Source organism: Felis catus, chromosome D4, assembly GCF_018350175.1.
Source record: "Felis catus isolate Fca126 chromosome D4, F.catus_Fca126_mat1.0, whole genome shotgun sequence".
NCBI lineage: Eukaryota > Metazoa > Chordata > Mammalia > Carnivora > Felidae > Felis > Felis catus.
The window spans coordinates 51,339,952-51,412,040 of record NC_058380.1 but is presented as its reverse complement, the minus strand read 5'-3'; positions in this window follow the sequence as shown (position 1 = coordinate 51,412,040).

Below are 72,089 nucleotides of genomic sequence, written 5' to 3'. Positions count from 1 at the left end.
GAATCTTTCAAATGCAGAAACCCAGTAGCTGAGGTTTGAATATATCAGGAAGGTATTTGCAATTTAGACTTGGAAACAAATCTGTTACAAATGAGAATCAAGTAATTCCAAATGCATAAAGATGAATGTAAATATATGCCAGATCTGCCCTAGGATAGTATAATTCAGTTAGTAACAAACACACTGCTATTTGTGATTTCACTTCCCACTGTATTAGCTGATTAGGACTCTGTATTAGTGTCCACATCTCTATTTCCCTTTCCCACCAGATTAAAAACATTTTATGGCCCAGAACTGGTTCTTACCTATTGTAGGAATATTTACCCCTAAAATAAGTCCTGACAAAAAGAAGTGATGATAAGTGAATGAATTAAAAAAAAAAAAAAAAAAAGCCTGACACCTAACAGTCCCTTAATAGGTATTTATGAATAAGTGAATTAATGAATGGATGAAAGAATGAATAGGCACATGACATTTTATCACAGTGGATATATTTTAATAGCCAGTTGAGGCTTTGGTCAAAACAAAAGCATATGCACTCTCTTATTTAGTTTAGTAATCAATTAGACTGACATTCAAATTTGAATATTACATTAAAAAAATTAGAAGTAAAATTCCTAGGGGCGTCTGGGTGGCTCAGTCGGTTAAGTGTCAGATTTAGGCTCAGGTCATGATCTCGTGGTTCATGGGTTCGAGCCCCTCGTCGGGCTCTGTGCTGACAGCTCAGAGCCTGGAGCCTGCTTCAGGTTCTGTGTTTCCCTCTCTGTCTCTGCCCCTCCCCGGCTCATGTTCTGTCTGTCTCTGTCAACAATAATAAAGTGTGTTAAAAAAAAAAAAAAAAAGTAAAATTCCTTGCCAGCATTTCCAAATTGCACACTCTATTCTAATGTTTTAAAATAAAATTATCTTCCTACTGGCAAAGAGTGACATTTATAGTGTGTGCTAGGTATTTGTAAATTTCACCCTGTTCTGCCCATGCATTCACATCCCACCTACCTTCATTTTCAGTAACTTCCTGTTTAAAACAAAATTAAAACAGCTACTTTTCAGAGTTTGCAGGTCAGCAGATATTTTGTATTTGAATGAAATTCTTTAAAAGGACCATTTTAAATAATTTTGTAGGATATATGTTATATTGTTTATCTTATGTGGTTAGGAAAAAGGGATATAAGGGTTATTTGTTATAGACAAAACGATCACTGGGTTTTAATATTTAAATGTGAGTCAATTCAAGGTCTGACTATTCTAGGGAAGATTTAGGCACTTGCCATGTGACTGTTAGGAAAAACACACATTTTGCACTTATCCAATAGAAAAGTCACTACAGAAAACTGGGCACTGGCCTAGCACATTGCCTTTACCTACTTAGAATTGCCTGCAGGGAGAATGACCCAGTTCTTTAATTGGAGAGCACCAAATGTATTTACTACTGGATATATAAAGACCAACCATTCAGATCACCATGACATCTAAACAACTTGAAGGTGCTTTACTTCTGCCCTGAACCCTGTGCTTCTGCAAAGGGATGTTGTCTTCATTGAAACAAACTTCCAAGTAGTAGCTATACATAAAGGAAATCACACAAAGATGATCCTTAGGTGATCTAATAACTTCATCAGTAGTACACTGTGTTTATTGGTAAGAAATGAAATTCATAACCTTTTAACATTCTTGGGTTTCTTTGCATGCCTTCATTCCCATACTACCCTAAATTTATATTTGTTACAGTCATGAAAGAAAAAAAAAAAGATATACCTTTGAACATACTGAATACCTTTGTTAGACTGAGATCTCCTTTTGTCCCTGGTGTAACTACCCAAGTGATGAATATTTAGTACCTCCCCAATAAATGTTTGCTGAATTAATGAGCACTGCCTGCACACTTTTCATATCATCTTTAGATGTCCATTCTTTGCCATTCTGTCTATTGCTTCATTTAACATTTCCCCCCAAATCACTCAGAAAATGTTTATTAATATGTACAATGTCATAACATAGTGTTTTCCTTCTCAGATCTTGTGATACTCCCCTCATTGTCCCAAGGGAACTTACAATCCAGATGGAGAGATAAGACAAAAAACACATAAAAGACTAAATTATGACTTGAAGGAGTAAATGATTAAGGGTAAAATGAATAGCATAAATGATATGAATATAGTGTGTTCTGTGATTATGCCTAAGCTACATCCATTTAGAAGATTCGTATTTGGGAAAACCTGAGATTCCTTGGGGGCAGCTTCCAGAGCTGGGGACTGAGGGGCTTCCAAGAAGAAAAAATCTAAACGAAGAGAATCAGTAGACAAACCTGACCTAATAAGCAAGTCTTAGTCATCAGAGGGGCAGAGTGATGTGATGAGCTGGTTGAATTTGTCCCCAACATAGCATTTCCGTTCACAAATGAGTCATATGAGAATTTTAAAGAGAAATAAAGAACTGTGACATAGAGCTGAAATTCCTCTGTAATATGTTAATATTCATGAGATATTTCTCTTACATCTATAAGGTCATGGATACCAAGTTTTTATCATTTAATAGATGATAGCAAATGGAACGGAGGCATTGTCTCCCACTTCGCCTAAAGAATAGTATCCATTTGAGGAACTGGAGGGTTCCACTGGCTGCTCAAACACTAATCACTGGCTAATCACTGACTACCCAAACAAGGAGCTGGCTACTCAGCTAATTAATAGTACTCAAACAGGTAGGGTCTGGAAGTATCCCCGGTGTCACGCAGAGACATCAGTGCTCAGTGAGGGTAGCAGCACCTAACTGAAATATCAGTGTTACCGACGAAGAAGGAAAGGGTAGTAGTGACTATTCATATTTTTGAGTCCATGTTGATCCCCTTCAGTGATATCTCAAAATACCTAGGGCAAGACCCAAGAGAGGATATGGGCAAATGGCATGTTACATACCGAATAGATATTTTGAGAAAGGTGAGTTGACTGAGCCACGGTGCAATCTGGGAAAGCTTCATGAGGCAGGATCTAGGTGTACAAGGAGAGAGGAAGATAGTGGGGAGAGGTGGTACTGAAAATGAAGATGAGCGAAGACAAAGAAGTATTTGTGGTCTGTATGGGAAACCGTGAACATAGCACTGTGACTATAGCTGTGGGCGCATTAAAAGGATGGTAAACAACTACATTAGAAATGGATATCACAGGGTTCAGCTGGGTGGCTCAGTCGGTTAAGCATCCCAACTCTCGGTTTCAGCTCAGGTCATGATCTCACAGTTTGTGAGATTGAGCCCCGTGTCAGGCTCCATGCTGACAGCATAGAGCCTGTTTGGGATTCTCTCTCCCTCTCTATCTGCCCCTCCCCTGCTTGCTCTCTCTCTGTCTCACTCTCAAAATAAATAAATAAACTTAAAAAAATGGAAATAAGTGCCAAAATTAAAGAAGCCTAGAGCTGCATCACATTAAAAATCCAAAAATAGTAGGTTCCTGATACGAAGATTTCAGAATTTTTGATAGTAAAATCCCTCTGACTCGAGCCATGCAGTGAGCACTTCACTTATCTTTCATTTTCAAAAGCTCTATGAGGAAGTATTATTATGTTTGTTTTATGTAAATCAAAATTAAAGCTTATAAAGTTTAAATAATTTGCCCAACGTGACACATTAACAGTTGAGCCAGGAGCCAGGAATCAAGAGCAGATATGTATAGTTCATATACCATTGCCACCCTCTTCTAACTGTACTTTGCTCCACACCCTGATCTCCATAGCATCAAGTCTTTCCCACTCTGTTCTATGTCTTTGGATAATAGTGATTCCATACTATACACAGATAGAAAAAACATTAATGGTGGGTCTCTCACTTCTTAAAATCCCTTCTTTTCATTTCGCCTGACATTTTTTGATATTCACTTTACCTGACATTTTTTAAAGTCACAGGCCTTGATTTTTTTTTTTTTTTTAAATTTTAGTGCCTTGTGATGAATCTGACTTGAGTGGTTTGCCTTGGCATGTTAATGCTAGAAGAGATCATGTGTGTGGTATTTCTTGTGCCCTCAATAACTTAGGGGCAGAGTTTAAGAATTAAAGGAGATCATATGGGAGAAAGGAAATAGGTTTTATAAAGGAGAATGAGGCAAGCATAAGAAGTGTTGAAGACAGAAGAGACTGAAGTCACAGAGGACTGACATGGGTGGGGAACGAGTAGTCTTGACTTGCTCTATCTAGAAAATGGACTTCAGAGGAGACAAGACCAGCATTCTGAACTGAAAATAGACATGACTTGGGTCCAGAAATGAAGATGCCCACAATGACAGGAAATCGGTAAAAGCTTTCTCTACAGCTGAAGGAGGATAAACCTTCTATCTACTCTAAATGCCTATGAGCAACAAACTTAATTCATTCCCAAGACCCTGTTAAAACTGCTGTGAATATACTTGAGCACCACTAAGGGCATGAGCTACTGTTGAGGAAAGATGACAGTGGTAAATGCAACATCTTAAGGTTGGTTGGAAGAGAGAAATAACATACCATGTTGGGTGTTGCAAGAGGGTGCCATCTTTGAGGGAGCAAGCTACTCTGCTACCATTCCTACTGCTTCATGTAAAACTGGTTTAATCGCACTTCATCTTAACTGAGTGAATGTGTTTGACCTAGCAAAAGTAGCCCACAAAGAAACTGCATTTTAATAAAATTGTATGTGAATTTGTCTTGGAAATTTGAAATAATTGGGAGATAAATCCAATTTTAAGAGACAAATGAAGAAAAATCTGCAATATGCGCAGTTCAGTTAGCATTATGCATGTGGTTTTCTTCTAATTTATAATGGAGGAAGTTTTCCAAGTTATTTATGGACTCAGTGAAAAATTAAAATGTGCTATCAAATATATCTGGATGTCACTGTAACCCAAACATTAGTCATGCATTTTCAAATTTCTGGAAAAAAAGAAAATCCTCATAAAAAGACCTTAGTTACTCTTGTAACTGTACTCTTACAAATGGAACTTAGAATAATACAATAGAGGTTTGCATAAGGGACAGCGGTGGAACAGAGGAGAGAATGGCTGAAAATAAATTAGTGTCTTAGAAACATAATTTTACAAATATCGTTAGAACTAATGTTTTTATGCTTTGGTCACTGATGTAATGCAATAACATGAATTCTAAAGAATATGTTCATATATACCATCATCTACAGTAACTATTAATTCTAAATCCACTTTAGCTCTCAAATATGTCCAATTTTACCCATCCTCTCTGCTCCTGGATTGATACAATGGTCTCTTAACTATTCTCTATAGCTCAAGTCTGGCCCCTGCTCAGTCTGTTTGCCATTAAATGGGACTTAGCATTTGGAGGAAGATCGAGTTCCTTTTGTCCATTGCTCTCCAGGTAGGGAGATAATAACTGTGCCTGGAGCATTTGCTAAAGAAATTAGTTCTGTCCTCCTGTTGGTCCGTAAAAGTGTAAACGTTGTCAGGTCAGAAGATCACAGAGATTCTGTCAGGCTTACTTTCTAAATATCAATGCCAGGAACCATTCATTTAGCTGTAGCTCCTACTAAAGGATTAAAGCGTTTCCTCCCTTTTTGTACCAATGGGACCCTTGCTTACCCAAAGTCATAGTAACAATTCTTCCACAATCCTAACCTCCTTTTATGCAGAAGGAGTTAATTAAATGAAATAGTAAGGAACAAAGCAAAATGGACATAATATGACAGAATTCAATCTGATGGCCTCCTTCCTCTGATAGGTAGCTTGGAATTTTTTGTGCAGTCCTTTCCTGACTTTCCTAGGCTCCAGGGTATTTGAGAGCTTTTCAAATAGTGCTCACTGTTAAGGGCTTGGTTAGCAAAAAATATTAAGTGACCATTTTCCCTGAATGGAAGATTCTGTATAGTTTTTGTGGCTTCCTTTTTCAAGTGTGGTTAATTTTAGCCCTGTTTCATTTGTCTATACAAAAGGACCACTATGCTTTTTCCTCTGACAGGATTAACTGAGAGTTAAGGCCATAAAATCAGTGTAAATAGAATTATAAGAAGCTTCATTTACTGGGGCTGCATTCAAGAGCAAGATAACTAGGGCATTTGGAATAAACATTCTTTTCCAAGGAGCCAGAGTACAAGTGGTAGCTCACATGATCTGCAAGAACCAATTGTATAGGTTGTTAGGAAGGAGTTATTTCCCTTTTAAAATAAAAGTCAGCCCACAAATATTTGTTGAGTGCCTACCATGAGAGAGGCATTATTCTAAGTTCTAGTGATGGTGGAGAACCAGAAAGATGGATCCTAGTGATAAGGACTAATAAGAAGCTTACATTCTAATGCAGAGAGGCATATAATTAATGATGTCAAAAGAAACTAATTCAAGTGACCCCCCCAAAGAGGTTAAAATCTTTAATAAGCTGATGTGCATCAGAAGCACCTAAAGACCAGGTAACTCTCCAAGTTGAAGCCAGGTTGGGATTTTATAGGGGGAGTACAGTTGAAGAGCTCCCTGAGTAAAAAGCCTTCAGGGGCTTCGTTGGAGACCCCTCTCTTCTCTCCAACTGCCCCAGATACTGAAGGCATCAGAATGGATACAGCCATGTTTTGCTTTCTTCTTCAGCATTCAGAGTTCCATGGGAGGGCTTTTTCTAGGTCTGTTTCTTACCCCACCTGAAAACTCTGTGATCTTTTTAGAGGGCTGGTTTCTGGGAGGTTTCCAGTTTAAATTAAAAAATGGTTAAAGCTATTTAAATCTCCTTCTATCCAGGCATCTTCAATATCCTACAGATACGCTATTTACAAGTTCTGTGTGATCTCTGAGGAAGAGTAATAACTTGTTTTTAATGTTTATTTATTTATTTTGAGAGTGAGAGCTGGTGAGGGGCAGAGAGAGGTTCCTTACTGTCAGTGCAGAGCCCACAGGTTGATTTCACAACCTGGAAGATCACAGCCTGAGCCAAAATCAAGAGTCAGATGCTCAAATGACTGAGCCACCCAGGTGCCCTAACTAATAACTGTTAAATGAAAATACCAGATTTCTCACTTCTTATTTAAAGAGCTATGTCTTACTGAGAACAAACTGAGGGTTGATGGGGGGTGGGAGGGAGGGGAGGGTGGGTAATGGGTATTGAGGAGGGCACCTTTTGGGATGAGCACTGGGTGTTGTATGGAAACCAATTTGACAATAAATTTCATATATTGAAAAAAAAAGAGCTATGTCTTTAAAAAAAAATTAACGTTTAATTTTGAGAGACGAGCACAAGTGAGGGAGGGGCAGAGAGAGACAAAGACACAAAATCCAAAGCAGGATCCAGGCTCTGAGCTGTCAGCACAGAGCCCAATGCAGGACTCGAACCCATGAACCATGAGATCATGACCTGAGCTGAAGTGAGTGCCTAACCAAGTGAGCCACCCAGGCGCCCCAGGAGCTATGTTTTTCTTTATTGGGAACCTTCTAGACTGCAGATGACAGACACTAAAAATATTTGTTCCTTTCTAAATATGAAAATTCCTTCTAAATGATGCTAAATAATAATATAAAGCCAATGCCTTACTAGATAAAAGGCATTTGTAAATATGTGTCTATAAAGGTAGTAATTTGGCTGAAACATTCCCTAAAGAAACTAGGAACAATGCAGAAAAATTATTTTTCCCCCTGTGATCAACTCAAGTCCTAAGTATTTTCTTTTTACTGTTTCTTACCAATATAGAGCAAGGGGGCAAGAGGACTTTGCTGCTGAAATGTAAATCACATGAATTTATAGGTTGCTTAATAATTGATGATAGGGAAAAATGCCAATGCTTTAATGATCTTACTTGAATATTTTCCTTCCTGTTTAAGAAAGTATATTGTGTAATAGCATCAGGTTTCAGACATTAATGGGCATGGGATCCACTCGGGGACCTGCTACCTGTGTGAACCGTGGCAAATGGGTTAGGACCTTCTGAGCCTTAAATTCCTCATCTGTAAAGTCTGGATTACAGTCATAGCTCATGAAGTTTCTAACAGTTAAATAGAATATGCATGTAAATTGTAAGCTTGGTGTCTGGTACACAGTAAGCTTTCAATAGATGTTAGGCCTTAATATTAGTAGTATGATCACTAATTATTATCTTCCCAACAGAACAAATCCAATTCAGGAAGAGCCCTTTGGCAGAGCCTTCAAAACATATGCATGATCTGAAGCTCACCTACCAGCTGCTAATTTGCTTGTTTATTTCATTTGATTTTCCTTAGCTGCACATAAGGGAGGTGGGTGGGAGAAGCTTAATTTATTTGTCCCTTTTTTTGAAAATGTGGGTTTTGGCTCTCACACTATTTTGAGGCATGGTCTGGTGGTGGCAGTGGGGATATGCACACTTTAGGGAGGTGGGAGGGTTATGTAGCTCTCCTGGTGGCTCTAGCATCTTTCTCTCCCCTGCCCCCCACCCAGTGATGATCATAGGTGCTACATTGCCAGTGCTGCCAGCCAAAGGCCTCTCCTCCCACAGATCTGGAAACACATGAAAAGAGCCATGACTCATGGGCTACAACTTTTTCAGCTGCTTGATATGAGCACTGATAGGCTCGGCTCCCATGTTTTCATCACCCCACAGGCTAGCTGAGGGGGAAAGGGCTCTGTGGGTTTCAAATAAAGTGCTTCCTGACTGTAATTGAGAGCCACTGAGAGATTCCGTGGAGAGGTTAGGATGTGGTTCCTGTTCCTTTGCTAAAGTCAGTGGAGAGGATGAACTGGGGGGACATCAGGGTATCCTCGGATCCTTACAGGTATGGCATTTGAGGTATTTCAAATCTGTCTTTACGAAGTATCAGAGAATCCATGCTTTCCTGCATTCCATCCTTTGTATTTTGCACTGTTGTCTAGAACTGAACGCGTGTTATCTCTTGTGGTGGTGGTGGTGGTTATTATTTGGCTTGCTCTGTGGACTGGGTGCTCTGTGAGGGCAAGTCTTTTTAATCACTGGATCTCCAGGCCTGAGCTCAGTGCCTGATAGGCAATAAGTGCTTAACAGGAATCGTCGGCTGCATGGATGGATGGATTGGTGAATGGATCAGTGAATGGCTATACTAATGAAACTGGGGAAAAGACAATACGCCAGCACAGTGGACTGTGTACATATGCAAATACTCTGTGATTAAAGGATGGGCACGGGGGAGGAATTATTGATAAAAATCCTGGTTCTGAAATTCAGAATACTTACTTTGCTGTCAAATGTGAGATCCTATATTAGGCATGAGAGCAGTCACTTTGTCCTTAAAACCCCTAAGTAATTTGGGGGAGAATTTGGAATGAATGAAGAAAGTGTTCTGAAAAGTATAAATGGATGTCGGTGACAAACATGACATTTTAAATGAAAATTAAAACAGATTTGGTTTATATAAAAGTAAGATATGTTGAATCTGTAGGAGATTTACATGGACAGAAAGCTGAATGCTCCATTAAGAAAGAGATAGAAATTCATCCATGCACTCGTTTAAATAGTATTTTTTGAGGACCTACTTCATACTGGATACAACAGACCAACAGATGAATTGATCCGCATCACAGTCCTCTGGGCCTTCACGGTTCAATCATGTAGTAGATACATGAATAAGTGATTGTAATAGCAAAACAATGGAGGTGTGATTATGGCACTACAGAAACACAAGAGATGGAGATGTTTAACCATGCTCAGACAAATCTAGAAAGGAGCAAATGGTGACATAGGGACTATAATTTAAAGGATGTATGGAATTTTGCCATGCCGGGAGGGGAAAAGAGGTGCTACATGTGCAGACATAGAGGGGCTGGGAAGAACAGGGTGCATTCTGGGAAATGCCAGTACTTGTGTGTGCTCATGACTTGGGGCTGTGGATGAGGAAGGGATGAGATGAGAAAGATAAATGGAGAAAATCACTCAGGACTTGTACACTAAACCTTGGATTCAAAATGATCCCTCCATGTAGATGATGCATAACTAGAGAATGTAGTAATCAGGGATAAGTGATTTTCCAGGTATTGACATGTCTTGCCTAAAGAGTGTATTGTAATTCCACTTTGACAGGTGGAAAACCATGTTCAGTGGTTATGTAGTCCTGATCTGATGTGCTTTTAATTCTTTTGGGAAAGGCAGTTGATTTAAAATGTAATAATGTGATTTAACTTTACAGCCTTTTGTCAATTAGATATACATTATTTTATAAATCAGAAAAAATTCCTTGGAAAAAATATCACCACGGTTTTATTTTAGGCCATGTGGAGAATCTTCTTATACTCAAAATGGACTCTCTGACAAGTCAGAAATAAAATCTAGGACCCCTGGTTTCCCACACATTGACTTTCTTATGAAATCACTCAGCTCAACAAATGTGAGAACCTGAAAACCTGGAAGGTGATATTTTATCTTCTTAGCTGTGTCATGCCAACTCTGTTCTAGAGTTATGCCACCAAGCTTTCCTGCAGGACTTTGAGTATCTAACTTATAAGATTGTTCATTCTTTATCTCCAATAACTTCACAGATTTTGTTTTATAATTTAGTTTAAAATTTTATTTAGTTTTAGCCAAAGAAGTGTTTAACCAAACATCTTCCTCTTAAAAATCAGTTCCCCCAACTTTGTCAGTGCATGAGATGAGTGACTGTAGAAAATCAAGAGCACATCTCCATAAGCTGCCTGGATTAGTCTGATATTTGTTGACCTATATTTTTAGAATCCTTATATGCAAAGCACTATTGCATTTGTATGTGTGTAGGGATGTGCAGAAATAACACCAATATTGGCAGATACTCACATAGTAGATACTGTGTTGTAAGGCATTAGTCTAAGTGTTTTTTATATATTAACACACTTAATCCTTGTGTAAAAGGAGAACCTCTTTAAATCCCCATTTTATAAATGAGAAAAGTGAGGCTAGGGAAGATTAGTAAGTAATTTGCTTAGATCATAAGCCAGGAAATGGAGGAGGCAAGAATTGAGCTTGTGTTATCTGGGTTTAGAGCCTCTGCTCTTAGACCCTGCACTAGACTCCATATCCTGGAAGGAAACTGAGACCTCCTGGAGTTCACAGTGGAAGTACGGGTTATTTAGCCATATGAGAACTACTTCAGAAATACAGAATAGGAAGAGTTTGTGTCTGAGGTAATCATTAAGGACTCATAAAAGAGGAAACATTGAAACCAGACCTAAAGGATTGGTGGAATCTTGTCAGATCAGGGTTAAGATGGCACTGTAGGCTGGAGATTGCCCACAGGAGCCCACAGGTGGAGGAGAACAAGGTGTATTTAGAGGACAATACATGACCCAGTTTGTCTGGAGTGATGTGGAGAGCCAGCGTGAAAGAAAGTTATTGGAGGAAAGTTATTGAAAAGGGGGGTTGTAGCAAATTCCAAAGAACTTTAAAGCCTGGATAAGAGAGTCTGAAATTCATTCTTGATGTAAAGATTTGGGAGTTTTATTAGTTTTTAAGCTAAAGAATAAAATGAGGGAAGATCAATTAGGCAGTCATGTATAGGATTGATCAAGTGAAACAAGAAGATTTGAAAGGAGAAAATGGCTGTTACACTAATGGAGTTAAATGCTTCATCAAGAACAACAAAAACAAAAAGAACAGAGATTTATGAAGCATCTTAACTCTGAAATACAAACTGAGACAATCTGTAACTTTGCTATAGCAGAAAAGGTGCAGTTATGAAGCCTCGCCCACTCTACATCAACAGGACTTTTCCCACCATCTCGAAATCTGGAAGAACCCATTCTTCAGTTCCTCTCTGTACTCTGAAAACATGAGCAACACAATTCTTTAACATTTTTTTCTGTACTCTGGTGATAGGTTTGCCCAAGTTAGATGTGCAAAGGAGCACAGTTAGTACATTATTTTAAGATGTTTATGGCTGTCCTGTGGTGCAGGATGATGATATATGTGCTACTTTGAGGTGGGCATTAATAATGGTCAGGGCTTACTCAGGGCACAAGGGACAGGAATGACTGAGTCAGGGGAAGGTTCACAGGCAGTTACAGACATTCTTACCTAAGTCCTTGTGATCTCTGAAGAGGCAGAGAGCAAGGAGCTGAACCTGGTTTGAGTTTTGATTTTCTGGTTCGATTGCCTGTGGATCAAGAGGCCACAGACATCCAGATGTCAAGAAAATGGAAGAGAGAACCCATGAGATGTACACGCAACAAGAACTCTGAGGTGGAGAAGAGAAAAGAGAAACACTTTTATGTTCTTTGGACTTGAAATGATAGGGTATCTAACCAAATGTACATTTTCTAGGAAGCTGAGTTCTGAGAGCAATCTGGGAATTTTGAGGCTCATTCGCTCTGAAAACAGCAGGATCTGCATGGCTTTTTATTTCCTTTAGGTGGGTCACAATTAGTTGCATCAGAGAAAACGGTGAGAAGTTTCATCCGGAAGTTATAACTTTTTGGTAGTAATCATCTGAGTAAAGTTCATTCTCTGTGAAACATTTTACTATTCAAGTAATGTGCTGACAACTTCCTTACAATGCCCCAAAGTAAATGGTGCTCTTGGGGTGTTTTGTCAAATGGGGCCTGTTGGACTGTCTTGGTGCCTCATTTTACCCAAGAAGCAGCTTTAGCAAGCTTTAACTTAGGAGGGATTTTGAAATGATACATAAATCCTGTTGAAGAAAGAACAGACTGTGTTTAAATGTTATTAAACTACATTAAGTTTTAAAACTACAACTGAGTCAGCCAAACATGGAAATATAAGCCAGTGTTTTTCCATCTTCAAGCTTCAGTCAGATTATGTCAGATGCCAAACCCTTTTCCCACTTTGAATGTGTCTATGGGATCAGTCAGTTTGTAAGGCACAAGATTATCAATAAGTCTGATAGTCTAATGCCTTAAAGCTTAAGCAAAGAGTACTGCCAGAGAACACAAACTAGGTCAGGTACTCTGAGAAAGGTGCTAACAAGACCAAGGCTTTGTTTTGGGTCCATTTGTACCATTTTGCTTCCCTTTTCCACTTGCCTCTTTTTTATACTTTTTATTTTAAAATAATCTTAAACACACAGAAAACTTGAAAGAATAGTGCAGGGCATTTACATGTTTTCTTTACTGAGAATCAACAATTGTTATAGTTTTGCCACATTTGCTTTATAATTCTCCATACATTCATCTTTTCCTAGAACCATTTGAGAGTAGGTTGTATATGTCATGCTTCTGTACCCTTTAATTACTTGAGTGCATATTTCCTAAAAACAAGAATATTCTCTTTTATAAATACACTGTATTTATTAAGGGCAATACTTCAAGCTATAGCCCATATTGAATTTGTCAATTGTCCTAGTGATATTATTTATAGTACCAATACCATATCCAGTCTAGGGTTATTCACTACACTTACTCTGGTAGAACTTTGACTAGCAGAAGAGGCTACAGGAAAACCATTTTCAGAGAATGTTTGGAAAGGGGCCATGAGGAGTCAGATTTATTGAGTGCCTTTTTATTTCCAGAAGATGGATTCCTATGAGGTAGTCTGTCAGTGTTCTCCAGAGAAACAAAGCCAATAGGATATTATTATATATTCTATTTGTACATTGTATAAGTTTGTATATCTCTAATTTTATATTAAATGCATTAAATAATATATTCATATATAATACATGGTAATGATAGTAACAATTCAAATATTGTTGTGAACACAATGAAATGCTGTGAGCTTTCTTAGAAACTTGTGGTGTCATTATTCCTGATGGGGAAAAAAATGAGATGGAATTTATCATTACATAGAAAAATTTTAAACATCTATCTATCTATCCATCCTTCCATCCATCCATCCATCCATCCATCCATCCATCCATCCTTTGAAAGTACACAAAAGAGAGACATAAGTAATGGTGTCAGACCAGTTCAAAACCTGCAGGGCAGGGTAGACCAGAAACTCAGCAGGAGTTGACTACAGTCTTGAGGCACAGCTTCTTTTTTGAAGTGTTTTTATTTATTTTTGAGAAGCAGAACATGCATGTGCAGGGAAGGGACAGAGAGAGGGGGACAGATTTTCCCAAGTGGGCTCTGTGCTGAGAGCAGAGAGCCCAATGTGGGGCTCAAACTCCCAAACTGTGAGTTCATGCCCTGAGCCAAAGTCAGAGTTTTAACCAACTGAGCAACATAGGCGCTCCTGAGACAGAGCTTCTTCCCCAAGAAATCTTCATGGCTGTTAGCCACATCTACAAGATACCTTCACAGCAACACCTGGCTTAGTGTTTAATTCAATAACTGGCCTAGACAAGTTAACTCAGAAAGCTACCAGAGGTAGAGACCATCCCCTACATGTTACATATGAGGAGTCTTGAGACTTAGTACCACTGTTTTTATTGAGGACACTCATCATACATGGCTGAACCAGAATATAAACCCAGTGTATCCCACTCCAAAAACCTGTGCTTCTTTGGTCATGGCTCCTCTTTTGCCCAACTTTAGCTTGAGATGATTTGGAAAGTGATGTTTCCAGTCACTGATGGTATATAAACATGGCCTGAGTGACTAGCTATCAATAATATTACAGAAATGTTTCAAGCCTGAAATAAAAGCTCGTGCTATGTGTCTTTTCAAATCCCATTTGCCTTTATGACTCTATAGTATGTTTTTAAAAATGTGTTTTAGGGAGCACCTGGATGGCTCAATTGGTTAAGCATCAACTATTGATTTCAGCTCAGGCCATAATCTCATGGTTCATGAGTTTGACCCCCCACCTCGGGCTCTGTGCTAACAGTGAAGAGCCTCCTTGGGATTCTCTCTCTCCTCTGTCTCTGCCCCTCCCCACCTTCTCTCTCTCTCCCTCCACCCCTCAAAATACATAAGTAAACTTTAAAATAATGTGTTTTAAGGTTGTTTTCTTATTAAAATATAATATTTTTTATGTGTAGATGCCTTTGTATTCAGTTAGTACCTCTCATCAGAATAGACAGGTAATTGCACCCTTTTAATTTTTTCCATGAGCCTACATTATTTATAGTTTTCAGGGAATTTCAAACTAGTGCTACTATTTGGAAGATCTGTTAAGAGACCACAGAGAACAAATGAGACTTTAGAGAAAAGCCTTGCTTCTCACAATCAATTGTAAAATACTCAGGTAAATACAAACTTCATATATTCTAATGAGTCATTTGTATCCTTATACCTTTATTTTGAGGACAATTTCATGGCCTATTTTTTCTTGTTTTCCCTTTACTTATTTATTTATTTATTTATTTATTTATTTGTTTGTTTGTTTATTTATTTATTTTTTGCTGTTCAGATTCTGTTTCTTTATTTGAGTGTTCATTACACAGGTGTGTTCTCTTTGTGAACATTTATTTTTTTTTATATGAAATTTATTGACAAATTGGTTTCCATACAACACCCAGTGCTCATCCCAAAAGGTGCCCTCCTCAATACCCATCACCCACCCTCTCCTCCCTCCCACCCCCCATCAACCCTCAGTTTGTTCTCAGTTTTTACAGTCTCTTATGCTTTGGCTCTCTCGCACTCTAACCTCTTTTTTTTTCCTTTCCTTCCTCTCCCCCATGGGTTCCTGTTAAGTTTCTCAGGATCCACATAAGAGTGAAACCATATGGTATCTCTCTTTCTCTGTATGGCTTATTTCACTTAGCATCACACTCTCCAGTTCCATCCATGTTGCTACAAAAGGCCGTATTTCAGTTAGTTAACATATAGTGCAGTATTGTTTTCAGGAATAGAATTTAGTGTTTCATCACTTACACCTAATACCCAGTGCTCCTCCCAACAAGTGCTCTCAGAACCCATGGTTTACCTTGACAGTTATCCTAAACATTAGAAAAAGTTTCGTCCATTGTAGGGCATTTTAAATAGTAAATACCAGTCACAGAAGTAATATTTACCAAGCATTTTTAGATAACAAGTACATTCCTCAGTGATTTATAAGCATTATCTTATGTGAGTTATTCTTCATAACATCTCGAGGAGGTGAAGTACTATTGTTGCTTCCATTTTAAGGAAAAGAAAAAAAAAGCCCAGAAAGACTGAATAACCCTAAAAGTAAGGTCCTACCAAAATGATATGCAGATGGATATTTTGTTTTCTAATTTTTGCTTGGTATCTTAGCATAAATGGGTTTATTGCACATATAATTTAAACTGTCTTTAAAAATATGAGTATTTGTATTTCAACAGATGATGGAGCAAAGTAATTAGATACCTTGTCTGTAATCACAAGCAAGATGGTTGTCAATTACAAAATTAATTTATGACCTTTTAACACCAGTCCAAAGTTTGCCCATTAAACTACAGCATCTCCTAATAATAAAACCTACTGTTATGACAGCTTAACATATGAAATTTCCCATTGCTTAGCAAATACTAATTGTCTGTATTGCAGTCTATAATTACCATCTCTGGGCAATTGCATGGTTCTTTGCTTGAGTAACATGCTGTCATCTAATCTTAAGGAAGGTTATTATTTTTTTTCTAGATGTGTTTTTCACCTGGTAGGGAATAAAGACAACTCTTTAGTCTGATTTAAAGCATTTGAAACCTAAATGAGTATTATTAAGAACACAGAAAGGACTATGTGCCCAGATTTTCCTTTCAGATACTACTATAGTGAGATTTTGTGGATAGAAGTTTCCTATGTTGCAGAGACAAGTCCTGTTACATTTACATCCAAGAAGTAATGATTGAAATATTACTGTAGGTATGTTGGAAATGCCATGACCTTTGTTAGTAACTGGTGATGTCAATATTCCTGGTAGGATTTAAGCATGGTTAGGGGACAAAACAAAACAAAACAAAAGAGTGAAATGGAATTTATCTTTGCCTAGAAGATTTTAAAATCCCTTCTAATTCAGATAGTTTTTAATTCCATTAGTCTTTCTTTTTAACTAATAGAGAGGACTCTCCTTATTATGCTTGCTATTGTGACCAAGTATAATTCCCATTTTAGAAATTACTATGTTCCCAAATGTAAAAAACTTAAAAATTACCATTTGAGGGGTGCCTGGTGGTTCAGTTGGTTAAGCGTCAACCTTGACTTAAGTCATGATCTCATCGTTTTTGAGTTCAAGCCCCACATCAGGCTCTGTGCTGACCGTGCAGAACCTGCTTGGGATTCTCTCTCTCCCTGCCCCCCTCTCTCCCTCTCCCCCACTTCTTCTTCTCTCTCTCTCAAAATAAATAAGTAAACTTTAAAGAAAAAAGTTACCATTTGATACATTATGAATAGTGGATGTGGTCATTGTATATATGATTGTACACACGTTCACTCTTTTTTAAATTGATTTATTTATTTTGAGAGAGAGAGAGAGAGAGAGAGAGAGAGAGAGAGAAGAAAAAAAAGCAGCGGAGGGGCAGAGAAAAGGAGAGACAGAATCTCAAGCAGGCTCCATGCCATCAGCACAGAGCCCAATGTGGGGCTCAGACTCACGAACTGTGAGATCATGACCTGAGCAGAGATCAAGAGTCAGATGCTTAACCTACTGTGCCTCCTAGGCACCCCTACATACATTCACTCTTCAAGAAAAATAACAATCATTTGCTAGTGTTAATCACCATCTGAGGTAATGGAGTCTGAAGTTTCTTCAGGTCAAGTCCATCCCTTCTATGGTGTAAGTGTGGAAGTCTACTGCTCATTTTTGCTCTTACAGCTTCTTAAAAATTGGGTGCCCACAGGAAACAATAATTGCTGACTTCCTGCTAAAATTTGTAGAAAAGGCAGTCACTGTTCTTGCTGGGTGTTCATTTTGTGAGATATTAGTTACTGGTGCAGATGGAAGAGTTAACTGGCCAAGGCTTTGAATTAGGAAAGGGAGAATCTTGTTCTAATCAGGGCTGGTCATTGCTACATATTCACTGAGCTACCATTTGGCTTCTGGACCTTTAGGTAATATCCCTTTCAGCATTCTTTTTTAGTTTCACTTGTTAGTCTTTCCCTTCTTGAACCATTCCTCTTGGACTTTCAGGACCAATTTATATCCCCAGCTACATCTACTAATCTCCTTGTAATCTGAGGAAAGGCTTTTTTCTGTTTCCTTCAGTAAGCCTCTCTCTCATTCTGTCTTTCCCTGTGTCTGTTTCTCTCCCTCCCCCCTCTCCCCTGTCCATCTCTCTCCCTCCCTCTATCTCTTCCTCCTCTGTCAAAATTGTTTTCTTGTTTCCTCAGTAGACTTCATATGGGTCATAAATCCAAATTCCAAAGTATTGCCAAGCAAAATTATTACTCCTTCTCTTGTAGGGGTGGGAGAAATTAATCTCCAAACCTTTCTAGGATGTAAAGGAAAAGATCCTTACACCCTTCTTTAAGTACCATGTAGAGAAACAAAAATAATTAGGCTTCCAATTGAAAGAGGCTGAATGTATATATCCTACCACAATCATATATTTTGGTTTAAGTTAATCTCAGCTAATTCTTATTTTATCCTGATTAAATCTCAAGTTTAGGAACCTCTGTTGATATTACAAAAGATAAATTGTGTATATTCTAACTAGCAAATTCAGTCAGGATTCTGGTACCAACACAAGGAGGATCAGGTAAGCAGCACCCTTTACACCCTTTACAGCACCTGAACAAAGCCTTTTCTCATTAGGGCATGTTCTACATTGCATGCATACAGATTAATTCCAGAAAAGTTAAAAAAACTTTAGATAATAAAATAAAAACAAAACCCATACACATCTACCCAGAAGACAAATAAAGGTGATATGGGACCAAATCTCCTGTGAATTTTGGCCTTAAAACTTAAATTTCTTAACTTATGAAATATTCAATACATTTTTTGAAAAGTCAAAAACATGCATGCTTAAGCTTCCAGGCTTCAGAAGAAAAAAGTAATTCCTCTTGGATATGACTTAGACACATCGTAGAAGCTTTGCTATGGTTGGCAAGTCAGTGAACATACAGATGAGAAGGGGAAAAGTAATACCCCAATGACTGTCAAAGATGTTCCATGTTGTAGTTCACAGCTTCTGTTAGGCTGTGGAATTCAGATTTATTTCTAAACCTCTCTGAAAAAGCTCTCTGGTGAAACAACTATTAATCTCAATAGACTGGGAAAAAAATCCTAGAAGATATTTTTAATGAAGCATACATAAGAAGCTTAAGTTGAGCAGAATATTAAAGAAAGAGTTGCAAATTCTAATGGTATTAGGTGTGTGTGTGTGTGTCTTCAATAATGTTTAGGCCAACAGTTTTCTGTAATGGTATTTTAATATATTTATGTACAAATAGGTAGTATCTAATTTAATTTTAGATATCTTACATTTATGTTAGTAGAGACCTTTGTTCTCGATTTTCACTTTTGGGAAAAACAAGGTAAGAGTCATAAGAGTGGTTCCTCTGTTACAATGGAAGACAAATATTTTTCTCTTTTCTTATAACACTTAATTAGAAATATATTTTTTCAGGAAGCATTTTTACTTCAGTGAACATAGAAGCTTTATTCAATATTTTTCTAGCCTTTGTATTTGTGAAGTACTTTAAAATGAGCTTGATTAGACACACACTCTATCATTGAAGAAAAGAATCAATACAGGATATCATTTGCACTTGACAGATAGCACAGATGCATCATCAAAAGGGTGTATTTATTAGGAAAGAGGTTAAGTTGCCTGTTCAGGTTGGTCTTCCAAGTCAATGGAAGACAAGGGTACACAACTTGTTACCCTGTAGCTTTTAGTGCATTGCCTTGGTTACTTAGCTCTATGTCTCTTTTTCATGTATTAGTCAACAACACTATAATTATCACGAATGGTAATTGCACACCAATAATTCATCTTCAAATGCAAGTACATAAAAGGATTAATGTTACACAGGCTCTACAATATTAAGAAGGAAAGGTCACTAAATGATGTATTAAAAGAATCATGATAACACACCAACAAATTAAGCCCAACAGGAGAGATCAACATTTGTTGAATAAACCTAATAAAGTCTTGTAGTTTATTGATGTTGCTCTTCCACTGGGCAAAAATAGCTCTAGGATAAGGTAGAGAGACAATAAATAATCAAGTGGATTAGAGAGTTGCCAAAACACAGTGGAGATCAAGGTAGCTCAAAGTAAAGTTGTAAGTACAAATTTTAATATATCCATCATTGCCAAAATGTTATCTCAGTTTTGGAATTATTTTCTGAAATTTGAAGAAACAAAGATTATTTTTTTCTAAATTCTGAATCACAGGCTTCTGGTAGTTATAATTTTAATGAGTCCCTGGGAGGTCATTTCACTAAAGACTTCTTTTAAGTCATGAAGTGTTCTTTCTCTGTTAAAGACCACTCTCCTGCAGGCTAGAATGGTGTTCTATCTTGAGGAATACTTTTAAATGACAGGGGGATATATAAATGTAATACCGTATGCCTGATATAGAAAAAATGGTAGGTTGAAAAGGTGCTCTAAAGGTTTTGTTTTATATTAAGTGTGCATTAAGTCAAATAAGTCTAAGACAGGTTCTATGCTATTTTGACATGTAAGATCAAAATGAATTCTACTTCCAGACTTCTAATCCAAGAAACTATGTAAAGATAATGACAAAAATATTTCCACCAGTGTGTTGATTGCAGAATTTATTCCAGAACAAAAACAAAAATTAAAAAGCAACCTAAAAGTCCAACATAAGGATTGATTACATAAAAGATACTTTTTGTATGATTCAATAATATGCAGTCATTCACAATTATGCTTATGAATAATTTTAGTGACCTAAAAAGATGTTCCTCACAATAAATTAGCTAAAAAACATAAATTAAAAAGGCAGAACAAAAATTGTACACAGCTGGATATTTTATATCTTTCCATTTTCTATATGTGTATCTAAAAATTCTGGGAGGAAATATACCAAAATATCAAGACTTTTTAAATTTTTTAATATAGTACTTATTTATTTATTTGTTTTGAGAGAGAGAGAAGGAGAGAGAGAGAGAGAGCATGAGCAGGGGAGGGGCAGAGAGAAAGGGAGAGAGATAATCTGAAGCAGGCCTCATGCTCAGCACAGAGCCAGATGCCATGCTAGATCTCATGACCATAAAATCATGACCTGAGCTGAAATCAAGAGTCAGATGCTTAACCAAATGAGCCATCCAGGTGCCCTACCAAACTTTTAAAAAGGCTTTTTGTGAACTGTTTATTCTATTTTTATTCCTTTATATATCTTCTAAATTTTCTACAATGAAAATAAAATGTAACCTTAATCAGCCTAAAACAATTAATATTTTTACTTTGTTATTATCATTTTAATGAATTGTTTCAGTTTCTCAAGTATGTCAACTTTGTTCTTTGGTGCTCTCTGTTTTCTCTGTCTGCACTGTTCTTTTCCTATTCTCATGGCTGGTTACTTTATATCATTTTAGGACCGTGCCCAAACATCACTTTCTCAGTGAAACTTTACAAAGTTTCTCTATGGAATGTACCCTGCCACCATCATTCTTATTCCATTATCTTCATTTTCTTCATGGAACTATCTAAAATTATATCATTAACCTATTATTTAATCTAATTCTTTGTTTAGTGTCTGTCTTTTGCATTAGTAAACAAATATATGAGGGCAGCAGGAAACTTCTGTCTTGTTAATTTTAAGTCCCCACGTCCTAGAACCCTATCTGGAATAAAGGAGGCACCAAATTCATATTTGTTTAATAAAAGGAGGTAATGTTAAAAATTAAAACTTTACAATGTGTATATAATAACAATCAGGTATATTGAGAAGAAAGGGACTAATGTAAACCTATTCTGTTTTGGCCATTGGTAAGGCAAAACCCATCTTACTTTTGAAGGAGAATATGAACGTTAAGAAATTTTAAAAATGAAGCAAAGAATGAGGATAGCTCATAAAATGAATGTCAGGAAGTCCTATTCAGATACTGAAGTCAGGTCACAAATCTGTCTCTAAATCAGTGCTCCATATCTTTCCGTGTTGGGTGATGGACCCCTTTGCAGATCCAACAAAAAATCGGAAACATTTTCTCAGAAAAATGCTCGTGCATATTTGTAATATACATGACGTTTTGCTTACAGTTTCTGCAGATTCACAGAGCATTCTAATGGTGCATGAATTATACAATAAAAGTTACTTCTCTGTCCTATCTGGGAAACAAGTTATAAAGTTTGGGATCCGTTGAGTTAAAAATCTTCAAGAAGTTGAGGGGCATCTGGGTAGCTCAGTTGGTTGAGTGTCCAACTCTTGATTTTGGCTCAGGCTGTGATCTCAGGGTTGGGAGACTGAGCCTCACCTTAGGCTCTGTGATTAGCGCAGAGCCTGCTTGGGATCCATTCTCTCTCTCTCTCTCTCCCCCCCCTTCTCTCTCTCTGTTCACCTCTTCCCCCACTCTCTTTCACTTTCTCACTCTTCTTCCTCTTTCTTTTTTTTTTTTCATTTTATTTATTTATTTATTATTATTTTTTTTATATATGAAATTTATTGACAAATTGGTTTCCATACAACACCCAGTGCTCATCCCAAAAGGTGCCCTCCTCAATACCCATCACCCACCCTCTCCTCCCTCCCACCCCCCATCAACCCTCAGTTTGTTCTCAGTTTTTAACAGTCTCTTATGCTTTGGCTCTCTCCCACTCTAACCTCTTTTTTTTTTTTTTCCTTCCCCTCCCCCATGGGTTCCTGTTAAGTTTCTCAGGATCCACATAAGAGTGAAACCATATGGTATCTGTCTTTCTCTGTATGGCTTATTTCACTTTCTCCTTCCTCTTTCTATCAAAAAATAAAATTAAAAACAATTCTTCAAAAAGTTGAAATTGCATCTAAGAAAAGGGCAAATGTTCCACTTTAGCCTCTCAGAGAGAGCACACATCGCACATATGAGCACAGTTAGCTGTTACTATCTCTAGGCTAGGAAATGGAGTTGCAATGCTAAGGAACTTGCCAAATTGGAGAACCAGCAGAGTTGTGTTAGAAGCAAAGTCAGAGAAGAATGTTTGTCCCACTACAGCAGGTCAATAAAAGTTTCATGGAAAAGATGGCATCTGAACTGTATCTTGAAGAGTGATCATAATAATAAAATAATAGCTTGTGTTTATCGAGTACATTGCAAGCACTAGGCACTTTATTGTTTTACATATATCATATTTCCAAATCCTCACAATAATCCTAATTTCAAGGAAAAGTGAAACAGAGAGATTCAGTAATTTTCCCCAGAATATTCAGCTAATAAATGGTAGAGCAGAGTTTCAAGCCAGTCTGAAGCTGGCTCATCTTTCTTTGTCATTGTAGAGTACTGCTATCCAGAAGAGTAAGATCTGAATCGCTAGAGAAGAAGGCCAAGAGACACTCCCAGTGAGAGGATGCTTTAACACCTGCACAGATGTTACTATAAATCTAGAAACAGCTAAGTAATTTTGAGTGCTAAAAACACAACAAAACAGAATTAATTAATTCCCTTGTGCTATATGGAAATCTATTTTTACAACTATTTTGACATAAAATTGAGAAAAAGAAGTATCATTTTTCAAGATAAGTAATGGAGGGATTCTAGTAAATGAGGAACTCTAGTACATTTTGACTTTACATTAATTTATGTATTAGATATGGTATTCCATAATGTAAAATGTTTGTTTGAGTGACAGCCTTCAGGGAACTGTATCTTCTAGACAAAAGTAAGTTTTGTCTTTCAGTAAAAGGACAAATTCCCTGGCACCTTTATAAATAGGTTAAAAGATTGGTATGATGGAAGTGAACCCTCTCATGGAATTTAAAGTACCTTTAAAAGCTATCAATTGCCACAAACTATAAGGTTTTTCTTCATTGAGTCTCATGATGATGTAGTCTTCTACTAGATGTGAAATAAATACATATATGTCTATCTTTTATCTAGGCAGGTAAATCAAGTGCCCTAAAAGGTTGTCTATTTATTCTCAAAAACTGGTTGTAGTGTATTAAGAAATAGTTGAGAGAAAATAGGGGCAACCTTTGTGCACATTTTAGTTATTTTTAAATGCCATTTTATTGCCATATTCTAATAATACAGTGGAAACAGCACCCAAATATAAGTGTTCTTTCATATAATCTAACACATTTTAGAATTATAGTACTATTAATATTAATGTTAATAATAGCTAGAATTTATTAAGTAACTATTATGTATTAGGAAGTATGCCAAGCACTTGAGTGTATTATAATTTAGTTTCTAAAATTATGCTCTGAGGTTAGCTTTTTATTATCCTTTTATTAGCAAATGAGGACTCTGAGAATTGAGATCCAGGAAGCCATGCTAGGGCCCTGAGGCCACATGGTTAGAGTGGTGGAAATGGCATTTGGCCCCAGGTGAGACCCCAAACCCTGGGATTTTAACTCCTACCATCTTAAGCAACCATGTCATTTGAATTTAGGAGTTTCTTCATTTAACATTTATTTACCTTCCAAGAGAGACTACTAAACCATGGTTACACAAATATAATGCGAGTAAGAGGAAACATTTAACTTACTGCTGAGAATACTTAGGAGTATATTTACTTCTTGATTGGGTGAAAGAAATAATCATGTTTCCTTGCTCACCTATGATGACAGATTATCATACATTTAAAAATCATTGGCATACACGAGTCTTTGTTTTTAATTTCTTCAAGGTCAGGGGTCATGCCTTCTATTTCTTTTGTGACATATCATTGTGTTTGGTACAGTACCTTGCAGAGTTAAAGCATTCAAAAAAAAATGTTTGTCGACAGCTTTCTCATTGGGCACTTGTCAGTAGCCTACAGTGTACTTTTTCAGATTTAATGAAACCATACTCTTGTAAAAAAAAAAAAAAAGTGCATCTATTCTAATACCCCTTGAAAATCTATATACGTACTATAGTGACTTGAAAACATTCATTAATTTTTCTCTGCTTTGTTTTCTCACCTGTTTATTGACGAAAATAATAACTGTTTTTTTTAGCAAGTTGAAACAGGAGGCAGTTTCTTAGATAATTGCTCTGAAAATGCTTACTAGTTGCTTACCTTTCACTTCAACAGGTAGCTTATTAAAGTTTTAGTCTTTAAACACTAGCTTCTTTTGTTTACTTTGCATATGTGAAATTGAGACCATCTATTAATGTTTTTTCTGTAAATTAATGTCCAATCTACATTATGATTTTGTTGTAGTTGTAACAGCCTCCATATTGACATAAGTAAATACCAAGTGACCTGGAGTCCCTCATCCAGTGCTTCTACTACTCGGTATATACGTCAAATTCTCCATTATTAATTTCCTAACTGGTATAAAGAAAGAGGGGGTGCCTGGGTGGGTCAGTCAGTTAAGCCCCCAACCTCAGCTCAGGTCACAATCTTGCAGTTTGTGGGTCTGAGTCCCACATTGAGGTCCTAGCCCCACATTGAGCTCCGTGCTGGCAGTGCAGGATCTGCTTGGGATTCTCTCTCTCCTCTCTCCCCCTCCCCTACTTGTGTTCTCTCTCTCTCTCTCTCTCTCTCTCTCTCTCTCTCAGATGAATAAACTTAAAAAACAAGGAGTTGAAAGAGATCATTTCCAAGGTTTTTAAAGGGTTATATTTTCTAAAACTATTATATTATATACTCTGCATATTTATGTTACTGTATATAGTAAATATAGTATTATTTTCACTGACTATTGTGATTTGATTGGATTTCTTAAGATACAACTCATGATTCAAGGTCAGAATAATGTTGGCTTAGAGTGGAAATATGTTCTGCTGAATTCTCTCAATTATGGTTTCTATTTTTTAAATAATTTATACTTTGATTTGTGAATTTGGGCATTAGGTTTAGGGGTGCAATTTAGTTGTTCTAAGGATGTTTGAAAAGTGGTATGCTATCTTCAAGTAAGACATTTACATGATTTGTTTTAAAATTTGTTGACTACAGTTTCTTAACCTCCATTTCGTCTATATAATAATCTCTGTATAAACCATTTCAAATGTTCTTTAGAAACATAAAAATATCTATTTAAAAACTACCATTATAAATGTTTGTGCTTGTTCTGAAAATTCCAGAACATATGGAATTACGTAATCGCTGAGAGATCTAAAATTTTAGAGTGGATTTAACTCCACATTTTATGGAAAATAGAGAAACAGGTATGAGGAGATTAAGTGAATTGTTCAAGGTCACATAGCTATTGAGTGAATAAACTTGAATCTCCTAATTCTAGGAGTGCCTGGGTAGCTAAATTGGGACTTCAGCTCAGGTTATGTTCTCACAGTTTGTGAGTTTGAGCCCAGGATGAGGCTCTGTGCTGACAGCTTTGAGCTGCTTTGGATCCTCTGTCCCCCTTTTTCTCTGCCCTTCCCCTGCTCGTGCTCTCTCTCCTTCTCTCTCTTTCTCTCTAAAAAATAATTTAAAAAAAAAAGATTAAAAAAAAAGATCTCCTAACTCTCTCCAGCATTTCTTCCCTCTACAATCTAGCCCATAATCTCTAGCGTATTTTGCATCTCTGTTGTTTGGGATATACATATTTAGGATACACTGGGATATATTGCTATGTCTTCTTGAGGGATTCACCCTTTTCCCTTATATAATGTCCCTCTTGGTTTTGATTTTTTTTATTCTTAACTTAAATGTATCTGTCATTAATATACATTAGTGTCATATATTATTATATTATATATTGTATGTAAATGTATAATATATTAATATACATAAAAATGGAATTAATATACACATCTAAATGAAAATTAAACTCCTTATCTCTTTAGGACAAGAAGTAGTTTTACAACTACCTTGAGAAATTTAGGCTCCTTCTTATTTTTTTCTTTTTTCAAAATTTGTATTGACCCTTACAGAAAGAGAGAAGGCACCTTATTACAGGATACTTTGGATTTGTTTCCACACCACCACAATAAAGTGAGTCAAGTGAATTTTTTTGTTACCCAGTGCACATATAAGTTATTTTTACCCTATACTATAGTCTCTTAAGTGTGCAATGGCTTTATGTTGAAAAAACAACATATATACCTTAATTAAAAATATTGCTAAAAAATGCTAACCATGCCTCAATGTTGATGGCTACTGAATGATGATGGTGGTGGTTGCTGAAGTTGGGGAAAATTCTTAAAACAAGACAACAATGAAGTTTGCTGCACTGACTTTTTCTTTTCATAAGTAATTTTTGCAGCACGAAATCCTGATTAATAGCATGTTACCCATGGTAGAACTTTAAAAATTGGAGTGAATCTTCTCAAAGTTTGTTGCTGCCTTAGCAATTAAGCTTTTGTGTTATTCTAAATTTTTGTTGTCATTTCAACTATCTTTAAGCATCTTCACTAGGAGTATATTCCATCTCAAACAAATCACTGTTTTTGGTCATCCATACAGAGAAATTGTCATCATTAAAGTTGTATCATGGGATTGCAGCAATTCAGTCTCATCTTCAAGCTCCACTTCTAATTCTACTTATCTTGCTATTTCCACCACAACTTCACTTACTTCTCCACTGACGTTTTGAACCCCTCTAAGTCATCCATGGGTTTTAGAACAAACGTCTTCCAAACTCCTGTTCATGTTGATAATTTGACTTCTTCCCATGAATCACAAATGTTCTTAATGGCATCAGCAATCCTTTCCAGAAGGTTTTCAATGTACTTTGCCCAGATCTATCAGAAATCACTGTCCATGACAGCTATAGCTTTACAAAATGTATTTCTTCAACAATAAGACTTAAAAATTGAAGACTCCCTGATCACTGGGCTGCAGAATAAGAGTTGTGTTAGCAGGAATGAAAATAACATGAACCTCATAGTACATCTCCATCAGAGCTCTTGGGTGACAGGGTGACAGGAGAGGAAGAGAGATGGGAAACAGCTCAATGGTGGAGCAGTCAGAACACACACAGCATTCATTGATTAAATTTGCCTTCTTATACGGGCATGATTTTTGATGCCTCAAAACAATTACAGTAGTAACATCAAAGATCATGGATTATAGATCACCATAACAAAAATAATAATAATGAAAAAAGTTGGAAATATTGTGAGAAATACTAAAATGTGACACAACTACATAAAATGAACAAATGCTATTAGAAAATGGCACTGATAGATTTCCTCAGTGCAGGGTTTCCACAAACCTTCAATTTGTAGAAAACAATATCTGTGAAGCACAATGAAATGAAGCACAATCAAATAAGATAAGCCTGTACTGCCAGGCGGAAGTGAAATCCAAGTTCCTCATGTGGCCTATATTGACCCTGATGGGGAGAGCTCCTCAATACTGCTGAACAGGGTGGGACTTCCAGCTGACCATTTGGTCTCCACTGACACCATGGTGGGGGTGGGGGTGGGGGTGGCCTCATCACCACTGGATAATGACGAAAGTCCTGAAACTCCACTAGTCCTCTTATGATACCCCCTCAAGGGGAAGGGGACTGATACCTCATTACTTCCAATGGGAGTGAAAGTGCAGACTCCCCACGTGACCTCCACTGGCATCACGATTTACTGGCAAGGATGAGAATCTCAGCCTCCTACTTGATCCTTTTCTGACACACCTCTGGCAAGGGCGTTTGGTGTCTTTTTATAACCTCTCAAGATGGAAGCCTTGTTTCCTCATTCAGCCTTTACTGGCATGAGTGGAGATAGGACTATAGACGTTTCCGTGGTGTTGGCTGGAATAGAGCAGTTACTTTTTATAAGTTTCTTGCCTTGTGAAGCTGCCCCTTTCCTGGCCTTTTCACTAGAAAGAAGACCTTTGATGGAGCTTTTTTGTTTGTTTGTTTGTACCTGTTGGTATTTCTGTGTTGCCATTTTCTTCAGTTCCAAGTGTGGGATATCTAAGGTGAAAAGAAAACCCAGGGAACTCACCATGATGTTAAATTCTGTGGCCAATCTGACTGTTCTCCACCATTCACAGTGTTATGTTTGTTTTGTGTGTATGCCATGGACAAATAGGGAAAAGTACATATACTCCTTTTTCCCAGAAGCAGAAGTCTATCTGCGTATTTTGAAAATAGTGACATGAAGGTCATTTGTGTTATAAAGACTCAAAAGGATGTTACTAATATCCAGAAATTCCCAAAACACTGCTTTCCTAACCACTAAATTTTAAGGCCCATGAGGTCAGGAGCTATGAGTTTTACTCACTCTTGGGCAACTTTCAGTCCTTTGTTGTTGGTGTAAAGACAAAACATTTTCTTATCTTTATAATCAAGTTTTTCATATCTGAGAGTGAATGTTGAAGTAGAAGACAATCGGCATGGCACCCAAATGTTGCCATTCCATTAGAATATTTGTAGCACTCTTCTTGAAAACTTAAGATAATTGTTTTATCCAGGGAAAGATGGCCCCCTTTTGTTTGATTAAAATTACTTATTCCTTCTATTACTTCAAGGAAGAATTTAAAAGTAACACTTTTTAAAAATATAAAACAAGTCAAGTTAATGATAATGATAGGGGAAGAATTTTTACTTCTGACTAAAAGAATGATACTCGTCTTTTTCTTTAATGAGAACAGTAAGTAGAAATAATTATTCATGCATGCTTGCCATCTCATTTAGCATTGATATAAAATTCTCTCCAATAAAACTCAAGTGGGATTTTTTTTTGCAAGGTTGGACTTTAGGAGGTTTATTATTTCCATTAGGCTGTGGAATTTGATTATTTAATCAACCTACTTCAATCCAGAAAAAAAATCTCTTATGGCCCATTAATTTAAAGAACCTTCTTTGTAAAGCACATGATTATGAAATGAAAAAAAAAGCAGAAAAAAATTAAGGATTGTCCTTATCGCTTCCCTTCCTTTGACTCTTATTCTTTGTTTTAAAGAACTCTTCTTGCAATTCACTTGCCATAAGCTCATTAAATACACTCCTAGCCATGGTGATTCTAGCATCTTGAATAATAAAGATTAATATGCTGATCCAAATTCAGTTACTGGCCTGAGCATATCAAATATATTAAACTTCCTTTACAGCATAAGAAGTGTATTTCCACCAGAAGAAATGTACATTTCTGAGTTTAATTCATCTAGAAGATTTTGAGTAAAAGTTTAAGATTTTCCTATGGTTAAAATAGCCACATGAGCCAAAGTGAATTTACATATAAACATTATATATACACATATATCTTATATATGATATCCTATAATACATATGTATGTATATATGATGTATACATATATATGTACATGTATATATGTATAATATGTTGAAAAAGCATTTTCCAAAGTATACTGTGCTTCCTTTTTTTTTCCTAAAAAAATAACTTCCTAAGAATCATGTTAGTAAATATATAACTGTGTACATTAGTGACTATACATGTTTGAGGGGGGGTAAGAAGTATTCTAAATGACAACGTAGTTACTTATGTTTACTTACTGTTTAGCTATGCCATTAATAGATGACTTAGATTAATAATACCATCTCCAAGCTTGGGATTCCCAAAGTTAACTGAAGCCAGACATTTAATTCTAGTTTATTTATAGAAATTGCTGTTTCTCGGGGCACCTGTGTGGCTCGGTTTGTTAAGCGCCCGACTCTGGGTTTTGGCTCAGGTCATGATCTCACTGTTTCATGAGTTTGAGGCCTGTGTCAGGCTCTGTGATGGCAGTGCACAACCTGCTTGGGATTCTCTCTCTCCTTCTCTCTCTGTCCCTCCCCCCCCCAACTCATGCTGTTTCTCTCTCTCTCTCTCTCTCAAAACTAAATAAACAAACTTTAAAAAGAAAAAGAAAAAAAAATTGCTTTTTCTCAACACTAGCATGGTTAAATGAGAGACCTATGTTAAGAGACTTTACTTGCTGAATCAACACAGGAACTTTTAATAAACACTAAAAGGAAGTAACTGTATATACCAACATATCAACTCACACCCAGTCCTATTCTATAATGACAAATATCATTTTATTTTCCCTTCTTCATCAAATCAGGCATAATTTACATGTGTAAATTATGAGATTTCCCAAAGGATTTCACGTGAGGTGTTTGGGATTGCCCTTCCTTTGTTTCCCATATACCACCTTAGAGGCAATGTCATCATGCCAAATATACGTAAGCATCTGATAATTTGACTTAAGATTTGTCATGGAGTTCGTGTTGTCAAAAAATTTCAAAAAGGAAGACTGTGATATGTTTAGATGTCCAAACTCACTATATCTCAAGTTTGTTCAATTAATTAGGTCATCTGTCTTGTTTTGCAAAAGATAGAGAAGACAAAGGTATTAGGAAAATATATGTTGTTTATAACAGTGGAGATATGACACACATATATTTTACATGTCATAGTGTCTCTCTTATGAGAAATGTAAGCCCCTAATTTGTTCTCTTGATTATGGAATCATAAAAGACTAAAGCTAGGTTTGGATGGCCCTTAGAAGTATTTCACATTGAAAAAGGGTGACTGGCTATCAACAGTCACAGCAGTGGAACTAACACAGACTTCTTTCCAACTAACATTACCTTTCAGCTGTTTGTTCATGCTGAGTTTCTTGCAAAAGATGCCATATAGGAAAGAAACAATTTTCTAGAATCATCTGTTATGATGGGCTTTGAATTTGAGAATGTATACACATATTACATGTATTTATACATATAATGAGGAAGAGGATGTGTATATTGATTTTATTCTGTTTACTTTTATTTAAAATATAGACATTAAATATTAACATTGAAAATATTACGGAAACAAATAAGTGTAAAGGATCAGGTTAGACATAAGTAAAGCATGAGATGTATCCTCTTGCCTAACGCCTAGCAATCAGAATATTTTGGGTGTTTTCATGATAAGATGCTTAGCATCTTATACTGATCATTGAAACTGAGTGTCTTGATGGTTTCGTCTGTAAAATGGAGGCAACAGCCCCTTTTCTTTATTTACCTTACAGAGACATGGTGAGGGATAATAGGACTTTTCAAGGAGTTTCTCAAAAACCATTATAGAGTTTTACTGTATGTGGGAATATATCCTTTGAAACCCATTGGAGAAGAGAGTGTTAGGTGTCTTAGAACTTAATATATCTTATCCTGGTTTCCAAATGTAAGAGATGGCTGGAGACCATAATCTTGTTTTCTCTTTAATTTTAGAAATTAGGATAATTGCTAGCGGCACCTGTTGAATCAGTCGGTTGAGCATCCGACTTTTGGTTTTCACTCAGGTCATGGTCTCGCAGTTCCTAAGTTCGAGCCCCACATCCCACTCTCTGCTGTCAGCCTGTCAGCGCAGAGCCTGCTTCGAATTCTCTGTCCCCTTCCCTCTGCCCCCACACTGCTTGCATTCTCCCAAAAAAAACAAGTATTTTTTTAAATTTAGGATCATTCCTAAATCCCAGATTTCTACACTTCTTTTTAATAAAAAATATCAAAAATTTCTTTCACATTTTAGAATTCTTCAATGTTTATACTTTTTAAATACCAATAGAAAACTAGTTTTCCCACATCACTATTCTAAAAGTTCAGATTTTCTTGGAAGTGGCATATCAGTGAATGGCTTCTGCATAGGTGAAAATCCTTTCTCCTTTATGCTCTGCTTTAAGCATATATCCTGAACTCCTTTCTCTTGCTGACCTCCTTTGCCCTGTAATTCAATGATATCCTTGCATATCTTTACTGTTTTTATTTGGTCATAGGGGTGGTATCATTCCTTTTCCCCAAGGCTAACCACTTTGTCTCATTTTTCTCTACCCTCAAATTTTCTGCTGCTCAACACTGATCTGTTTTCCTAACTACATATCAAGATCTCCATGTTATGTGTCCTTACCTCCTTATATGATAGGTAAGGAAGAAATGTGTGCTAAATAAATAATGATCACAGTTGAAATTCTGATTACTTATCAGAAATACATGATTTGTTTCAGTAGTTAAGTTTTTTATCTTCCTGATTTGTTAGTCTAACTGGTTAAAAGCAAGCAAAAAAATATGATGGGTACCATTTTGATTTCAAAAATACATACTTAACATACTTAAGATTAACTGTGGAAGATTTATGTGGAGTAGTATCTAGAAAAAGCATAACGGACAGGCATACAAGAAATAAGTGGGTATACAAAGGCATTTCCTGTATGGGACGAAGATGTTTTATAAATGTAAATTATTTCCAAATTAACTTGTAGATGTATCACAATTCAATTAAAATCTCAATAAATATTGTGTTTTTCAACCATGTAAAATTATTAATATAAAAACTGGGTGGTGATATACAACATATTTTAAATTAGTAAGATGAGGATTTGTCCTATCAAACCACATGATAAAGCTACAGTAGTTAAAGTATAAGATATTAGGTTAAAAAAGATACTTGGCCCAGAAATAGACTTGATAGAATGATTTTATGTATGATAAAAACGACATCTATTCTCTTTTACATTCTAGTTTAGGAATCTGTGTATGCTTTTAATTTTTGAGTAGCTTTCCTAGTGGAGTTTACCTGTTTTATTTTTTAAAGAATCAGTTCTTGAATTCATTTATCAATTCAACTTTTTCACATTTTAATTAATTAGCTTCTGTATGTATGTAAATATTTTGTTATTAACTTTTATTGCCTTAAGGTCAGATCACTGGCTTCTACAAGGTGTTCTTTTCTGGAACTCAATTAATTTATTTTTATTTTGCAGTAGATTATTTACAGTTTTTATTAATGGTCTATAGACACATGAAAAGGTGAATTATCTATTAGGATTGTACATAATTCAACATTTATGTCATCAATCTTATTAAAATTTTATGACCTCATTTCTCATTTTTTATTTGGTCTATGCAAAAACTGAAAGAGAATGTATTAAATTTTCTAATGTATTTCTGTTTAATTATCATTGTGTTTTTTACAGTTTTGCTGCATACACTTTGATGTTAAGTTATTGAGCTCAGAAGTTTTGTGACTGTTACATCATTAGGGTATTTTCTTTTTATTTATATACCTCTTTTGTGTTGACTGTGTATTTGCATTATTTTTTTTATCTAAAATTATATGCCCACTCCTAGTGTTTTTGTTGTTCTTCTTTACTTCTCTGATATTTGTCCCCACTTTTTTTTTGAAGTTTGTTTTTGAGAGAGAGACAGAGAAAGAGGGAGAGGCAGAACATGAGTGGGGGAGGAAAGTTTACATTTCAGGTATTCTGTAAATGCTATGGCACCTTTACCTGCCATTTGTCCTGAGCTCTCCTTTGAATGCCACATGATGGTAAGCTATGCATCCATAGTGCTCACACTGGAATCCCCAGAAGGATTATAACCAAAACAAAAGCCCTCTGGTGGAAGATCTGTTTGTAACTCCATTGCATAGTATGTGGCGTTAACTAGAGGGATTCTAAACAGTTCTTTTAGGAGCCATTTTATGCTTTTTTGTTTTTAATTGCTGAGTTTCGAATGTTACTTGAGTGTGTAGTCTAAATATTTAATGTTTAACATAGACAAAAAAAATAGAGAGAGCTGCTTTTATTGTTAAGGAATGTATACCAGCCACATAGAAGGGAAGAATAGAACAAGAATATAGAATCTGAATTTCCATTTTAGAGAAGGGTAGCTAAATATGCAGTGCACCGTTCTCACTTTTAAATATGACATAAATTATAGCTGGACCAGATGGCTTGAAAGAACCTAGAGGAAAATGGTAAAGAGATGTTGAACTTCTATTTTTTTTTTTCCTTTCTGGGCTCCTACTCTATCTGCCCTATACAGGAGGGTGGCCATGATAAAGGAGGACCAAAAGTTTATTAGTGTTTAAAAATAGCTTGATGACTTCAGGGGTCTCTGGACTTTAGTTCCTCTTCTGCCAACTCCTGTTGGATTTGTGTGCATTATCAGAGCTTCACATCCCTCATCTGAAAATTGGAAGGGTTTACCATTAGCTACAATACCATCCACTGACATATTGAGTGCTTGGCTATGTGCCAAGCACTGTGATAAGCACTTTACATGTATTATTATTTCTTGTCTTCACCACAAACCAGTGGGTTAGAGATGTTCCCCAAATGATACTGATTAGAACTTTGACCTGCCTCAGAGCTAACCTGTATACCTGAAAACAATTTAAATCTTAAGAACCCTATTTATTCTAAAATTTTAGGAGAAATTGACCTAGTACTTATGAATGCTGATAATGCTTTAAATTGCCTATTTCTGAGGAAAACCACCGATGAGCTAACCATATTGTGCCTGAGTCATCCAGCGTTCTTTGACCACTAAGGGCCTTTGGTCTAATCTCCTCTGACATTCCATTTCTGTGGCTGTTTGTTTAGTTTGGTTTGGTTTTTAAGAAATTCACATTTTTACTGCATTTAAAACTGTCAGTGTTTTCCTTTGGATTGTCATGGTGTTGTGTGTAGAAAGTTATATTTTAGCTATTGTCATAAACGTTGCAACATTTTATCAAATTGCTAGAAAAACACTGTTGGGTTTTTGATTGGCATTATGTCTAACATATACAGTAGTTTGAGGAAATTTGACATCTATAAATATTCTTGAAATATTCAGTCTTACCACCCAGGAACATGACATAGTCCTGTCATTAAGGTGTTTTGAATATTCCTCAATAATATGTTATATCCTTCAGTAATGACATTTTAGATCTAACATATTTCTTATTAATTTATAGGTATTTCTTTTTTTTCTTTCTATTCTCTTTCTCACCTGCTAGCCCCTTTGCCTGCTCCTCTCCCTGCCCCATCAAATGTGGACATTAAAAAACTTTTGTCTTTTAGTTTCTTAAACTGTGTGATTATGCTCTTTCATCCAGACCATTGATTATAGTCATCACCCATACAAAGGTGATTTCCAGTTTACCCACTTCTCTACTAGGTATCATTAGTATCCCAAACTCGGAGTATTCAGAACCTAAACTCATTATTTTATTTCTGAGGATACATTCATACATTTTACTTCCATATTTTGGTTAATGGTTTTGTGATTATCATCTAAACTCAAAATCTTAAGAGTTAGCTTTTCCTTTCCTCTCACTCTCTTTTTCTATGTGCAATCTACAGTCAGGCCTTGAAGCTTTAAGTTAAGTTCTATGATGTTTCCAGCATCCATCCCTTTGTCTCCATTTCCATATAACTACTATCGACTGTCCTGTCCCCAACTCTTATCTGGATTATTGCATTGGTCTTCAAATCGGTCTTCGTGCTTCCACCTTCTTTCCTTCCATCCCAACCAGATTGCCATCTTATTATTCTTTCTATGATATAACATTGGTTCAATCTCTCTTCTACTCGGGGCCATTCAATGGTCTGTAGTAGCTACTTACCTAACTTAGTATTAATTCTCTAATTTAGAAAGCAAGACCTCTTACTCCAATTTCCTTTCCATTCTTCTTTTCAGGTCAGTCTCCTCTTCAAGTTATGATACTATCCTGCAATTGGACTATTCCTTTTCTCTAGAAATGTCTGATAATTTTTATTTCTGTGCCCAATATGGTCATGCTCCAGCTGCTCCCTAGAGTACCTTATTGCTCATTTCTGCCTAGTAAATCCTAGCTTATTTAAAACTGTGTGCTATCTCCCTCTCCTCATATCTTCGTTTTGGAAACTTATCATGGCATGACTCGAATATAACACTGTTCATATAGTTGACTTTTCTCCATTTCTGGATTTTTCAGCTCCTTAACTGCAAAAATTTATCTGACTTACCTCCCATTTTACTCAGTGCTTTGTGTACATTTAGAATCTTCTAAATATTTATTAAACCAAATTAAATAGGCCTAATTATCACAGGAATTGTCTGTGATTCAGACTAAGAAGCAAATGCCTAATTTTGATTGGATTCAAAAGGTGGCTTGGTTAAAATAAAGCCCACAGTAACGCTGATTTTTTTTTTTTTCATTTTGCCCCTTCCTAATTCAGGTTTTAATTTAAGGTGAGCAGCTGAAAACCTCTGATTACAAAATCCTGCATGTCAATGTGCTTTTTATAGTTAAAATGAGTTATTTGTTAGAAATGCATCATTGCACCTAGGTATTTGATTCAGAAGCCGTGATTTATGACTTAGACTGGAATTTTATAGGAACAATGTCATATAATACCTGAGAACGCCATTTATTTTCATTCACTATTTAAATTACACTTATACTAAGTTGCAGCAATATTTAAAAAGTAATATTCAGTGCTTCCCTACATTTGCCACACTTTTTATCAGAGTAGAATTGAATTCAAAATTATTGAATGGGAAACATTTCTGCCACAAAAATGTTACTGTTGAATAATTAATCAAATGAGAAACATGTTCAGGTATATATTTTTGTCTTTGTTCTGTGAATTTCATTTTTATTTTTAAAATAAATATATTCATGCTCCTGGATTTTTCCTTTTGAAGTGGAATTTATAACATATCCCAAATCTAAACCCATAGCACATTTTACAAAAGGTAATATAGATACAATTTTCTGATAAATGTTGTGAGGGCCTTTTTTCCAAAATAGATTTAGACTGGAATATTCAGAGATGGACGTGTCTTAGCTAAAGATATTTATTTACTCTGATGGAAATCCAAACAAGGCCTTAGTATATTCTGGAGGAAAGAAACAACCACACTTCATATATATATATATATATATATATATATATATATATATATATGAGTGAAAACTTATGGTGTCTGTCTTTCTCTGCCTGACTTATTTCACTTAGCATAACACTCTCCAGTTCCATCCACATTGCTGCAAACGGCATGATTTCATTCTTTCTCATTGCCAAATAGTATTCCATTGTATATATAAACCACAATTTCTTTATCCATTCATCAGTTGATGGACATTTAGGCTCTTTCCATAATTTGTCTATTGTTGAAAGTGCTGCTATAAACATTGGGGTACAAGTGCCCCTATGCATCAGCACTCCTGTATCCCTTGGGTAAATTCCTAGCACTGCTATTGCTGGCTCATAGGGTAGGTCTATTTTTTACTTTTTGAGGACCCTCCACACTGTTTTCCAGAGCGGCTGCACCAGTTTGCATTCCCACCAACAGTGCAAGAGGGTTCCCATTTCTCCACATCCTCTCCAGCATCTGTAGTCTCCTGATTTGTTCATTTTAACCACTCTGACCAGCATGAGGTAGTATCTGAGTGTGGTTTTGATTTGTATTTCCCTGATGAGGAGTGACATTGAGCATCTTTTCATGTGCCTGTTGGCCATCTGGAGGTCTTCTTTGGAAAAGTGTGGAGTTTACAACCACACTTCTTAATGTAGTGACAACTAAGTACATTAGTGAATGTGAAATACAGTTGAGATACCCAAAGAACCCCCTGACTCTGTAAAAAATAGTCAGGAATCTATAAGAATTATCAACATTTCTTCATCTGTTATGTTGTAAGAGGAAGTATTGAATATCTTAGTTTCATCTGTTGTCCAGAAATAGCTACAGTTCACATAGTCTGTATTTTTAATTCAGACCAATAATTGAAAAGTTTAATATCTCCCCTTACTACCAATAATTTAAAAAATTGTTTTAATGTTTATTTAATTTTGAGAGAGAGTGCAAGCAGGGGAGGGGCAGAGAGAGAGGGAGACACAGAATCTGGAGCAGGTTCCAGGCTCTGAGCTGTCAGCACAGAGCCCAACTTGGGGCTTGAATCCATGAACTGTGAGATCATGACCTGAGCCGAAGTCAGACACTTAACTGACTGAGCTACCCAGGTGCCACTACCAGTAATTTTAAAAAATTGCCTGATTATTTCTTACATGATGATGAACCACAGAATAATATACTTTCTGTGTAAAGAGTAGTTTTGATCCCCACACCTCCACCTATCCCCAATGAAGAGTAGGAAAGTTCTTTTGATTCAGAATTTGTGTCTTGTGGTTGTCTTTTCCTTTTTCATGTTTTTTCCCTTTCTGGTAGCAATGTGCCTGTTTATTTTGCTTTCCTGTTTGGCACTAGAGATACAAGTTTGGCATGCAATCAGTGGCATCTCCTCCTCCATTTCCCTGGAGCCTAATTGTTGGCATTTCTAAGGTGTCTGGTGCCAATTTTGCTGGTCAGAACTCTGGGATTTAAGTACCTTGTAAAATGGAACTATCTAAACCAACACACATGGGAAGAGAACTTATTACCGACAAATCAAATGGATGAGTTCACAGTAAAGGGATCCTTTTCCTAGTTGACTTGAAAAATCTGAAAAATTCAACCCTTTTTTAAGCTATATTCAAAGCCTTTAGTCAAAAACATTTCTGAATATAATTTCAAATAACATTACTTTAATAAATACACACAGAAGTATTTTATTCTCTCATTTGGACCCATTTATGTGAATACTTACTATGTGTTACTGGTGCCCAAGTGTTTCCTTTCCCGTGGAATTTATTTTTGCCTGATAGGAGACAAAAAATAAAAGATGTGACTTCAAATGGTTAACCCATTGTGAAAAGCAGTACTACATTTTTAAAAAAAGGGTTCCATAGTGAAATAAATTTGGAAAGTTTAGTATTAAAATTCACCCAGTTTTTTTCTACAGTAGGATTGGAATTCTTAATATTTTAATCTTCATTATGAATCTCTAAGAAGGAAATATAATATGTAGCATTTCACAATCTTATTGCCCTATGAAAACTTCTTTCCACACACTGTATAGCAGCTCCAGTGTCCTGTAGAACAAACACACTTTGTAGAGCACTTGTCTACAACATGCATAAGTAATTATGAAGGGTATAAATTAAAAATTCACAAGAAAAGCCACATATCTAGACTATGTTTCATGATAACTTTTTGAACGAAGTTAAAATCATTTGCCAAAACAGAACCTTAATATAATCTTGATACAAGATCTATGTGACAGGCATTCTGTAGGAAAATTGTAATTTGAAGAATATGTATTCATATTGCCTCCAATAAGAGAAATAAATATATTGACAATTTGACAGCAATAATATGAAGTTTTGCTTGACATTATTTTTCCTGTTTATGTGACATTAAAAAAAGAATTTCTAAAGTAAGGAATGAGGCAAGCATATCTATCATTTTGAAATATAAAGGAGTGTAACTGAACAGGAAGCCCCAAGTTAAATATCCATTCTTCAAACTGTCTAAAGAAAGAGCAAATGTGGCTAAAGCAGCTGATACATCTGAGTGTTAAGCTTCTTGAAACAGAGATTCTTTCCTTCTAGCTCCCTTTTATATGCCCAGGGTCTACAAGGATGCCTGTGCATAAAGGCATTCATAAATATTTCCTGTCTACTCCAGTTGGAATTCAGAGGAGTAGCAAGGGAGAGTTAATAGGATGTGGTTGCTAAGATACCAATAGTGACTGACTGGGCCAAGTCACCTAGACTCTGAAAAAAACCAATCTAGCTGTAGATGATGCCTGATAAACCTGAATGTTTGTCTGGCTGAGATGATATCCAAAAGAGTAAGTGATTAGAACTTCTGGCCAATGATCACCAGTGCAGAAGAATTTTAGGTTGTCTAAGCTCATGGGCAAAGTGTGGTCAAGGGCAAGGTCAAGGTCCTTGTGTCTGTGATGACAAGTCAGTCATCTGTCTGTCAGCGTCCAGGAAGAGAATAGTCAAACATTGGCATATCAGGATCTTGTGTTCCTCATCCAGTGTTCAGGGAAGAAATCCGGTTATAGGAAATAGGGTTGTGGCAAGGGATATTGGGCTGTGAAATGACACGAAATTCATGGAGGCCATGCTTATTCACCCCTGTTCTTCATGGTGGAGAGCATGTGACTCCCCTACTTCAGGACAGGTTTGGTTTTGGTGACACAGGTAGAACTGATTTTCAAGCTGGGAAGTGGACTGGCCCTGATGATTAAGTGGAGTGTGAGATGGAGTTCCTGAAGATGTAGTCTGCTTTTAAGTGCACACTTACCCAGCTTTCAGACTTTGCTTTTCTTTGAATAGACTCTGTCTGCATTTATGTAACTAAAAAAACTGAATTTGAAATTCAAGATTAAATTCTTAACTTTACATAGGGTTAATATCACATCGCAGAGCCAAAATCCAGACTCCAGTCTATAGATCTAGGTCTGCATATCTGTCATTCTATCTTCACTCTGTCCCTTTCCAAATTAGATTTTGTATTTAGTATATATTTTGGGCCATTTAAAAATAAGCCTTTTTCTAAGTTATTTCATTAGAATGTGCGATTTACTTATCACCTCAATCCTCATCATAGATAATTTTCCTATTTTTATTTCACTTGGATATGTTATTTCTAGTAACAGAGTATCACAAAACTACATACCCTGTCTTTTGTGAACACTATGTTTTTCCTTGTTAATCTTACACATTAAAAGAAGTTCCTGTTTCATGTAGTCATAAATGTTCTCAATATTTGAGAGACAAAAAGTTAGTTTGGGGGGTGTCTTTTGGACCAGTATGCATTATTAATCACCACATATCTTTTATAGAACTCAAAATGTGGAGGTTATTTTGGAAATCAGGGCAATAAAAGAGACAACCTCAGTTTGGGAAAATAAGGAAATTAGAAGAAAAATATAAAGAAAGCATTTCAGGGGCGCCTGGGTGGCTCGGTCGGTTAAGCGCCCGACTTCGGCTCAGGTCACGATCTCACGGTCCGTGAGTTCGAGCCCCGCGTCGGGCTCTGTGCTGACAGCTCAGAGCCTGGAGCCTGTTTCAGATTCTGTGTCTCCCTCTCTCTCTGCTCCTCCCCTGTTCATGCTCTGTCTCTCTCTGTCTCAAAAATAAATAAATGTTAAAAAAAAATTTTTTAAAAAAGAAAGCATTTCAAGAAAAATTGTTTCCAAGATTCCATTTTAAAATAGTGACTTTTCTATGGTGATATTTGCTTATACAGAGTAAAAATGTGAGTATTCTGTGCAAAAGGGTATGAATTGAACTGCTATATTACAGAACGTGCTCATATTTATAAAATCTTTTTTTTCTTTTTTTTCTTTTTTGATTCCACTTGTCTTTATTTTTTCAACTTAAAAACTTGAAAAAATTAAGTATATTACCCTAGAGAGACATAGGAATTATTTCATTTATGTTTGGTATTTGTTAACTTAAAGGCTAAATCACGTAATCAGTTTTACTGGGATTTATTTCAGAAGTTCACCCTGAAGAGGGTACTGTGGTTTAAAATATATATATAAAAGGGGCGCCTGGGTGACTTAGTCAGCTAAGCATCCCACTTTGGCTGAGGTCATGATCTCGCAGTCTGTGAGTTCGAGCCCTGCATCAGGCCCTGTGCCAACAGTTCAGAGCCTGGAGCCTGCTTCACAGTCTGTCTCCTTCTCTCTCTCTGCACCTGGCTCTCTCTCTCTCTCTCTCTCTCTCTCTCTCACAAATAAATAAACATTAAACAGTTTTTAAATTAAAAATTTTTTAAATATATAAAACTACACCACTTAATCCATATGTATACTACACACATACATACGTATCAGCACTGATGATTGTATAATTAAATTAATATATGTCTCTTTATCTCTTCCCATTGATCTAAAACAAGTGTATTGCAGTTTTTGTACCATTTTCTATCTGCAGAATGCAAAGAATGTTGGCATAACAATTGGACTTCTTATTTATGTAAGAGAATGAAGTTTAAAATATCATATGAATACCTTCAAATATCTTGTTTTCTTTCATATTATGGAAATTTTATCATTTATTAATCCACTTCTTAGAATAGTCTTTTTTAAAGATGGCAACTATGAAATTCACTGACTTCAATAATGATCATAAATGAGCCATCTAAATTCTAAAAAAATATTGCTGCCCTTAGAAGCTCTTATTGCGTTTTATTGTAAAAATTCCAGTAGACAATCCACTGTATTCCATAAATGCTAAAAAATGAATATTAAATCATGTATGCAGGCATAATTTTTTGTTTTGCACTCTAAACCCACAGAGTTATTCTTACTCTGCGATTTCTGGTCAGTAGAATTCATCTGTAAAGTTCTGTGTTGTCAACACAGCAATCAGATTGAAGACACTTTCACAAAGCAGTCATCTTTACAATTGCCATTTCTGTAGTAGTGCACATCAAAACAAATTATATCACGTATTCTGTTTTCTTGCCTTCTTTCATTTAAATACTTGATAGCACTCTTCTGGTAACCACACTTCCTTCCAAAATAATTGAAATACTATGCTGAGAACTTTACAAATGCCCAGCAAAAGTCTCAGTTTTGTTTTTAAAGGTCTGAAATGTCATCCTGATAGAAAATGTCATCTGCAAAATCCTGAATTAGAATAGCCATCAATGGGTTGTGTACTATGGGGCCACATTTATTTATTTTGACTGTTATGGATATAATAAATCATTCTAAAATAATGTTGACATTTATGCATTCCACTAACATGGCAGTTTAACAGCCTGTTCCATTTACTGCAGCTTGAGTTAGGGATTTGCTATCACATTTTCCAGCTTAGTTCTCCCAATCTTAACACAGCAGACAGTGGTAATGTCAACTGCAGAAGTGCCAAGAGAGAAAAAGATAGATAATGCATTCATTTTTATGGGCAATTTTAAAACTCATGCCATTGAGCACATTTCTCTGAATGGCTCTCATAGCTCACAGTGTTTGCTTCTTTCCTTTTTTTTTCGGGCTACATGAAGCCTTTTTTGTTATAGGTACGGCTTTCTATTTGATTTAATCCTGCTTTCTCTGCATACCAACAGGTGTACAGAATGCATTAGCAAGAAAGACATCATAATTGAAATCAATACCATGACTTTGAAGACTGTTTACATGATGAGTTGTGGTCCTGTGTATTTTATATGCTGCCATAATCATGTCAATGTAATGCATTAGACACTTTGATCAATTCAGTTCACATACACACACACACACACACACACACACACGCACGCACACATGCGTGAAAAATGCTTAACTCACATTTCTTTTATACCAAATTTATTGTTTAGTTCTTTGGCTTCCCAGTTGTTTATAGACACTGAATCATCAAACACCTAAAAAGAAGAGATTCATTTGTTTTTTCATGTCAAAAATGTGATTTAAGCATCACAATGAAAAAAATCTTTGCTTTAATTATAAAGGTTCTAATTTACGTGTACAAATGAGCATGCATTTCAACTTATGACTGATATTTGCATAATATTATTCCATGTGGACTTCTAATCATTTTTGACTCTTGAAACCTTCATGGTAATCATTGACTGCCCATATTTTCCTATACTAATTCATTAGGTCGGCTTTTGCCCTTCTACCACGTGCTGATTCCTCAGGCACAAACCTTGAAGTCTTACAGATGTGGAGTGAAGGGGAATGATGACTTCTCTGTGTCTTATTTTCCTGTAAGAAATGTGTACATGAATTCTAAAGGAGGACCCTAATACTGGATACCAGAACCAGACTACCCACGTTCAAACTTGTCTTTCACCATTTGGTAATGTCTTCATTGGCTGACATCCTGGTCCTGGTAGTGGAAAAGCAGCAATGGCAGTTACATTTAGGGTATCCCTGCCTTGCTGATAAGCCAAGCAACCATGAAGAGAATTATGGCACTTCCTGTAGAAGCAAGAGTATCTCTGCTTTAAAAATTCTCCATATTATTAAAAGCACAGTAGGGATGTGTAGAACATGCCATTTGATCCGCCTGGTGCTCACATTTAAACTCAGGTTTTAAGAGCCTTGGAATGTACCCTTACTGTGTGATTATAATTAAATTATATTTTGCAGACAAGATGGAAAAAGAAGCTTATTTGTCTCCATTTTGAGATTAGTATTGTTTCCCATATAGCACCAGATTACTCCAAAGACCATGGAATGTATGTACAACCATTGGCCCTACTCTGATTGAATTTTCACTCAATGTACATAATTATGACCTATAGCTTTTCTGATTATTTTACATATTCAATAGTTATTTTCATACTTGTCATCATTTTCTTAGTGTTCTGAGCTAGGTCCTATTTTAGAGCTGCATTTCTGTGGGCTCCCAGTATGGACTGATGGTAAAGAATATGAAAAAAATCACCCAGACAGAACTATAGTACCACCTTCATACTGTCATTCAGACAGAGTTGGAAAAGTCCCCATGGGGACACTTCTGAAATACACTCTAACATTTTCTCTGGAGAAAATGAAACTCAGTAGTTGGAATGAAACAAATTTTCTTTGAGGAGGTGACAGAATCCTTTAGTGTACTTTCAAGTGTAAACAAAACTTTCTACAGATTGATGCAACACTATTGGATAAAAAATGTTCACAAATGATTGAATATTGTATCTTCAAGACTTCAGTAACTGTCAGCTATTGGGAGAGTAGATATTCAGACCACTGACTCTGCAGATGTCACAGTCCATCCGCAATTTTTATTTCACTAGCTTTATATATGCAAATATAAAGGAATCCTTAATCAAGAAGAGTTTATTTTATTTACTACTAAAGATGCCAGCGTACTTTTAAAAAACTCCATCTTTAGCTCTTGCTGTCTCTATCGTAATGTTAAAATTATATCTGCCTATCTAATATCTGAGAGAGCTGTTGAAATAGGAAAAGTATTTTTTCATTTGGTTGAATTTCCTTATGTCTTCTGAGTGTAAATGTCAAAAATAATATATCTCTCATAAACACCTTTTAAGTATCTACCTAATGGTAAAGTTATGTCCATTCTTTTTAAATATGTACACTGAAGGATGAACCAAAGACTATTACATACTTAGAATGTAGTTGATAATTGCAAAATGCAAGCTGGAGGGTAGCTGTTCTTTACATTAAAAACATTCGCCCTACTTTGTTGATAGTAATTTTGAAAAGCCATTTTCCAGAGGTAAATTAATCCAATACTATGCATTTAATAAATAACAATATACAGCATTTAAGATACATGTACAGGGGCGCCTGGGTGGCTCAGTTGGTTAAGCAACTGACTCTTGATCTCAGCTCACATCATAATCTCAGGGTCATGAGTTTATGCCCTGCATTGGGCTTCATGCTAGCCATGAAGCCTTCTTAAGTTAAAAAAAAAATAACAATAATTAAAAAAAAATAACGTTTGTTTGTTTTTGAGAGAAAGAGACAGAGCGTGAGTGGGAGAGGGGCAGAGAGAGAAGGAGACACAGAACTGGAAACAGGCTCCAGGCTCTGAGCTGTCAGCACAGAGCCTAATGCGGGGCTCGAATTCATGAGTGGTGAGATCATGGCCTGAACTGAAGTCGATGCTTAGCTGACTGAGCCACCCAGGCGCCCCCCCCCCAAAAAAATAATTAATTTAAATTAATACGTGTATAATTCTAGATAATATAATGTCCAGTGATTCCTAGAGATACTTATTTTTATTAAGTATTTGATAAGTGGCTCCTTATAAACTGAGCTAGGTAATTTTACCTTTATTGACCAACAGAAAAAGAACAGGAAGATAAATGAATGTTCCACAAGTGGCTTCTGCTTCCTTTAAAAAGACAAAAAACAAACAAACACAGAAAAACAAGGATCCAGGAACTAAAAGAATGTATGTGTTTCTTAATAAGTCTCTGTTCTACCACCAGTTGCTATAGATCCTCAGGAAACCAGGCAAAACAAAGGCATGCTGATTCATTTCATTTTGTGTCTGTGTGCTTATCTGTTTATTTTCCTGAAATTCTTTGATCACTCTGGCTTTTCATTTTCCATATTTTTGTGGCTGTATGGACTATTTCTGAAGATTGGCTCAGCACATCAGAATCCCATCCCTCCTGCCTTGTTAAATTTCCTATAGAAAAACACAGGGATTCTTAAATAACAATACTCCCTTCCTCTCTTATTGAAGCGTCTCCAACGAAATGAACTCTCTGGGAACTTTCAAATAATGAGGATGAATAATGTTTATGCAGTTTTATAGGCCTGCATATATATTGGACTATCCAAGATTAGAATGTGTTGAAGTGGATAAGTATCAACACTGCAGTATATCTGCTATGTTTTGCTTAAGAATGTTATTACACAGAACAAAGTTTTGTATACAATGACAGATTCAGGGTGACCATAAATGAAAAATATTATAGAACGAGTGTTAGCTCTCTGTATATTTGGTTTGCCTATTTGGGCATATGTGTATGTGTATGTGTATGTGTATGTGTGTGTGTGTGTTAAGATCTAACGCAATAATTTTCTTATTTTTTTTTAATTTTTTTTTCAACGTTTATTTATTTTTGGGACAGAGAGAGACAGAGCATGAACGGGGAAGGGGCAGAGAGAGACGGAGACACAGAATCGGAAACAGGCTCCAGGCTCTGAGCCATCAGCCCAGAGCCTGACGCAGGGCTCGAACTCACGGACCGCGAGATCGTGACCTGGCTGAAGTCGGACGCTTAACCGACTGTGCCACCCAGGCGCCCCAATAATTTTCTTATTAAATGCTTTCTCTTCTGTGGCAAAGGATTAGTTACAAACAAATTCCTTGATGAACAAATTTCTTCATGTCCCCATTGAAAGTAATTTAGTTCAGGGCTGTCTAATAGAAATGTATGCATTAATAGAAACATTCTATACCTGTGCTGCTCAATATGGTAAAGCTACATGTGGCTTTTGAGTGCTTGAAATGTGGTTAGTGTGACTAAGGATTTGAATTTTCAAATTTTACTTAGATTTTTTTAAATTTAAATTTTAGTTAGTTATCATACAGTGCAATATTACTTAGCCACCAAAAAGAATGAAATCTTAACATTTGCAATGACATAGATGGACCTAGAATGTATTATGCTAAGCAAAATAAGTCAATCAAATTTTCTTTAGTTTTAATTAACTTAAATTTAAGTAGCTATTTTTAGAGGCACCTGGATGGCTCACTGAGTTGAGCATCTTACTTCAGCTCAGGTCGTGATCTCACAGTTCATGAGTTCCAGCCCCGCATCAAACTCTGTGCGGACTGAGCCTGGAGCCTGCTTCAGATTCTATGTCTCCCTCTCTCTGCTCCTCCCCTACTCATGCTCTGTCTCTCTCTGTCTCTCAAAAATAAATAAACATTTAATTTTTTTTTCAATAGCTTGTTGTATCTGGTGGCTTCTGTATTGAACAACATAGATCCAGTCGATATATAAATGAGCTTGATGTGATTAAAATCATTATTTTGTATAATGTAGCTGAGTATCTTCAGAGATCCAGACCTAAAGGGGCCCATAATTCTTTCCCTGAGAGAAACCAGTAATATTAATAAAAGGAACATGTGGGAAGTCGTACTAGGTCAGAGTTTAGGCTTTAGAATGTAACAGATAAGCTCGAATTCTGTCTCTGAACCTCACATGCCATGTTACCTTAGAGAAAATGGTCAAATTTCCTTGAGTCCTTGTTTTCCAAGTTGTAGTTGGGGCTATTAATAATGAAATTGTGTCTGTAACAGGCTTATCATTCAACACAGAGAAGTAATGATGGTAATTATGACCCCGGTTATGATGGTGTTATCTTCATACAACTGAACTCATTTAATCCTTATGTCTGTTAAAAATACTATTTTCCATTTCCCCAGTTGGGAAAACTGAAGTTCAGAGTTATTATTTTCAAGATTACTTAACCAGTCCAAAATTTGAATTATAAGTCTAGTTAAAAGCCTATTCTTTTCATTCTGCCACAATTGTCTCTTTTGGTAGAACCAATTAGACCTCCAGTTAAAAGTCTAAACTAGTCATTCTCAACTACAAGTATATCACTCTGAAGGTGATATTTAAATCATATTTATTCATAAGAATACTAAACTGAACTTTTAAACTGGAGGAATGAAGAAAGGGAAGGGAAGGGAATGGATGGGAAGGGAAGGGAAGGGAAGGGAAGGGAAGGGAAGGGAAGGGAAGGCAAAGGAAAAAGGAAAAAGGAAAAAGGAAAGGAAAGGAAAGGAAAGGAAAAAGAAAGGAAGGGAAAGGAAAGAATAAAGCAAGCAAGAAAAAAGAGAAGTTACTCTTCCAGAATCCATATTTGAGGAATATACATTTGCTCATTTCTGAGAGAAGGCATGGAGGAGGTGACTGAGAGGGAGAGAAGGGGAATTTCAGAACACATGAATATGAATGAACTATCTTGAGGGTTAAAGCCCTTTCTGGTTCTGCTTACATCTTTCAAGCAGGAAATGCAAGATAAGGGTTGCAGAATATAGATTTCTGTCTTTTAAAAAACAACTCTGTCTATGTCTTTCCATTACCACCATTATGTCCAGCATCAATTAATCAAACTAGCAACTCCTTCCTCCTTGGAGTGGAAATAGAGAGACAAAACTCTGGCCATAAGAGGAGTCAAGTCACTTCTACATTTGACAATGCCAGAAAGACCTTGAAAATATACCTTCAAAATTAGTGTATATATTCTGATACCTGAGTGCTTAAACCTTTTGACAAGTGCTCTCTAGAGATGAGAGTGATTTATGTTATAATTCAGTGCCAGGAAATAAAGTTGCCTTCAAACTCCAGAGATGGAATTGACATTTTTCTTGGTAAATCCAAGATTCCTAACTGATAAATAACTGACCCTTGATGGGCTATAGTAATTAATTACAAGAGCTTGAAAAATCTATGTTTGTTAGTCCATGATTGGCAGACTGAATAAATAAACATTATGTATCCTGCACACATTTGTCACAATTTGTAAAATTTATGTATTTAAATTCACATCAGTTAATATACAGTGTAGTATTGGTTTCAGGAGTAGAACCCAGTGATTCATCACTTACGTATAACACCCAGTGCTCATCCCAACAAGTGCCCTCCTTAATGCCCATCACCCATTTATGCCACCCACATCAATTCTGTTTGTTCCCTGTATTTAAAAGTCTCTTATGGTTTGCCTCCCTCTCTGTTTTTATCTTATTTTTCCTTCAATTCCCCTATGTTCATCTGTTGTGTTTCTTAAATTCCACCTATGAATAAAATCATATGATGTTTGTCTTTCTCTGACTATTTCACTAAGCATAATACACTCTAGTTTCATGCACATTGTTGCAAATGGCAAGATTTGATTCTTTTTGATCACCAGGTAGTATTCTAGTGTGTGTGTGTGTGTGTGTGTGTGTGTGTGTGTGTGTGTGTGTATGGTATATGTATATATGTATATATGGTATATGTATATGTATATATATATATATATATATATATATATATATACATACATACATACACACAGTATTCTATTGTGTGTATATATATATACATATGTATATATATCAAAAAACTGCTAGAACTGATATGTGAATTCAGCAAAGTCACAGGATATAAAATCAACATACAGAAATCATTTACATTTTATACACCAATAATGAAACAATAGAAAGAGAAATCAAGGAATTGATCCCATTTATACTTGCACCAATAAAAACATGTAAGATACCTGGGAATAAACCTAACCAAAGATATAAAAGATCTGTATGCTGAAAACCATAGAAAACTTATGAAAGAAATTGAAGAAGACACAAAGAAATGGAAAAACATTCCATGGTCACAGATTGGAGGAACAAATATTGTTAAAATATTGATACTACCCAAAACAATCTACATATTCAATGCAATCTCTATCAAAATAACACCAGCATTCTTCACAGAGCTAGAACAAACAGTCCTAAAATTTGTATGGAACCAGAAAAGACCCCAAACAGCTAAAGCAATCTTGAAAAGCAAAACCAAAGCTGGAGGCATCACAATTTTAGACTTCAAGCTGCATTACAAAACTGTAATTATCAAGACAGTATGGTAATTACACAAAAACAGACACATAGATCAATGGAAAAGAATAGAGAACCCAGAAATGGACCCACAAATGACCAACTACTCTTCATCAAAACAGGAAAGTGTATCCAATGGGGAAAAAAAAGACAGTCTCTTCAGCAAGTGGTGGTGGGAAAACTGAACAATGACATGAAGAAGATTGAAACTGGACCACTTTCTTACACCATACACAAAAATAAATTCAAAATGGATGAAAGACCTAAATGTGAGAGAGGAAACCATCAAAACCCTAGAGGAGAAAAGAAGAAAGAACCTCTTTGGCCTTAGCCACAGCAGCTTCTTACTCAACATGTCTCCAGAGGTAAGGGAAACAAAAGTAAAAATGAACTTTTGGGACCTCATCAAAATAAAAAACTTCTGCACAGCAAAGGAAGCAATCAACAAAACTAAAAGGCAACCAATGGAATAGGAAAAGATATTTGTAAATGACATATCAGATAAAGGTTAGTATCCAAAATCTATAAAGAATTTACCAAAGCCAACACCCCTCCACCCCCCCCCCAAACAAAATCATCCAGCAAAGAAATGAAATGGGCAGAAGATATGAACAGACACTTTTCCCAAGAAGACATCCAGATGACTGACATGCACATGGAAAGATGCTCACCATCACTCATCATCAGAGAAATACAAATCAAAGCAAAACAAAACAAATCAGAGAAATACAAAACAAATGAGATATCACCTCACACCTGTCAAAATGACTAAAATTAACAACTCAGAAAACAGCAGATGTTAGTAAGGATGTGGAGAAAAGGGACCACTTTTGCACTGCTGGTGGGAATGCAAATTTGTGCAGCCACTCTGGGAAACAATATGGAGGTTCCTGAAAAAATTAAAAATAGAATTACCCTGTGTCCCAGCAATTGCATTACTAGGTATTTATCCAAAGGATATAAGAATGTTGATACGAAGGGGCACATGCACCTCAATGTTTATAGCAGCACTATTTGTTACAACTTAGTATTTTTATTTTTAATAAACTTTTTATTTATTTTGAGAGAGAGAGAGATAGAGAGAGAGAGAGAAAGTGGAGGGGGAGGGAGAGGCAGAGAGAGGGAGAAAGAATCCCAAGCAGGTTTTGCACGGTCAGCACAGAGCCGTATGTGGAGCTCAAACTCACGAATCACGAGATAATGACCTAAGCTGAAGTCAGACGCTTAACTAACTGAACCACCCAGGTGCCCCACGTTACAACTTGTTAAAAGCTTAGAGATGTGGTTTGATTAGGAAAATAGATATTGATTTAAAACAAGAATTCAGAATGCTTATAAAATTATACATCTTCTCACTTAACTTATATAAAAAATACTAATAATGGCATCATGAGGGAATCCTCATCATTAAGAATTTGGTTTGAATAGTAGACTTTTAGGCTAAAGCTCAGTTCTTGGCTCTATTAGACATTCCTGGTAGCTTCCTGAGGATGATGCTCCTTTCTTGGTTATATGATCTTTACACTTACATTTGGAATTCCTGTCTTACTGGATAGAAGTTGCATGAAGAAATTAATTTTAAAAACATAGTATTTCCCCCAAAACCACAAAGTATCCATAGAATGCATTAGAGGGTAGATGTGAGAACAATGTTCATAGAACTGTAGCAGTTTTGCAGCTGTTTATTCTGTTCTCTACACAAATTCTACATAAGTGTGGAAGCTTTTGATTCAGCCATATTAAGCATACACAGCAGATTTTCCATTTAAAGTAATATAGTTACATTTTTAGAAGAGTTACAAAACTTGCTATTAATTGTAATATTACAAAAATATCACTTGTGCCATCTCCTGGCTTGTTAGCTCAAATGAATAGCATCTAGTATAAAGAAAACAAGTTGTTTACTTTTTTTATTCTTCAGGCTAAAAAGTTTCTGTATGTTAACATTACCACATTAACCTGACTTTAATGATAGAAAATGACAAAATTCCCACTTACTCTATCAGGTTCTGTTTTACAAATCTGTGGTCCAGGGACTACTGAAGCATGAAGAAATTGTTCAATATATTTGTCTTGAACACTATTAATTTAAAATCCACTGATTCACAGTAATTAAAAAACTACCAAAAAACAAAAGTCCAGGACCCAGATGGATTCACAAGTGAATTCTATCAAACATGTAAAGAGGAATTAATACCTATTTCCTCAAACTATTCCCAAAAGATAGAAGAGGAAGGAAACTTCCAAATACATTCCAGAAGGCCAGCATTACCCTGATCCCAAAACCAGACAAAGACACCACAAAAGCAGAAGACTACAGGTCAATATCCCTGATGAACGTAGATGCAAAAATTCTCTACAAAATACTGACAAACTACATTCAACAATACATTAAAAGGATCATTGAAAGAGAAAATAAGAAAATAATTCCATTTACAATTGCACCAAAAAGAGTAAAACACCTAGGAATAAACTTAACCAAGGAGATGAAAGACCTGTACTCTGAACTATAAAACACTGATGAAAGAAATTGAAGATGACACAACAAATGGAAAGATGCTTCATGCTCATGGATGGGAAAAATTAATATTGTTAAAATATCCATACTGCTCAAAGCAATTTGCAGTTTCAAAGCAATGTGTGTCAAAACACCAACAGCTTTTTTCACATACTAGAACAAGTAATACTAAAATTTGTATGGAACCACAAAAGACCTCAAATACCCAAAGCAATCCTGAGAAAGAAGAACAAAGCAGGAGGTATCACAATTCCAGATTTCAAGTTATATTTCAAAGCTGCGGTGAGTACAGTAAGGTACTGGCACAGAAATATACTCTACACATAGATCAGTGGAACAGAATAAAGAGTCCAGAGATAAATGGATCACATTTATATGATCAATTAACTTATGATAAAGGAGGCAAGAATATATAATGGGGGAAAATCATCTCAATAAATGGTGCTGGGAAAACTGGACTGCTACATGCAAAAGAATAGAGCTGGACCACATTCTAACACCATACATTAAAAAAAAATGGATTAAAGACCTAAATGTGAGACCTGAGGCCATAAATATCCTAACATAGAGTATAGGCACGAATTTCTCTGACATCAGCAGTAACATTTTTCTAGATATGTCTTTTCAGACAAGGGAAGCAAAAGTAAAAATAAACTCTTGGGACTACATCAGAATAAAAAGCTTTTGCATAGTGAGGGAAACCATCAATGAATCCATAAAGCACCTACTGAATGGGAGAAAGTATTTGCAAATGATGTTTTGCAAATGATATAGTTGATAAGGAATTAATATCCAAAATACATAAAGAACTTCTACTACTCAACACCAAAAAAACCCAAAAACCAAAAAACAAAACAAAACAAAAAAAACAGTCTGATTTAAAAAAGGGCAGAGAAACTGAATAGACATATTTCCAAAGAGGATATACAGATGGCCAGCAGACACATGAAATGATGTTCAACATAACTAATCATCAGGGAAATGCAAATCAAAACCATGATGAGATATCACCTCACACCTGTTTGAATGACTATGATCAAAAAGACAAGAGATCACAAGTGTTGGTGAAGATGTGTAGATAAAGGAACCCTCATGAACTGTTGATGGGAATGTAAATTGGTGCAACCATTGTAGGAAACAGTATGGACATTCTTCAAAAAATTAAAAATAGAAATATCATAGAATCCAATAATTCCAATACTGGGTACTTACCCAAAGAAAACAACAATATTAATTTAAAAAGGCATATGCACCCTATGTTTATTGCAGCATTATTTACAAGAGCCAAGTTATGAAAGCAACCTAAGTGTACATTGATAGATGAGTGGGAAGAGAAGATGTCACACACACACACACACACACACACACACACACACACACAGAGGAATACTATGCAGCCATAAACAAGGTTGCAACAAATGGATAGACATAGCGGATATTATGCTAAGTGAAATAGGTCAGACAGAGAAAAACAAACACAATTAGATGTCGCTCATATGTGGAACTAAAGTAACAAAACAAATAAATAAGAAAAAAAAAAGGCAGAATCCAACCTATACATACAAAGAACAAAATGGATGCCAGAGGGACAGGGGGGTGGGAATATGGGCAAAAGGGGTGAAGGGGAGTGGTAGATTCAGACTTCCAGTTATGGAATGAATAAGTCATGGGAATAAAAGGCACAGCATAGGGAATATAGTCAATGATACTGTCATAGAGCTGTATGGTGACACATGGTATCTACACTTGTGCTGAGCACAGCATAATAGAGAGAGAAATTGTTTCACTGTATTATATACCTGAAACTAATGTAACATTGTGTTCCAACTATACTCAAAAAAAAAACAAAACAAAAATAAAATAGAATAAAATCTGATTCAGTGCCTTAAGTCACTGAGAAGCATGGTTAGAGCTGTAGCCACTACCAAGAACCCATTAGGAATTGGGGAAACATTGAAATAACTAGGCTCTGAGTTTAACACAACCAAGTCAATGTGATTTACTCATGCCACAAAGAACACAGATTGTTTTTGCCTTGAAAGAGTGAAAGAAATTCATTCAGGATTTTGCTTGTTTGCATTGAAATGGCTTTAGAGCAAGCACACTGGAGGTTCTTTTAAATTATTTATGCCTATAGCCCTAAAGCTAAGAAGATAAGTTGTTAGAATTTTTTATTTTTGTGTGAGTAGTTTCACAGCTTGTCTTCCCATGTTTATAAGCCTGGAAGGGTGAATCTGTTTTCTTATCTGTTTAAGTAAAATATAAAATACACTGAGAAAGGTGTTCATTTCCTAAAATATTACCAGTCGCTGGTTAACAACACCATACTATTCATTCCACCACACTCCTAAGATCCTCTAGAATAATTCTGATTTCCTGCAGATGCATTCTTTCAAAATGGGGAATTTATGAACTATATACTTACCCTTTAAGTTCCTTTAAGAGATATTTTTATCTCCTTAAACTAGCTCAGTGCTCACTCATACTTCAAAATATTTTTATTAAACTGAACTATTACTAAAGGTGATTTGATGTTTATACTTCCATTAAGATAAATCCACAAGTCAGGAAAAAGAATTCTTTTTAAGACCAACAGACAGTAGATCCTGATTTTTGTTTTAGAAAATATGGCCACTGTAACCAGAGAGTACCAACAGGGTTGTGAGACTAATTGCAGTATGAACACAATTCCCAAAGGAAACTAAAGCTAGGTTCTGTTAGAAAGTGTTCATAAAATTTATGTGTTCAATACAGATAAATCCAACTAACAGAGTAAGACAGAAAGAATGATATGTACAATGAATCTAACAGAATGTTACCACCACCAAACCCAGGTATCACACATATCAGATGTTCAATATATGTTTGATGTATGAAAATCTCTAATGTTAAAACTAAAGTCAATATCATCATAAAATGTTTAGAGGATGGATCAACAAAATCCATGAGAGGGTGCTTTAAAAAAATCTAGAAAGAACATGGGAGATTGGATGCACAATTTCATAACTGCTTTCAAGATTACATATGCTTATTCTAGAGATTTTTCTCTGTGTGATAAATGGATGAAAAAGAAATATGGCATATGGAATGCATGCATTATCTCTACTTCTCTCCTGAAACTTCATTAATTTAGCTATACAGGAATACACCCAGAAATGACAATGAGGAGAGAAGAGGTCGCAGCAGAGAAGTGGTATCAATGAAATGATGGGAAATAGAAATTAAATAGCCACATGCTAAGGACTTGGCAAAGCAGGGGAGCTGGAAGTCTAAATGTCAGCAAAGAGTGAAGCAGGTGTGAAGTGAGGTGATTCAGGTTGTAGATCCCCCAGATGCTTGGAAGTTATAGACGTCATGTGCTGTGAAGACATGGAGAAAGCTGAGATTGAAGATGAAGTCTTGTTTCAAAGACTATATGAAAATTAGAAGCCCAGATCTGTTCACCCATCCAAAATCGTTTGGGAGCTTTATTTTTTATAGAAATTAAATTAAGAAGGCTCTGTAGTCCAGGAAACCATATACAATAAAGATAAGGGACCATTCTGAATGCAGGGAATTAGAAATAGCTGTGACTCTCCCTCCAAAACCCACTGTGCCCCTCGCCAAACTTTTCCCTTAGCCCACCCCAACCAGAACTTTGCAATAAGGCTTATAATTCCAATCTCCTCTTATCTCCTTAAATATGAGATTGGAAAATTATTCTCTAGAGATACGGGCAATGAATAAAGAAGATCCACCACAAGATGCATTGCTGTAAAATACTTTAAATGAGTTTCAAAATATTATGATTTGTATCAAAATATTAAGGATTACATATGATTCCTCCTGGGGTGCTGATAGAGTAAGGGACAATAGTTTTGGCCCTGAGGCTTATAGTCATTTTTAAAGTCAAAACTAAAAATTGTAAATATAAAGTCTGTTTTGAATGCATTTGGAATATGAATTGACAATTGTATATTTATAACCTTGAAACATTCTTAGGCACAACTGTAAGCATTCCAACATTAGCTTTAACAAAAAATAAATCAGCCACAGAATAATGGACACTGGTGGACAAAATAATGGTTTAGTACTTGTGTAGAAAGAGCTATGTTTGGAGATCGAATTGGAAAGTATATCTACCTGGTAGCATTCATGTAAGCCAAAAAGCAGGCCTTGAATTTCCAATCTACTTATTCACAAATGCATAGAAATATTCTCTGGGCCCCATGAGGACATAAGCAAAAGCCAAGTTTAATTAAAAGGAAAGGAAAGGAAAGGAAAGGAAAGGAAAGGAAAGGAAAGGAAAGGAAAGGAAAGGAAAGGAAAGGAAAGGAAAAGAAAAAAAGAAAGAAAGAAGAAGGAAGGAAGGAAGGAAGGAAGGAAGGAAGGAAGGAAGGAAGGAAGGAAGGATGGAAGGAAGAAAAAACAACTCAAGTTTCTCCTTCAGTTCTTAAAATACTGGCAGACCCTGAAAGCCTATTTTCAGAATTAAGCATAGATAATTATTTTTATGCATGGAATCAACAGCTCATGTCTTCACATTCAGAGGTTTCCAAAATTGGTTTATGGACTTTTCTCTTGGGCTCCTATAACTCATATTCCAGAGCTGAGATATAAACATAAACTTAAAATATGGGAATCTCTATTAGCTTTTTAATGAATCAGAATGGGGATTGAGAAAAATAAAGATAATTTAGAATGGAGATCTTTTTTTTTTTGTTCTTAGATTGAATATGAGAGTAGAGAGTTTTTTCTCCTAATGAGAAATTTATTGGTCAGTTTTACATTTTATTTTCATGACAAATGCCTGTTTATCGTAAGAAATCATGCAAGGCTTTAAGAAAAGAATAAAACATTAAGAAAGACTTTTAAAGGCATTAATTAGCTTACCTGAAATCTTTATAAATTCTTTATAATTTATGTAAAGTAACAAAAAGATATGAAATTGGTATTTAAGAATCCTAAATGATATTAACTGGTCTAAATCTTCTTACCAAGCTGTGATTATTCCAGTTGACTAGTTTCCAGTTGGAAATTGGGAAATAATTACATTTGACATGAATTTCAATGGTAACCTTTCTTTGAATGCCAGTTATTTATAGGTAAGCATATTAAAAATAACTGTATTTAGATAGAGTGAAAAATTATCATAGATATGTTACCAATAGTGGCAAATACATAATATATGGGACTTAAATCAGACCATGTGATTAAACTTTTAATTTTTGATGGTGTAACTTTTAAGAATTTTTCACATATTTATCAGTGAAAATAAGAAATATTTTTTTATCTGTATCCCAAAGGGTACACCTAATGTGTCTGAAGTTGATTAATATTTCTGGTCTAAAGTGAAAATACATAGTTGGATCTTACATGAACAAAAATTATCAAAATGTGCAAAAATAGTTGGATTTGCATGACTACCATGCTGGCAGAAAGGAGTAAATTAACCATTGAATCAGTCAGTAGTAATCTATAAGGTATTTCAATAATTCATTTAAACTAGTGCATAGAAGATTCCTTGTAAGAAAGCTGTAGAAGGAAGTGCATTTCATCCTTCTGATCTTAATGTATTAATGCTTCAGATTGTCAATACAGGTTTGTTCTTGACTTCTCAAGTTTCTCAAAATATAAATTTTTTGCGACTTATGTATTTTGAAGAGATAATATTTTACTAATATATGGAAATATACTTATTGGTTAAATATGCAAATTCCAGAGATATTCTAATTGGATATTACAGAAAACCAAAGAGGCAAAAAAAAAAAAAATTAAATAGTTGCTATCAGGTGGTGATCTTTATCCCCAGGGAGATTGCCTTTAGCAATGATTTCTTTTGAAAACTTGGATGGTAGAGACTGAAATGTTTCTTAAAATGACTGGCATTTACATCAAACAAATAACACTGTTTATTTTTTTTTCAATATATGAAATTTATTGTCAAATTGGTTTCCATACAACACCCAGTGCTCATCCCAAAAGGTGCCCTCCTCAATACCCATCACCCACCCTCTCCTCCCTCCCACCCCCCATCAACCCTCAGTTTGTTCTCAGTTTTTAAGAGTCTCTTATGCTTTAGCTCTCTCCCACTCTAACCTCTCTTTTTTTTTTCCTTCCCCTCCTCCATGGGTTTCTGTTAAGTTTCTCAGGATCCACATAAAAGTGAAAACATATGGTATCTGTCTTTCTCTGTATGGCTTATTTCACTTAGCATCACTCACCAGTTCCATCCACGTTGCTACAAAGGGCCATATTTCATTCTTTCTCATTGCCATGTAGTACTCCATTGTGTATATAAACCACAATTTCTTTATCCATTCATCAGTTGATGGGCATTTAGGCTCTTTCCACAATTTGGCTATTGTTGAGAGTGCTGCTATAAACATTGGGGTACAAGTGCCCCTATGCATCAGTACTCCTGTATCCCTTGGGTAAATTCCTAGCAGTGCTATTGCTGGGTCATAGGGTAGGTCTATTTTTAATTTTCTTTTTAAATTTTTTTTCAACGTTTTTATTTATTTTTGGGACAGAGAGAGACAGAGCATGAACGGGGGAGGGGCAGAGAGAGAGGGAGACGCAGAATCGGAAACAGGCTCCAGGCTCCGAGCCATCAGCCCAGAGCCTGACGCGGGGCTCGAACTCACGGACCGTGAGATCATGACCTGGCTGAAGTCGGACGCTTAACCGACTGCGCCACCCAGGCGCCCCTAAATTTCTGATGAACCTCCACACTGCTTTCCAGAGTGGCTGCACCAATTTGCATTCCCACCAACAGTGCAAGAGGGTTCCTGTTTCTCCACATCCCCGCCAGCATCTATAGTCTCCTGATTTGTTCATTTTGGCCTCTCTGACTGGAGTGAGGTGATATCTAAGTGTGGTTTTGATTTGTATTTCCCTGATGAGGAGCGACGTTGAGCATCTTTTCATGTGCCTGTTGGCCATCCGGATGTCTTCTTTAGAGCAGTGTCTATTCATGTTTTCTGCCCATTTCTTCAGTGGGTTATTTGTTTTTCAGGTGTGGAGTTTGGTGAGCTCTTTAGAGATTTTGGATACTAGCCCTTTGTCCGATATGTCATTTGCAAATATCTTTTCCCATTCCGTTGGTTGCCTTTTAGTTTTGTTGGTTGTTTCCTTGCTGTGCAGAAGCTTTTTATCTTCATAAGGTCCCAGTAATTCATTTCTGCTTTTAATTCCCTTGCCTTTGGGGATGTGTCGAGTAAGAGATTACAAATAACACTGTTTAAAAGCCTTATACTTAGGGGTGCTGAGGTGGCTTAGTTAGTTAAGCATTGGACTTCAGCTCAGGTCGTAATCTCACAGTCAGTGAGTTCAATCCCTGCATTGGGCTCTGTGCTGAAGGCTCAGAGCCTGGAGCCTGCTTCAAATTCTATGTCTCCCTCTCTCTCTGCCCCTCCCCCACTCACACTCTGTCCGTCTCTCTGTCTCTCAAAAATAAATAATTTTTTAAAAAATTTTTAAGCTTTATACTTAGTACCAAACTGGGCATTTTCATATTTTTATATTTGATTTCAATATTATTAAGTTTATAGGACTCACATCACTCTTGGAGATGTCTTCTAAAAATTCTGCTGGTTACTCAGAGAAGGCTTTCTAGAGTAACTTCTTTTTATGTGATCACTACACTCAAATACCTTACTTTCAGCTTTATAGATCAAGCAGTCAATTACAATTATAGTCAGAGATTATCCAGCACAAGAAATCTGGCTTGACATACTGAAATTCATAAGATATAGATACTTAAACCAAATTCCAGTGTATTTATTTATAAAGACTGTCTGGTGACCTGAGCTATAGTATCAATTTCAGTGGAAGTAAGGGTATCTGAGAAGTTAACATTTTAGACTGCACTTCTTTGCTGAGCTTGGACTCAATAAAAAATTATATATATATATATATATATATATATATATATATATATATATATAATATATATATGGTTTATTTCTTCTGGACAATGAGGAGGACTAATGAATCATCTAGACTTCATCATAGAGTACAACTCTCTAGTGACTAGAATATTCCTGCCACCAAAATAAATGATTCCCTACCTGGTTGAGAGTGGTAAATATTGCCATTTTTTCTCTTCATTTTTCTTCTAATTGAGTAGTATTCATTCAATAACTAGTTAAGTATGTTAATTTAATGGGTTAAATTAAAATGAGTTCAGTTTAATAACTAGTTAAGTAACTTAAAATATGATGTTCAAGGTAGACAAGACTTCTGTCTTCAAACAGTTAACATACTAGTTAGAGATCACAGAAAAACCAGAGGTGTAGTAGATTAAATAGATTACTATCAGGTGGTGTTGGGTGTTATGGAGGAATAAATATGAAGATGATCGTACGACCAAGAATAAAGGATTGCTATAGGTCAGGGAAGGCATCTCTGCCAATGTGCCATTAGGGCTAAAATCCGCAGGACAGGTAGGATCCGGATGTGAGTATCTGGAGAAAGGAATTCCAGGGAAAAGGACCAACGAAACAAACATGCATGTCGGAAAAGGAAACATTTGGGTAAGAGATATTCATTCCTGACTCTACACATGGGATCATCAAGTTATGTCAACATGCTATTAAAACACAAATATTTCTGACTGCCTGCTTGTGAGTTAAATTTAAATCAGATATAAACCCCAAAAGATGGGGTCTTTGTCATTTCTGTGTCCCCCATTACCTAGAACAGAGTCAGCTATGGCTTTGGGATTGCAAACTTAACACATATTGTTGAAGTGCATTAATGGTCACATATCAAGGTCATTCCTTGTAATTCAGTAGCAATATCCTTTCACAAAATTACACAAAGGACCAGTCTACTGGGCCCATTCTCTGCACAACTGGCACCTGATTTTGACACTGACATATGCCCTTTAAACTCAGGGGGGAAAGTCCCCCTAATTCACATGAACCCCAAGCATTTAGATAGCTAAGGAAGCTAGTACCCATTTTTCCCTTGAAACAGTTCTCAAAAATTACGAAGACCCACTTCTTAACAATTCCAATAGTTTCTTCTCTGTTTCCAGGTGAAAGAAGCAGTTCTTTGATATCATTTACAGAGGTGCCAGTTAAGACCACTTATTGAACAATGAAAAAAAAAGTTAACACTAAATACAAAAGTTCTCCTGGAGAGAGTTCCATTTTAAATAAGCAATTAATCTCTTTAATACTTTTTGGATTGAAACCTAGGGGGCTCCCCAGGGTGAGAATGGTTGATCTGTCCCTGCCCATAGCTTGTAAAGAGAAATTTGAATGTGACCCCAAACATGGAGAGCAAGGAGAGCCAAAAGCAAGAAGCCACTCCACATTGGTAGGTGGCAGTTTTAATCAGCAAGGAAATTTACTTGCAAGGCTTGTCTTAGGTAGCTGTAAGATGAATAGCTCTCCACCCCCAGCCACCTGATTCTTAAATGTTTATACAGAAGCTTTAATGGGTTCATGAGTTCAGTTATGTGTACCATCCAGATGGTCTCAAAAACACATTACTATTTCAAGGTTGTGTCCTTGAAGTGGCTCCGGCTAGGGAAACAGTGGGCAGAATATACATTCCAAGGACAGGGGAGGGGGTGGGGAGCTTTCAATTGCCTGAGTCTGGCTCTTAGGTCAACCAGTAGGCCTGTCCTCTCGATGATCTCTTCCAACAATACTTTGGTGAAGACAACCTCAATGCAGGTTCTGAAACTCAGGGATGGTCATTCAATGTTATGCCCATACACCGCTACACGCAATATGTGCCTAGGAGGCAGTTTTGCCATATGGCTATGTAAGGATAAATGTAGTTAGCAACTAACTGAGAGCATGACCAGAATAAGTAACTATGGAAATATAGTGAGAAAGATGACACAGAAACAAAGGAAAAGTATAATAATACAGTTGGAGAAGGAGCATCACTGTTTTACAATTTGTCTGGGTCCTCTTGTTACAGAACAAATGTGAAAACAATACTCATGATTTAATGAGATAACTAGTAATTAATCCTCTACACAAACAGTTCCACAAAAGATTCACAAGGAATACATACAATAGAAAAATGATGGTGTGTGTGTGCATGCGTGTGTGTGTGTGTGTGTCTAGGGGAGATATATAAAGATGGAGATATAATTATAGATACATATATATGGATATGAATGAGGGCTAGGAAAAATAGAACTAAGAAAAAAAATAGTTGCTGCAGTGACATTGCAAACCTGGCTTTGAATATCCTGAAAACCAATATTAAAGGGCACTCCATGGAACACTAGCCCCTGGTGACATTCAGTAAATAAAAGTGCTCAGTGTCAAATAAGTTTTTAAAAGGCCAAATACACTCTGTGATCCTTTTTGAGGACTCAAAGTGCACACTGGAATACTTAATATCTGATGAACCACAGGAAAAAAATTTCATGTTTTTTAGCCTATTGTTTCCCAAACATAATGACCACGTAATCTATTTGTATTTGTTTGTTTCTTTTTACACCCATTATATTCCCATGAAATCGTGTTCCACTAAACACTCTGATCCAGAGCTCAGTGCTAGTAGCTTTCAGGAAGTCAATAAAAAGTGTTGTATTCTAATTATAACCTTTGGTGATGCAGATATGTCTATTTTATTTATTCCATTGGCAATAATACTTTGTATGATATGGCATTTTTCTTGATTCTATTTATTGAGCATTTTATTATTGTCTTATTTTATAGTATATATTTCTTTTGGGTCCATTTATATTCTTTATGGAAATCTCTGATGAGAGATTAACTAATTAAGCAATGTTTATCCCAATTCAACCATGACTTTGATTTTCAGAATCCTTCCATATGTCATTATGGGTTCCTTACACTTCACCTGCCTCAGAAAAAAAAATAAGTCTCTCCAATGAATTAAATGAATTATGCTGTATGAACACATTAAAATACTATGCTGTCATTTGAAATCATCTTTCAGTTCCTCTACCTGTTACATGTTCATGAACCTGGAGTGTCCAGGAGGTCAGTCAGATTTCTAGTACTTTTGTTTAATTTGACTTAATCTATCCTACCTGAAAAACCATGGCTTGTGTGTAGATGGAATATTTTGGCAGATAGGGCAACTTGCTGCCACTAATCCTCATTCATCATGTCATAGAATATTGTTCAACAACGTATTATCTAAATTTATTAAAAGAGGAGAGGAGTTAAGATGAGGGAGCAGCGTGGAGATCCTGAGCTTGTCTCTTCCCTGAATTGCAGCTAGATCAGCACCAAGCCATTTTCAACATCTAGGAAATTGATCTCAGGATTCACACAACAATCTGCATAACTTGAGAAACAGAATTCGGCAGGTGTGAGGTGCAGAGAGGGGAACTGTAGATGAGAAAAGCTGCAGAGGGTAGGGAGCTGTTTTTGCAGAGAGAAGACAGAGAAAGAGAAAGAGGGAGAGTGCATCTCATCAGGATCATGCAAGAAAAGTACTTCTCTGAAAGTAGCTGGAGACAAAGAGAGAAAAAGAGTGAAAACACTTACAGGGTACTGGACAAGAAATCTGTTCCCAAAAGCCATTGATAGGAAGAAAGGGAGAGGTTTTCAGTACCACCAGGATTCTATAAACATTAGAACACAGAGTCTGAATTTTCAGAACTCAGTGCCTGGTGGTGCTCTGGTGAGGAAGTAGGGTAAATCCCCAGGAGCAGGCAGCATGGTCTAAGGAGTCCATGTGCCACAAGGAGAAAAGAGGTTCCCTTGCCTATAGTGTGTTTAGTAGATGCCATACCGTCTCCCCACAGACAGAGGTCCAGCAGACCTCAGAGAGCAGCCACGTTTGCTGGTTTTGGGACAAAGACGCCAGAGCACAGTGAAATCTGGCGCCAGCTGTATGTTGTGCTTCGCCATAATCTCTGAACCTCTGGCACTGCGTGATCACATGAATGTTTTCTGGGGCAAGCCAGCACCCAGCCATTGCTCAGTGAGACCTTCCCACAGAGAGTTGGCAGGGGCCCAAGCCACAGGGTACTCTGAAGTGTGAGGTTTTGAAACACAACCCCATCTGAGATAAAACTCTGGAGGGACAGCTTGAAAACAGAAAGGGTAGAGGTGGGGTGGTGGATGAGGCCTGAGTCAAAGGAGCGGTCTTTGGTCCCAGTTTGGTGAGAGCACAAAAATCCTGTACCAAACACTAAGGAGTAGGGTGAAGCCCTTTCCACCTCTCCTGCACATGAGCGCCACACCGATCCACCCCAGTAAGCTAAGTAGTGCCACCTAGTGGAGAACAGAGCTGTTACACCAACCCCCACCTAATTGTACCCTACAAGCACATTCCCTAGAAGACCAGCACAAGTCATTCCACCTGCTTAGTGTATGGATTATAGAGTGCTTCACAGTTTCAGTTCTTGGGGAAACTGGATGTAACTTCACGTTTCATTCTGTTTGCTGGTTCCTTTTTTTGTTCATTTTCTTTGCTTCCGTTTTTGCTTAAATTGTTTTTTCTTTCTTTTTTTCTTCTTTCTTGGATACAGAGAGAGAAAATTTTGTTTTATTTTTTTACCTTTTTTATTTTTTAAAATTCTTATTGTATTTCATTTTGTTTTATTCTATTTTATTATATATATTTTTTTAATTTTTAAATTTTTTCTTACTTTTCTTTCCCTTTCTCTCTATTCTATTAAGCTTCCTTCAACAAGAAAACCAAAACACACCAAGCTCTAGCTTCCTTTATTTAATTTTTTTTGTTTTTTTATTTTTTAATATTTATTTTTTATTTTATTAATTTTATTTTTCCTCCAAAATGACAAAACTAAGGAATTCACCCCAAAAGAAAGAACAGGAAGAAATGACAGCAAGGGGCTTAATCAACATAGGTATAAGCCAGATACCTGAACTCGAATTTAGAACCACGATAATAAGAACACTAGCTGGGGTTGAAAAAAAGCATAGAATCGCTTTCAACAGAGATGTAAGAAAGAAAATCTAGTCAGGATGAAATTAAAAATGTAACCAAGATACAATCTTGAATGGATGCCATGACAGCAAGGATAGATGAAGCACAGCAGTGAATCAGCGATATAGATGATAAAATTATGGAGACTAATTAAGCAGTAAAAATGAGGGAAACAAAGTTAATGTATCATGATACAAGACTTAGAGAAGTCAGAGAATATTATGAGCAATTATATGCCAACAAATTGGGCAATCTGGAAGAAATGGACAAATTCCTAGAAACATATAAACTACCAAAACTGAAACAGGAAGAAGTACAAAATTTGAACAGACCAATAACGAGTAAAGAAATTGAATCAGTAATCAAACTCTCCCAACAAACAAGAGTCCAGGGCTAGATGGCATTCCAGGGGAATTCTGCTAAACACTTAAAGAAGAGTTAACAGCCATTCTTTTGAAGCTGTTCCAAAATATAGAAATGTAAGGAAAACGTGCAAACTCATTCTACAAGTCCAGCATTACCTTGATTCCATAACCAGACAAACACCCACTAAAAAGGAGAAGAAATACCGACCAAATTTTCTGATGAACATTGTTGCAAAAATTCTCAACAAGATACTAGCCAACCAGATCCAACAATGCATTAAAAGAATTATTCACCATAATCAAGTGGGATTTATTCCTGAGATGCAGGGTTGGTTCAATATCTGCAAATCAATCAATGTGATACATCTCATGAATAAAAGAAATAAGAACCACATGATCCTCTCAATAGATGTGGAAAAAGCATTTGAGAAAATACATCATCCTTTCTTTGATGAAAACCCTCAAGAAAGTAGGGATAGAAGGATCATACATCAAGATCATAAAGGCCAAATATGAAAGACCCACTGCTATATCCTCAGTAGGGAAAAACTGAGATCTTTCCCCCTAAGGTCAGAAACATGACAAAGATGTCCACTCTCACCACTGTTATTCAACATAGAGTTGGAAGTCCTAACGTCAGCAATCAGACAACACAAAGAAATAAAAGGCATCTAAATCAGCAAGAAGACTGTCAAACTTTCACTACTCTCAGAGGTGGGTCTATTTGGAAGACCCAAAAGACTCCACCAAAAAAACTGCTAGAACTGATGCATGAATTCAGCAAAATCGCAGGATATAAAAATCAATGTACAGAAATCAGTTGCATTTCTATACACCAATAATGGAGCAGCAGAAAGAGAAATCAAGGAATAGATCCCATTTACATTTGCATGAAAACCATAAAATAACTAGGAATAAACCTAACCAAAGAGGTGAAAAATCTATACACTGAAAACTATAGAAAGCTTGTGAAAGAAATTGAAGAAGACACACAAAAAAATGGAAAAACATTGCATGCTCATGGATTGGAAGAACATATATTGTTAAAATGTTGATACTACCCAAAGCAATCTACATATTCAATGCAATCTCTATCAAAATAACACCAGCATTCTTCACAGAGCTAGAACAAACAATCCTAAAATTTGTAAGAAACCAGAAAAGATCCCAAATAGCCAAAGAAATCCTGAAAAAGAAAACCAAAGCTGGAGTCATCACATTTCCAGACTTCAAGCTGTATTACAAAGCTGTAATCAACAGAACAGTTTGGTACTGGCACAAAGACAAACACATAGATCAGTGGAACAGAATAGAGAACCCAGAAATAGACTGACAAGTGTGGCCAACTAATCTTTGACAAAGCAGGTAAGAATATCCAATGGGGAAAAAAAAGCCTCTTCAGCAAATGGTGCTGGGAAAACTGACAGCGACATGCAGAAGAATGAACCTGGACCACTTTCTTATACCATACACAAAAATAAGCTCAAAATGGATGAAAGACCTAAATGTGAGACAGGAAGTCATCAGAACACAAGAGGAGAAAACAGGCAACAACTTCTTTGACTTGGCCACAGCAGCTTCTTATCTGACATGTCTCTGGTTGCAAGGGAAACAAAAACAAAAATGAACTATTGGGACCTCATCAAGATAAAAAGCACAGCAAAGGAAACAATCAACAAAACTAAAAGGCAACCGACAGAATGGGAGGAGATATTTGCAAATGACATATCAGATAAAGGGGTAGTATCCAAAATCTGTAAAGAACTTATGTGTTTATATAATGGAACATTACTCAGAAATTAAAAGGAATGAAGTCTTGCCATTTACAATAATGTGGATGGAACTAGAGTATATTATGCTAAGTGAAATAAGTCAGTCACAGGAAGACAAATATCATATGATTTCACTTATATGTGGAATTTCAGAAACAAAACAGATGGACATAGGGGAATTGAAGGAAAAATAAGATAAAAACAGAGGGAGGCAAACCATAAGAGACTCTTAAATACAGAGAACAAACGGAGGGTTGCTGGTGGGGTGTGGGGTGGAAGGATAGGCTAAATGGGCAAGGAGCATTAAGGAAGACACTTGTTGGAATGAGCATTGGTTATTATACGTAAGTGGTGAATCACTAGATTCTATTTCTGAAATCATTATTACACTATATGTTAACTAACTTGGATTTAAATTTAATAAATAAATAAATTTATTGAATGACAGAAAAATAAATAAACTCATCTTTTATAGGAATACTTAATGTCACATAATTTTTTCACTGTATATTATCGTGTAAAATATAGCCTTAGTCATTATATGTCGAAAGCTATAGATTTTGTTGTAGTTTTAAAAATGGAATAATTCCTGGGGTGCCTGGGTGGCTCAGTTGGTTGAGCATCTGACTTCGGCTCAGGTCATGATCCTGTGTTCATGGGTTCAAGCCCCTCATTAGGCTCTGTGCTGATAGCCTAGAGCCTGGAGCCGGCTTCAGATTCTGTCTCCCTCTCTCTCTTCTCCTCCTCCACTCATGCTTTGTCTCTCTCTGTCTCTCAAAAATAAAATAAAACATTAAAAAAAACTTAAAAATGGAATAATTCACTGCCTTTTGTTTATCTAATTATCTGGAAATTTGCTTAATGCTTAATTATTTATTGAGCACCTACTAGCCCTACGTACTGCAATACATACTAAGATTACAGCAGTGAACAAAACAAAACTCCTTAAAGAGTTTACATTATAGTGCACACTAAACATGCACTGTTTTGCACATTAAAAAATAGCTTAGAGGGGCACCTGGGTGGCTCAGTCGGTTAAGCGTCCGACTTAGGCTCAGGTCTTGATCTTGCGGTCCGTGAGTTCAAGCCCTGCGTTGGGCTCTGTGCTGACAGCTCAGAGCCTGGAGCCTGTTTCAGATTCTGTGTCTCCCTCTCTCTCTGACCCTCCCCCATTCATGCTTTGTCTCTCTCTGTCTCAAAAATAAATAAACGTTTAAAAAAATAGAATTATTTTAATGAGTTTTCCCACTCCCTGTTTGTTTACATAAATTTAGATAGAAAATATATGTCTGAGAAATGTCCATTACCGCAGATATTCCAAGAATATTATTTTGTGTCATGACCCAAGCTTAGGAATAGAGGGTTATAACTATTATTTATTTACCATTTAATTTGTTCTAGGCATATTTCCTATATTTCTCCCAGCTCATATTATTCCTATTTTACATTTGTGAAAATAAAGGGTCACAAAAGTTAGTTTACTCGTCCAAGATTATATACTAACGAAAGATGAAATCACAGGAACAGGATTTGAGCTACGGTTTTCTTCATTGAAAGTCTCTCTTTTGTTTTGTTTTGTGTTGTTTTGTTTTGTTTTGTTTTGTTTTGTTTTGTTTTGTTTTGTTTTGTTTTCCAGGCAATATATGGGACTCTGAAGGAAATGTTAGTGTAACGTCTTTCTGGTGGAAAAGCCAGAAAAAGCTTTGCAACCACCTCTAAAAACTCATAAGTGAGCTTGCACTTCCAAGTATTTTAGTGGCTTTCAAAGAGTTGTTAGCTGATAAGCTCTGCATCAAAATTCCCAATTGTATCTGTTAAAAATATAATTCACCAGCTGCCATCTTGGCCCTGTTGAGTCAAACTTTCAAAAAGGGTATTATATATTCAGCTGTGTACCCTTAAAATATCCCATGTTATAATTCTTAGCCCCTAGTAACTCAGAATGCAATCTTTCTTAGAAATAGTGTCATTGCAGATGTAATTATCAAGCTAAGATGAAATCATACTGGAATAAGGTTGGTCTCTAATCCAATTGAATGGTGTCCTTACAAAAAGGCGAAACATGTACACAAACACACAGGAAAAATGCCATCTGAAAATGAAGGCAGATATCTACAAGCCAAGAAATGCTAGATTACCAGCAAAGCAGCAGAAGTAGAAAGAGAGAAAGAATAGATTCTCTCCCACAGCCCTTAGAAGGGATCAACTCTGGCAACACCTTGATTTTGGACTTCTAGCCTCTGAAATTGTAAAACAGTAAATTTCTGTTTGTTTAAGCTATTCACTTTGTGTTACTTTGTTACAGCAGCCCTAGCAAACTGATGTATGGGAGAACCAGAATTTTAGAGCAAGTATGCCAGGTGATTCTGATGAACACTAAAGTCTGTGGACCAATGAACTAGAATCAGCTCATCTGAGAGAGAGGAGGACAGCAGGTGCCAGAGCAATGGAAAATTTATTTTAAGAATTTAAAGGTACCAAGGGAATTTAAAAGGTAGAGAGAGAAGGAGGAAGAGGAGCAGGAGGAGAGGAGGAGAGAAAAGGAGTATGGGGGGAGGAGACATCATCAGAGGGCAACCTGGCTCAAGTGACACATTTCTTCCTCAGGAAAGGGAAAAAAGAAGAAGGAGAAGGAGAAGGAGAGGAGGAGGTGGAGGAGGAAGGAAGGAAGAGGGAAGGAGGAGGAGAAGGAGAAGGAGAAGGAGAGGAGGAGGAGGAAGAAGGAAGAAGGAAGGAGAAGAGGAAGGAGAAGAAGATGGAGGAGAAGGAGAAAAAAGAAAGAAAGAAAGATGAAAGAAAGGAAGGAAGGAAGGGAGGGAGGGAGGGAGGGAGGGAGGGAGGAAGGAAGGAAAGAAGGAAGGAAGGAAGGAAGGAAGGAAGGAAGGAAGGAAGGAAGGAAGGAAGGAAGACAAACCAGAAACACCCGGGTCTTAAAGATAGCTGTATGATTTTGAATCAAGAGGCAACAGGAAAAAACAAACAAACAAAATTCTGAAATCTTCCAGCCCAGTAGCTAAAGCTAGTAACCTGGTCAAAGTTCTTGCATAGTGATTTATTTATTAAAAAAATCATTTCTTTGTAGAATCACCTTAGTATTTAAATGGATAGAAATTGATCCATTGTTTTTAACCAACATTACTTCGAATAACTCCTTTTTATTTTCTAACATTTTATAAAAGGAATTGTAAAATGCTGATATTATTTTGCACAGAAAAATTTTTTGTAATCAAAATAGATGCTTGATGAGTACTTAGTTACTTATGTTATTCTTTCTATATTAAACAGATCTATTACAATTAAAATATTCCACTTCACAGAACAACTAAACTTACATGCAGATTTTTATCAAGAATACTTTGCACAAAAAGAGTCATGCCTTTGGAGAAAGTATATTCTGATTAAATACTTATTTTTTAGGAGGAATTGTATTTTTGAAGGCATATGTAAATGTTTGATTTTTCCTTAAAAAACTGTCTCTGCTTTGGGAAAATCATTACTCTAACCTACATGGCCTAGTTCTCTTTTATACAATGAGAATGCTACCTCAGATAAAGCCTATGTGATTTATCTTAGAAACGTCTTATTTCATCTCCCAAATTTGTAGGCCTTTTATTTTCTTTCTAAAAGGAATAAAATGATAAAACTGGAAGGAAATTTGAGAAGTCATTAAATGCAACTCAAACCTAGGTAACACACTTTTTGTTTAAAATAACCCCAGAAGGAAAGTTACCTATCTTAGTCATGACTTTTCAGTGTAAAACTCTATTAGCAGGAACTACATTAGCTTAAATGCTTATTCAATAAGGGAGTCCCTAATAGCTCTGGATTATTTGTGAAGGTAGAACTCCTTTTTGCTTTTAAAAATTCCCTGTTGTGGAGAGTGTTTTGTTGTCATTGTGTTTGCTTGTTTGTTTTCTAATCAGACTTCATTTTACACAGGGAGTTTCCCTTTCTTCCTAAATTAAGTTTAACTGACATTTGAAATTGAATTTCAGTTTATACAAAGTAACCATGAAGGTCTTTATTTGGTTATCTTTATGATTTGTGGTTTTGGAGTCTTGTAGTAATACTTTAAATTATTATGGTTACAATTCTGATTATCATATGTTAATTGTTTTGGGGAACTTGTATTTTCACGTATTTTCTGGAATTAGATTCAGTAGGATGATATATCATATTTCTCTTGATTATTGCTATAATGTAAGTTTGAAAATAGGAAATTTATT